Consider the following 72,089-nt stretch of genomic DNA (forward strand, 5'->3'; position numbering starts at 1 on the left):
ATTCACGATTTTTGTGAAAACTAGTCTCAATGATTTTTTTTTAAAATGTAATGTTAAATGTTTTGCATGATTTTAATTTCTATAGACAATGAATCACAAACACCTAATTTTTTTCTTTGATAGTGAAGTGACATTTCCCCTCAACCCTAATAGGGCCAACCCCATGAAGGAGCATTACTTTTCGAACCTGTTAAGGAAATAGGATCCGGGTAGAGTCTATGTTTGAATTCAATTTTCAGATAACAAAGAGATGGAATACTTTCCAAGCAATCTATTATCCTTGATGATTACATATGGGAGGAAATCATAACAAATCATAACACTTGATTGTCCTCAGTGATTACAAAAAGAACACTTGCCTATACCTTTACCAAATGATATGTGCATTTGGAAAAGGGTTGCCTAAGTTTTGGTATAAAATCTTTCAAGTGTATAATAGGATGTAATAGCAAACACATATTTCTTGTTGAAATCTGGTGTAAGTGCTCTAGGGTGTGCTTGCACAAGTACTTAAGAAAGCCTTCTAAATTTACCCAATGATCCTTAATCTCCTCTAGGATCTAGTTAGGATTAGATTATTAACTAAGTCCCACTCTTACTCTTCTACAAGAGTCTTACTCCTAGTGCTTTACCTTGAGGGACAAACACCTTTATATTTCTTCAACTCTTCCTTCTACACTTAGAAGATTCCAAGTGCTAACCTCAATCAACTCATGAACTTCATTACAGGGGTTCTTATCTCTCCATAAACATTGACGTTTCTTACATTTGGATCCATTTTGAGGGATCTCCAAGCCCTTTCCAACTAGGTTCAAGCTCTTGCCTTGTAAAGGCCGAAAATGACCTACTAGCAATTAGGCCTAATTAGAGACCTTTTTGCTCTTTTTGCCAAAACTTTCCAAATAAGTCGAAAAACTACCACCACATCTACATATTGTTTTGGATTTTATGAGAGATTTTTCTAAGTTTAGACTCTCAAGGCATCCATACATAAGTATCCTAATATGTAGGACTAATAGGGCTAATAGGCCTAGTTTATAGGGCTTTGCTAGTTTCTTGCTCACAACTCAGCATAAAGGATTGGTGAACTGCTAAAACTTCACACACATCTTCATTAGATCATACCACACTTGCACATGTGGTTTTTCTATACAATACTATATGCGCATAAAATCGTCCCAAAAGACTATTAATTTATTTAATATTGCCCTTGACATTATAATTATTTATTTATTTATTAATTATATTTTTATATTCTTCTACCTATTTAATTAAAATTTATTTAATCAAATAAGTTCATTTTCCTAAGATATTTAAATTTAATTTAAATACCTCCAGCCTTAATGTGTTAAATTTATTTAATACATGATCCTCCATAAACCTCCCTTTTAAATAAATTCTATTTATTTAAATCCCTCCATCTCATTAATTCCTTTGAACCTATGATTAAATTAAATCTTATTTAATTTAATCGTAAACCTAGCCTAAAACCTAGTCTACACCTATCACTTTCATCCTCCTAAGCCTACCCATCATTTAATCCTTCTTAATTACCTTAATCATCTTCCTAAATCCCTTCTTAAGCCTAAGTGTGTGCTCACACACGTGTGAGACCACTCCCACTTCTCACACCTCTTGTAACCTTTGTCCCCCACTCCTCTCTTCAAGTTTGCTCACACATGTGTGAGCAAATTTTGAATGGTGACCACTTGCATGGCTTGCCTACATGTCTCATTGTGGCACTATGTGGATGCCACATAGATGCCACCTCACCAGGGCCTCTCTCAAGCCTATAAATAGAGCCCTTGTCTCAAGCATTTTCATCTCCTCCACATGCATTTTATCAAGTTAGTTTGAGTTTTGAGCTTTCATAGTGATTTCATGGTAGTTTGAATTTAGAGCTTTCATTGTGATTTTCATGTTGCATACTAACCCTTGGTAGCTGATTTTAGATTGCATTTCCATTGTTAGATTTAGCTTATTCATGCATTTAGATCTTCATTTCACTTGCATACTAGCTTAGTTTTCACATTAGCCTAGGTTCATTTATGCATTCCATCTCCACATCCATGAATGCTTTCAAACACGGCTTCCTCCATAGCCATTGTTTGAGGTGTTCTTCATCTCATATAGTATAGTTCATAGTTTCATCAATCACACCTGCACCTTCACATCAAGATATTCAAACATAGTTGTGTTTGGGAGAGCACACCAAACATCCCTCCAATCTTAACACACCAACAAGGACTTGAGTTGTTGGTTTCTTTGAGTTGCAAAACTCAAGCAAATATTAGTTAGTTTTCTTTCATTGTTGAATATTTAATGCATGCACATCAACTAATGTTTGTTTATTTTCTCTTGCTTCTAAGAGGTCAATTTCTTTAGCATACATTTTGACACATTCGGTGGGACCCATGTCCCTATTTTCATCTTGAAAATTTGTAATTTATTGCCAAAAAACATCGCATTGTCATCTGCACCGAACGCAGTGTCATTTACGTTCTGTCGTCTACACAGACCAATGCTTGCACATACTAGCATCTTCGTGACTTTTTGTTCTTATCCACACACATTACATTTGAGAACCTAGTTTTAGCATCTGTGTAGGTTATACTGTTGTCTACGTCGTGGTCGAGTTTTAAATTTAAAAAGTCATTTTGTTGTCTATGTATAACATTCTATCGTCTACGTTGTTCAAATTGTCGTCTTCATTGTGTGCCAGCTATACTTTGTCGTCTATGTGTTTCAATGTTTTTGCACCTAGAATTTTTTTTTACACCTAATAAACAGTATCATCTGACTACTAAACTATACATTGTTATCTTCTGTCGTCTGCGCTGTTCAACATCTACAAATTTCAGCATCTGCGCATATTATCGTCTGCACTTTTTGACACAGTTGTGAAACTTTGAAACAATATTATTTGCTAACTGGTGGTTTGCAGGGATTGCTAACAAATTTTCATGTGGGAAACAGACCTTTGAAAGACTTAAAACAAACCAATAGTGAGTTTTATCACTAAAAGAATTTGTAGTGATTTTTATCACTTTAGGATTAAAGGTTAATTAACTTGCCTGTTATAATCATTTTTCCTTTGAATGGATGCTGCAAACTAATTAGTAATCTCCGAACACACTCTTTAGTGTCTAAAGGAAAACTTTACATCTAATCTCGAATGCCTTAAATGAATTTATTCATATTTCATTGGAATGGATGTTTAGGTAGAAAACTCAATCTTGAATAACCTTAAGAGGATGAACAATATTTTTATTGGAATGTATGTTTAAGGTAGAAAACATTTGGAATTAGTTCTTAAAATGAACTCATACACTCTTGAATGCCTTAAGGGAATGGACATGCATGTTTAGGATAGCAAACATTTGGGCTTGGTGCTTAAAATGAATTCATACACTTCTTGAATGCCTTAAAGAAATTGACATGAATGTCTAGGCTAGCAAACATTTGAAATTGGTGCTTAATATGAATTCATATACTCTTGAATGCCTTAAAGGAAATTGACATGAATGTCTAGGCTAGCAAACATTTGAAATTGGTGCTTAATATGAATTCATATACTCTTGAATGCCTTAAAGGAAATTGATTCCATTTTCAGCAATTTGCTTATGCACACACTTGATTTACTTTCTTGTTGACAAATCCGCGCTTTCATTTATGTTGATGACGATTTCAATTTGGAAAGAACATTGTATGCTTTAAACACGTGCGTCTTCAAAGTAGATTACAAAACCTAAAGCTTCATTGGGAAAGAACAAGTGTCTTTTAAACCCCGAGGCCACTTACGTATTCTCTCCCCTTGTGCCTTCGAGTGATCTTGGGTGCACAAGAAATAAGTGGTCTTGTTTTTCTTTTTATGAGGCCTTCTTGGGGATTTCATCACCCCTTGGGATGACCTCAACTCTAGTATTCTGGTAGAGTATAAGAATCGGGAGGTGAATTGAAAGACACCTCTCTTGGAAGTAAAATCTTGTCACTCTTGGCTAAGCCCCAAAGAACTTTATACCTTTGGGAAGTGAAGGAGGAGATTTGGGTTACCATCTCCCCTCGGCTGTGTGGCATTATTTTCTTTCATCTACAGATTTGGTCCTCACATACCTTGTGTATATTGAGGACACCCTTTAGATAAGCCTTGTATATCCTAGTTGCAACCTTATTAGGATTGTTGGCGTGTTTTGCGTGCTTGTTTATTTAAACATTCAAAACCAACACCAAACATCAAACAAGTGCAAAACAAGTGAAATTGTGAGCTAAAATTTAGTGAATGAAACAATGGTAAGTGGGTCCTCTTGACTCACGATTATTTTTAGAAGTATTATATTGGTCTAGTATTTGAAATTGGTTAAGTCTGGTCATAGTTTGTGTTTGAAATTGAGTCTTGTTTTGTTCCTACCATGATTGACAAAGTCAAACATAAGAAGGTGAAATTGTCGAAACCATTTTTCTACAAGGAAAGGAAGAACCTAGCACATGTTGACAAACAATTTTGATACGCTATCAAAGACATTCAAAAAGAAGAAGCTAAAGAAGACCGCTATGATAGAATTGAGTACAATGCAAAAATTTGAAAATGGTCTACCTTCCCAGGAGTAAACCCTAGGTTTTTGTTCCTAGTAAGTGAGGATTGAGTTAACTGCATAAGTGACCACCACACCTTCATTTTTCCACATCAACCCTATTCTTCCAAACTTCTACTCTTCCATTTGCAAACTTCCTCTAGAGAGCTTGATCATTTGAACCTAAAAACTTTGGCATAAGAACACCTTACGAGATTATAACATTAGACCTTTTATCCACAAGCAAACACCTATCACTCATTTGGGATCACAAGTCCATCTCCAAATAGTGGATAGTCAATTTGGTGTCCTATCTTGCCTAAAGATCACTTGACCATCTTTGGTAGGAGAAAGATACTATTAGCCCACAATCACACTTTTTTTGCTAAACCAACGTATTTTGTTTACATCTAGGTTATTGGCCCCTTTTATTGCATAAGGATTATCAATTCTCTCTCACATTCCTCTCTTGCTTCCATAGTCTTCCACCCATTGGTTTGGTCACTATTGTATGGTACATACACGATCTAACAGATTTACAATTAATCCCATGTCTCGCTTATTAGAATCATTGACGAAAAAGGAGATGAAGAATCCCTTTCCTCCACACACAACATCATTGGGGGGAGGATTTACCTCTAGTTCAAACTTTGGCATGCCTAATTTAACATCCACACAAGAATTAGAAGATCCTTTTCACAACACTACTTTGGGAAATGATGACGAAGAAGTATACCAGGAGGAAAACCTTATTGATCACAACCATATCCCTAATGATGTTCAAACATTCCTTGTGGATCCATACAATGTCGAAATGATGGAAAAATCTATTAGGGCAAACAAAACTGAGATCTTCTTAAACTTGGTTAAAGATGGTGTTAATGTCCCTACAAGCTTTGATGAGACCACCTTGTTTAGATAGATTACGAAGGGTGGTGCTCCCGTATTGCCAATTACAATCCAAGCATCTAGCCAAGGACCAACAGTCACAATTAGTGCTACATCTACATCAAGTGGCACCACACAATTGACTTTCCAATTAAGTGCAAAACATATCCAACAAATCATTAGTGCCATACCCAACACTACTACGCATGCTAGTATTTCGCAGTCCACCTTAACAGGTCCAACTATAGAATGCTTAAACATTGGGCAAATGTCTACTCAACAGATGGTAATTCCAACACAATCAATGTATTCTGCTTACTCACAAATTCCAACAAGTATGGTGAAAACATCTATGCCAATTCCAATGACTGCATATAAATACATTGGCCAAAGTGGAGCACTCCCACCACCTTATAATATGTTTGGAACTCCCTATGGCTTGGGAGGTGAGATTATAAATTCTTAACAAGCACAAGTGCAACCAAACCAAGATTTAGCCTAGCAATTACAGGAACTTCAAAACTTGGTACATTCGATGACCAACAAAGGGGAAAATGATTTCTCTTTTGAGGAAGTTTGTCCCTTTCCATTTGATAAATCCATTAGCATGATAACATTCCCACTAAACATTGAGATTGCTAATTTTGACAAATACATGGGAGAAACATGTCTTATCACACATCTCAAGGAATTCTCAATTTTGTGTCAAGAAGTAACCTATAATGAAGATTATATTAAGAGGCTCTTCACACGAAGTCTTGGAGGCCCCACACTAGAGTGGCTAATGAACTTACCCAAGGGTTCTATTACCTCTTTCAATGATTTAACAAGGAAGTTTGTAGCACAATACTCTTACAACATTGAACACGATTCCTCATTAAGTGATTTGTGTAACACAAAGCAACAAAATGGTGAAACATTTGCCAATTTTCTACAACGATGGAGGCATCTTGCTAACCCCATGCCCTACAAAATTGAGGATTCCCACCTTATAGATATATTTATCAAAAACTTGATACCAGAGATGTCTTTTCACATGAAGATGGCTAACCCTAAAGACTTTTCTACATTAGTCAAGAGAGGCAAAAGAATTGAAAATGGGCTCTTAGACAAAGGTGTCATCAAACATTATAGCTCATCATCCTCAAAAAATGACACAAACAAAAATAGCAAACCAAAATTTTGGTCCAAGAACAAAGGTGTCACACACGATGGCATCACTGATGTTAAAAATGTGCAAAACCTTCAAGGAAGAAATAACAACAACTATTGTAACCAAAACAACAATAATTTAAACTGTGACAATCAGAATCAAAACAATCAGCAATCTTGCAATCAAACTCAATTTTTCCCTTGTAACAACAACAATACCAAAAATAATTGCAACCATGACTATGATCACAATAGGGTGTTCACTAACTTTCATGAGCCCTTGGAAGCCATGTTCCAAAAACTGGTGGATCACAATTTGATGGTGTTTCCCAACACACGACCCTTTGATGAGAATCAACCCAAATCAAAATGGTATAGGGAAAATGAATATTGCAAATACCATTGCACCAAGGGACACAACACAAAAAAGTGTATAAAACTCAAAGTCTTCATTGAAAATCTAGTCGATGATGGAGAAATTGAGGTAGAAGGAGGACCATCCTCTGAAAATGCTAAGCTTAAAGATATTCCAAAAGCCATTTCCTGATCACAACAATGGAAACAACAATACAACTAATTCAAATCAAGATTCCACATCAAATCCATTACCTTATGACTATTCTACTAACCACATATCAGGGTTTGACTCCTTGTGTGGTAAAATAGAAACCAATGATATATTTGGATATGACTCCATGTGTGGTCGCATTGAAGAGGTAGACACTCATGTGAATATCCTTGTCCTACAAGCAGTTGATTGTGATGCAACCACTTGATGGGGAAGACTTTCTTTGTGAGCTGCCACTCCTAATCACACTAATCCATCAATTCCACATGAACCTATTGGGCCATCCACTTCACAAAGGCCCACTTCTTGCTATGATGTGTTGTCCTAGTTTGGTAAGGCTCCTGCACAAATATCCATTCTTGAGCTCGTCACCACATCACCCATCCATAAAGAAATTTTGGAGAAGGTTCTTTTAGAGTCTCATGCTCTTGAAAACATTAATGCCTCCCAATTCACCGCCATGATTGGAAACCTTGCCACACAAAAACACCTTGTCTTCACAGATAAATATTTCCAAGGTCTTGGTCCCCACCATAATTTTTCGCTCCACATTGAAGTCCTTATACAATGACATAAGATTAAAAGAGTCCTTATAGATAATGGATCCGGTTTGAACCTATGTACATTGAAGATGATTCATTTCTTAGGACTTCTAGAAGACCTCCTAGATGTGAATAAAATGATAACAATCAAAGAATATGATGAAAGAGAAAGAGAATCAAAAGGTGTTATCATGTTACCAATAAAGGTTGGACCAGCTTTCATAAATATTGAGTGCCATGTCCTAGACTTGAATTTTCCATATAACATTTTACTTGGTCAAACTTGGATACATACACTAAAGGTGGTACCATCTACCTATCATCAATGCTTGAAATTTCCTCACCAAGGAAGAGAGGTCATGATTCCAGGTGATCCCATATCTTTTGCCTTTTGTAAAAGATTGGAAGGTGCACCAAATTTTTTTTGTCCAATTAGTGAGTTTGGTAAAGTTATACCCAAGCCTCTCACAATAACAGAATCACCTTCCACAATAGTGCCAGAATTAGCCAATAATGATTCCAATTCTTGTAAAGTAAAAGAAAAGGTGGAAGATACTAAGGTCAGTACTACAGGGAAGATGGTTACTTTTATCAATTTAGGAATGGGAGTATATAAGTTTTAAAATGCCTTGTGTGTTGGACAACTACCACTCTCCCCCCATTCCTTTGGAAAACCTTCACAATTACCACCTCCTACCAACAAAGAGACTATACATATTAACAAGACCACATGTGAACATTGGGGTTCACTTAGTGATAAGCATATGGAATCTAATCTATGGATTGGCTATATTATGATGGAAAAGATGAACCTATGGAGTTCCCCAAGGATAAGTATGTTAAGGCCCCTCCCATTATCAAAAACATGAGATGTCATGGTATCGGCCTTGGACCTAAAGAAGATGGAATTAGACAACCCTTGAAGCTAATAGCTATCATAAAGGATGTGGTTTGGGCTCCATTAAACCCAAGGTATCCTTTGCTGACAACTATTGTATGGTTGAATCTGATTCTGAGATTGAAGAGGAGGAATTCTTTGAAATACCCTTCTAATACATTGAGGATGACCTAGATAAACATATCCATTCCATTACATAGCCAACCTTTCATCCACTAACCTACCTCTCACCAACCCTAACATGATAGACTAGGACCTTTAGGACACACTACCTACTCTCGATATCTGTAAGTCTGATGAAGCAGTGATGGCACTCTTTGGCATTAAGAATATCCAAGATTATGAACATGAGATCCAATACAATAAGGAAGCTTACTTTGGTAGCCAATTCAACTCTCTTAGTCACAAAAGTGAAAAAAAAATTAAAATGGAAAAATAAAAGGAACATCCTCTAGTGAAAACTGTTCTAGGGCACTCTTGGATGAAGAAAAAGATAAAATAAAGGACAAATCTTCTGGTGAAAACCTCTTAGAGGCGCCAGAAGAGGGAGATATTGACTTGCCATTCAGATCTTTACCACTAGAAAAGTCATCTATTTTGAATAAGGACACAATTCTAGTCAACTTGAGTAGAGAGGATAATCCACAAATCACTTACATTGAAGCTACTCTAAGTCTTATAAAACAAAAGACAATGACTAGATTCTTGAAAAAGGGTAAAATCAATTTTGAATGGATGTATAGAGATATGCTTGGTTTAGACACAAATTTGGTTGTGCATCACTTGACAATAGATCCCAAGATTAAACCAGTAAAACAAAAGTTGCGCAAAATGCATCCTAAGGTAGCACTTTTACTCAAGGCAGAGTTGCAGAAAATGTTAGAGGCAAAGTTTATCCACCCTATTGATTATCTTGAGTGGATCTCCAACATTGTTTCTATAGGGAAAGCATTTGGGGGCATCCATGTTTGTTCAGATTTTTGAGATTTAAATCTTGCATGTCCTAAGGATGATTTTCCACTTCCTAACATAGACATCATATTGGATTTGACTATTGGACATGAGATGTTGTCTTTGATGGATGGTTTCTCCGGTTATAACCAAATCAAAATCGTAGAAGAAGATCAACATAAAACAACATTTACCACCCCATGGGGAACCTTTTGTTATCAAGTCATGCCTTTTGGCTTGAAGAATGTCGACGCCACCTATCAACATGCAATGACTACCATATTCCATGATCTTCTACATGTCATAATGGAGGACTATGTTGATGACATCCTAGTAAAATCAAAGACATGTGAGTCCCACATTGATATCCTTACCACCATTTTTGAAAGGTTAGAGAAATATAAAGTGCACCTTAATCCAAAGAAATGTGTTTTTGGGGTCAAATCAGGCAAGTTGTTAGGCTACATTGTGTTAAGAAGAGGTATTGAGGTAGACCCCGCTAAAGTAAAAGCAATCACGGAAATTTCTCCACCTACCACATTGAAACAACTCCATAGTTTTCAAGGAAAATTATAGTCCATCAAATGATTTGTGGCCCAGTTAGCAGATCAGGTCCATCCTCTTCAACATTTTCTTCACAAGGACACTAAGTTTTAGTGGGATTGTCTATGTTAGAAAGCATTTGAACAAATTAAGGCATACTTGGCTAATCCTCCAGTTCTAGTCCCTCCAATTGCAGGACGACCATTGATCCTATACATTTTAGACACTTCAGTTGCCTTAGGTGCTCTTTTGGCACAACTAGATGACAATGGTAATGATCAAGCTATATACTATCTTGGTTGAATACTATTTGGTTATGAGTTGAACTACATTGCTATTGAGCGTGCTTGTTTGGCAATAGTCTTTTGCACGCAGAAGAATCATACTACACATCTCATTGCCAAGATAGATCCACTCAAATATTTTCTATCAAAAGCCTCCCTCATTGGTCGAGCTACAAAATGGGTCTTGATTTTGAGTGAGTTCGACATTGTTTATAAGGAACACAAGGCCATTAAGGGACAAGTAATTGCAGATCAGCTTGCTAAAGCTCCTCTTCCAGGAGACCATCCCATAGTAGCAAACTTTTTAGATGACACAATTATGACTATTACCCCTGGTACACCATGGAAACTATTTTTTGATGGTTCCTTCACACAAAAGGTATTGGGGGTAGGAATTTTTCTTGTTACACCACAAGGGGACCTCATTCCTAAGTCTTATAAAATTTCACTCCCTTGCACAAACAATATAATTGAGTATGAAGGATTAGTCACATGGCTGCGTCAAGCTATCAAATGGAATATTAAAAGCCTTCTTGTCTTTGGAGACTCACAATTGGTCATTAAACAAGTTACAAATGAATACCACACAAAGGATGAGAAATTGTTGCCATACCATAAGATAGTTGAGGATCTTAAACAACACCTCACAGAGCTAGTTTTTCAGTAGATTCCAAGGGCTAATAACAAAGCAATAGATGCTATGGCTACTATTGCCTCCATGATTGCCATGCCTGAATATAGTCCTAAGTGTGAGTTTCTTGTTGAGAATCTTTTTACTCTTGCTTATGAGCAAACTGATTCAGAGTTGATGTGTGAGATTGTTGGTCCCGAGTGTCCATGATATGTTGACATTTTTACCTATTTATGTCACAAAACCATTCCCATAGCCCTCACCCTAAATCAAAGCAAAACCTTCATCCGTCGCATAGCCTGATATACCATCCTAGTGACACACTTTTTTGAAAACATTTTGATGGAACCCTCCTCTGATGTCTCAATTCAAATGAAGCCAGAATGACATTAGAAGAGGTCCACCAAGGGATTTGTGGTGCCCACTCTAGTGGCCTTACATTAGCAAAAAAGATTCTTAGAATGGGTTACTATTGGCCTACTATGGAAGCAGATGTATATCATTTTGTGAAGAGATGTGTTCCTTGTCAGCAGCATGGAAATTTGATACATGCCCCCACCCAAGACCTTGAACCCACCATCACTCCATGGCCCTTTTCTCGTTGGGGATTCAATCTTTTTGGTCAAGTATACCCAAATTCTGCAAATGGCCACAAGTACATTATTGCCACCACTGAATACTTCACAAAGTGGGTGAAGGCTATCTCATTAACCTACACCACCAAAAAATAGATTTTGAAGTTCATCTTGAACTACATTATTTATTGTTTTAGTTTACCTCAAGATATCATGACTGATAATGGAACACCTTTCAAAAGTTAGGTAGTTGCCACATTGTGCAGGAAATTTGGAATCACCCAACATTTTTCTAGCAAATACTACCCCCAAGGCAATGGCCAAGCCGAAGCTACTAATAAAACCATTTTGAAAATCCTAAAGAAAATCGTTGATGCAGCTAGCTGTAATTGGCACCTCCAAATTGCTCCCACCCTTTGGGCCTACCATACCTCCATCTATGCCCCCATAGGAGCCACTCCATTTTCCCTTGTTTATGGTTTTGAGGCTGTCTTACCCATCGAAATTGAGCTCCCTTCCCTCAGAATCTTTCTCAAGAATTTGATGTCCAAAGAAGAATATAGAGTTGCTTGCTTGCAAGAGATGCAACTCCTTGATGAGAGAAATCTTAATGCCCTGAACCACCTCTATGTGTATCAAAATCACCTTCAGCTTCAATATCACAAAAAATTCAAGCCATGGGAATTTGAGGTGGGTGACTTAGTTTTGTAGCATAACATGAGGAATTTCTAGAATCATGACAAGAAAGGAAAATTTGAAGCTAATTGGCTTGGTCTATTTATCATTACAACCAAATATGGTTTTGGGGCATATCAAATTGCCACTTTAGAGGGAGATCTATTCCCTAAGCCTGGAAATATTCAACATCTCAAGAGGTTCTATGCTTGAGTTTTGCAGTTCTTGTATAGTGTTCTTATAGTCCCGCAAAAATCCAAAAAAATAAGAAAAATTAGAAAAATACAAAAAAAAATTCATAAAATGTTCCTGAAGAAAAAGCCTAAAAAGAAGAAAAAGTTCCTGAAAAAAGATTTTTTGATCCAGTATCTATAAGGCTCATATCACTTTACTCAATTCCACCATTCCATTTCCTTTGTGTGAGGTTGTATCTAGCTTATGCTTGTCATGCATCCAATAAAAGACCTCTTGTCCACGAGGCTCCACTTCACTTCCATCTTTTGAAAGACCTCTAGTCTACGAGGCATTTTTTCTTTGAGTGTTTGTTCCAATCCCATTACACTAAGCTTTTTCCTCAATAGTGACTACAATAGGACTTAAACAAAATCACCTTTGAGACTTAATGACTTGAGAAACTTATTATTTTCATAGCCCTTGCCAAAACAAACAAACGTTTGCAATAATTGACATCAAACAAAACAAACTTTCATAGGATGAATCCTTTCTATAGGTCACATTACAACATTCACTTCTAGACCTAAGGTTCTTGGCAGAAACTATGGACTGAATGACTACTTGGTCATGAGGTCTCTTTTTGGTTGATTTCATTTTGTGTGTTAGTGGAAGCCATTTATGGTGCACCTTGATCTTCCATATCTTGGTCATACTTGAATGGCTCTCATTGACTACACGTGTCATTTGTGGTATGATCTATTTTTGGAGGCTTTACTACATATGTGTCAGTTTCAGGTTATGTTAATGCATTACACACTAGGGGCCATGGGTTAGTACACATTTCACTAAAGATCCCTAAAAAGACTTTGGGTGTACCTAGACCTCTCCAGTGCGTATATGACATTTGTTCCATCTTGACTATGTAAACTACACCTATTGTTCTAAAGTCTCTAGTCTACGCAAAAGAGTTGTGTCATTTATGCTTTTATAGCATATAATGCATCAACTCATTTGCAAAATCAAAGTAAGGTGTGCTCTTCCATGTAAACACAACTGAATCTCTTGATATCATGTAGTTAGGATTCATGTAGTATAGGGTGTCATTGAGCCATGCTTGAGACAAGGGTCCTATTTATTTCCCCCCTCCTATGCTACGCTACTTGGTTTCTACAAGTACATAGTTTTGACAGATAATATTTTTTTAGGTTCATTCCTTTTCATTTTAGGTTGCATTCATTAGTGTCTTATCAGAATACATTTCATTGTCATTTCATTAGGCATTTTGTTCATTTAGTTAGATTGCATCATTAGTTCATTATATTAATTCATTTACATGCATCCATTCTAAACATCACATCTAGTGGCACATACATCATAAAACCATCTCATAATGCATCCATACATGTAAAATAAAATAATGCATACATCTAATAATCGCCAGCAAACCTGCATCATCCAATTATTAGGTATCATATATATTCAACATCATAGGCACATCGCATCACATCCTGCATCACAAGAATTAGTATCCATATCATAGATATCATATGCATCACATATTCCACACACACATAGGGCCATCGAATCATGTCGTGTATATATCAAAATAATGTCTTTAGAGTCCGTATACAAAATCATGTAGTACAAATGCATCCTCAAAAACTTGTTGCATCTGCACATATTTGTCAAAATTGATTGCTATACAAAATCAAGCCCCTAGCTGTGAGTGTCCAGACCCCCGTGTCACCCCCTCACGGAGGTCTATTTTGTCCTATGGATTGATTTGATCTGGCCCTACCCCTTGTCGTCAATGAGCTCGAGCCTCTCTGGAAATCCTGCTGCCACTAATCGATAGGCACGACCTCATGATATAGTGACCTGTAATAGGCCGCCTCTCATATGGCTCGTGCCTTTGCTCAATTGGCTGAAATGGCCTCCTGCATAACTGTGACGGCCGCCCTAGGCTGTAGCATCTATCTAGCTATGTCTCTCTGCCTACGGTACTCATCCAACTGCACCTAATGTGTAGCCTGCTCAACTCATAATGTGGCCACCCCTCCTCAAAATCTCTCCAACTCTGCGAGCTCCTCAACATCTGCGTGGACCTCTATATCAACGAACTCCCCAGCATCCACCTGTGCGTATAAGGCTACTAAAGCCTCCTGCACATTATCCACTCTTGCCCTCTACACCTGTAGCTCTGTCTGGATAGCTGCCAATGCTTGTTGTGCGCTCTCAGCTCGTGCCTACTCTATTTGTGCTACACCCTGCAATTGGGCTACCTCTGCACAGAGACTATCTTGCTGAGCCCTGACTATGTTTGGTTCCTCTACCTACCCCTACCCCTATCCCTGTCCTTGTCCATGTCCTTGTACCTGCACCTGTGGCCCCTGTGTTGGTTCCTGTACTGGTACCGACCCTGGACCTCTCCTTACATGGGCTCTTTGTCTGTACGATCCCTACTATGCACCCTGTGCCAGTGGTGGCATCATTGTTGCCTGCCCTCCGTCACCTACTCCATCCTCATCCCTGTGTGCCTACTCTGCTGGAGGAGGTTCCCAAAGCACTGTCAATCTAACCCATTGATGTACTACCCACCACTATGCGTAAGCTGGTGTCACCCTTGCATCTCCTCGATTTTGCCCATGTACCCAGGGCACTGGTGGAAATGACACCCATAAAATCCCCATAGACTGCCATACTCTTGCGACACGATAGGATACAAAAATTTGTCTGGCACAACATCTTGAACTCTTCCAAACTGCTGTTGCACCCTAGAGGGCATATATTGCATGATGACATGCATTGAGCATCCAATCAGCCAACAATCAGTCTATGTGGGTAGGTACATTTGGTCCTCAGAGTCATCCTCTCTGCTAGCTGCCAAAATTGCACCCCATTGCTCTACCCCTTCATATAGAATCTAATCGAACATGATGATCTCATCCAAACATCGTTGCCAAAATCCCATAGACTCTGTGGAGGTGTATTGAATGGGTGGCCGATATCTAAAGGCGAATGGCTTACCAGGATGTCTAGTCTCCTATCTAGTGATTGGCTGTGGGGCTTCGATGTGCTCCTAGGACCATACCATCAATAGTGTCAGCCTAGGTCCTATGGTCCTTAGTGTGCAAATCATGATAGAGCTCCGATAGGATAGTCTGGCCCCGATAGTATACCTCATCGTCATCTTGTAATAGGGTGCTCAACACCTGTGCCTAGCCAATAGAAAAGCGATGCCCAACATGGTCTGGTAGCATTTGCCAAATTGGAGATGCCAGATACACTGTTAGTCTAGTTAGTCTCTGCTCCAAGGCTCCTCTCCATGTCAACCACAATCATTGGATCGATAGTCTCTATCATCACCTGCCAAAGCACTCTCATAGAAATGGATTTGACCCCTCTAGCACATACTCCGAATATGCCCCCTAGATTGGCACTCGCAGAATACACTACACATCCAAAAATGTGATTGTCGCCTCTCTCGTAGGTAGATGGAAGCTCCTAGTAGGTGTGTGTCATCGCTCGATAAGCACTGATAGTTATGATGAGTGTGCCCTCAAGTCTGGCCACTCATGAACATGCTCCAACCCGCACAAATGGATGTGCCCCTAGTCTACCTCTATCAGTCGCTCCTCTAGCACCATGGTCAAAGGATAGTGCTCCCATGACCTAAACACCACCGTCTCCTCTTGTAGCATAGACATGCAAAAGGTCAATCCCTTTAGCCCATGCCACACCTGGAATGGGGCATCCTACCTTGTCCTTCATCGATTTGTCCCAATCGATGTAGGCATCGATATGCGTAGACGGTGATCAATGCAGACATTAATCCACGGAGATGCTGATAGGCGCAGAAGTCAATCAGCGTAAATGTCAATTTTTCGTCGATGACTACATTTTTGTTGTCTGTAGAGATGAAAAATAGTGGATCGTCGTCTTTGCTACCCTTTAGTCCCTTTTGTCATCCATGCAGACGACAAGTTGAACCCTGTCATCTCTGCGGACCCCCATTCCCCAGTTTATCGTCTATGCAGATGACATGATAGGTCCTATTGTCTCTACGGACGATGTGGTCTCCAATCTATCATCTACACAAATGAAAAGGTGGAGACTATCATGTCTTTCACGACCACATTTTTGCCCCATTTAGGGCACAAAAAATGCACATACCCTAGCCTAATCAACTGAAATGACAAAGAGGATCAGATGACTTATTGGTGGGCCCATGTCGGCTTATCATTGGTACTCCTAGATGCACTTACCAAGCTGCAAATGATCAATCAGGTCCATCTTTGCTCTCTAGGTGTGCAAATGTTCTTTGAGCCCCTTTGAGGTTTATATAGGCCCTCTAAAGCCCCCTGTTGAACTTGTGTCTTCCCTAAGCTATGTTTGTTACGTGTTTGCTCGCAAGTCATGCAAAGTCTTCACTTTTTCCCTTTTCTTCTATTCCCTTTCTTCTAAAGACCTTTTCACGAAAATTCCTCAAAATTTATTTTTTGCACAATTTTTGCGAGGGGGCACCCTCCTCCTCTGTCATCGCTCCTAGGACTCTTACTTCTCTGGGGCAACCTATATTTTCTTTTCTTTGATATGATGTTGTCCCAACATCACATTAAAGAGGGGAAAAATGTAGACACTTAAAATCATCCCAAAAGACTATATTAATTTATTTAATATTTCCCTTGACATTATAATTAATTAATTATATTTGTCATATTCTTCTACCTATTTAATTAAAATTTATTTAACTAAATAGGTTCATTTTTCTAAGATATTTAAATTTAATTTAAATACCTCCAGCCTTAATGTATTAAATTTATTTAATACATGATCCTCCATAAACCCCCCTTTTAAATAAATTCTATTTATTTGAATCCCTCCATATCATTAATTCCTCTAAACCTATGATTAAATTAAATCTTATTTAATTTAATCTTAAACCTAGCCTAAAACCTAGTCTACACCTATCACTTTCATCCTCCTAAGCCTACCCATCATTTAATCTCTCTTAATTACCTTAATCATCTTGCTAAATCCCTTCTTAAGCCTAAGTGTGTGCTCACACATGTATGAGACCACTCCCACTTCTCACACCTCTTGCAAGCTTTGTCCCCCACTCCTCTCTCCAAGTTTTCTCACACATGTGTGAGCAAACTTTGAATGTTGACCACTTGCATGGCTTGCCTACATGTCTCCTTGTGGCACTATGTGGATGCCACATAGATGTCACCTCACCAGGGCCTCTCTCAAGCCTATAAATAGATCCCTTGTCTCAAGAATTTTCATCTCCTCCACATGCATTGTTATCATGTTAGTTTGAGTTTAGAGCTTTCATAGTGATTTTCATGTTGCATACTAACCCTTGGTAGCTGATTTTAGATTGCATTTTCATTGTTATATTTAGCTTATTCATGCATTTAGATCTTCATTTCACTTGAATACTAGCTTAGTTTTCACATTAGCTTAGGTTCCTTTATTGCATTTCATCTCCACATCCTTGAATGCTTTCAAACATGGCTTCCTCCATAGCCATTGTTTGAGGTGTTCTTCATCTCATATAGTATAGTTCATAGTTTCATCAATCACACTTGCACCTTCACATCAAGAGATTCAAACATAGTTATGTTTGGGAGAGCACCCCAAATATCCCTCCAATCTTGACACACCAACAAGACCTCTCATGGGTGCCTTTGTTGAGTTGTTTGAGGTTGCTTGAGGACTTGAGTTGTTGGTTGCTTTGAGTTGCAAAAATCAAGCAAATATTAGTTAGTTTTCTTTCATTGTTGAATATTTAATGCATGCACATCAACTAATGTTTTTTTTTTTCTCTTGCTTCCAACAGGTCAATTTCTTTAGCATACAAATACCTTCAAACCCTACAAATTTGCTCATTTCTTTATCTTCAAACCTCTAACCTGGCACTATCGTCTAGGGCTTGATCTTAAAAATCATTCTCCTGCATCCCATGACTCCTACTCCTAGATATTTAAAACTAAGTGAATCCCCTAAAATTTCTATCCAACTTAAGGGTTTTCACATGGTTACATTTCATGAGGTAGCCATGACAACACAAACTAGTCTGGACTGGACCAGTGAACAACCTAGTTACAAAACAATTTACTAAGGCCACTAAACTATCTTTAAGCTCAAAGAAAAAAAAATGAGAAAAACTTGAAACTAATCCTACTACATGATTCCAATGCAAAATTTTCTCTTTCAATCCATATAACAACACAAGTGCTCAAAATGTTTGGTTTGCACACTAGATCACAATCACAGTCACTATTACTTGCATAAAACTTGTTACAATCTAACTCTCCTCCTCGAGATTGAGTCTCCAATATGTAGTAGATGCCTTTTCCCAAGATTATAGGCCATCTTAGTGGATTTCCACTCCTCATGTTTAGGGGATCCAAGGTAACCGAGTTGCGTGCAACATTTGCAATAAATTGCAAATGTTGTCATGACAACTTTTTGACGACATTTGTCATCTTTGCACTTATGCCATGATCCTTGTTTCTAGGACCTCTAAACCATCTATATCGATGTATAAACATCATAAATAACATTAAAGAATCTTTTCAACCTCTTCTATGTGTTTAGGACACATTTACAACTCAAATCTCTTCTTCTAGCTTCTAAGCCTAAACTTGCTAAATCAACTAACAAAGACTAATCTGTGACCTTGGCTCTAACACCAATTCACCTAGTCCACATAGAAAGATCTCTTAAGGTCTAAAATAAAAACACACTAACTAATATGACTTAGATTATGTATATTATAAAATGTATATACCTAGCATAAACCCAATACAACTCGTGCATTAGACATTCACAAACTTCAAAGCCACATTTGTGATAATTACATTTACAATTGTGATGTCCAACTTTCAAAATTCAAAATAATATAAGAAAGAGTTTTATTTTTTGGTCAAAGGATGATCTAATCAAATTGATAGATATGCACCCACAACAATCTAAGCAGAGCCCTCCACTATCACCTTAAGTAGACTAGCTCAACTCGAGGATTCAACAAGTAACTTGGAATCAACTCAAGGAGTCAGTCCTACTCAAAGATTAAATGGATTTCCCTAAATTTTTAAATCATTCCCAATACCATACTCATGAGTTCGCTATTGCTTTGATTTGTTCCAATCCCCCCAAGTATCAATACCCTCTTAGGAACTTAGTGCACCACACCAAAACCCAAACCAGACTTCTTACCTTGATCCCAATGCTATGGATCATCTTAAATTGATATATTTACCATGATACAACTCCCTATTCACTCCAATAAACACATCTTCAACCCTTTCTCTTCTATAGCATTTCTAGGCCTGCTTAGTAGCCCTTCCAACACTGAAATCAATAGTTTTCTCCCAAAACTCCCAAACAACCCAGAAATGTTTTTACAAATTCAAATACCCTTTTTGAAGTTATTAAATTCCTAACAATCTCAAGCTCTCACCATTTAACTGGTGAATACTTCTTCCACCCACTACCTCTTCAATTAGGCCCAGTTAACTTTGCTCAAAGAAGGAACTCCTATATCCCTTGACTTCTAGGACTCCACAACCCAAAATAGTCATATAAAATGATTCAAGATCACTAATTTTAAACTTAGAATGATCTCACCTACTCATCTACTTTCCCATTCACCAAATCCTCACTTCTTGGGCTAGAAATCAAGGGTTTTAGAGAAACTGATCTTCCCAACAACTCACAAACACACTAAGGGTTCTAACACCTTACAATGCATCTTAATAGACCATTCCAATCATCATTTACCTTCTCCATTCATCTAATCACTCCCAACCATGAATGGTGCTCTTCAAATGCACTCTTCACTAGTTTTACCAAGCTTTTCCTTGTTCTTCATCAACTAGCATCCTTCCCTGCAGTGACCATCAAATATAATATATACAATACATCGTTGGCATCTCCCACCAAATGATAGTTAGCATAGTGGTGGGAGTTCCTTACATTTTATGGAGGTTTCAAAACTTAATTTGCTGATTGTACCCTTAACTAGTCACTATCTACACCACACTAGTCACTCCTTGAAGTTCTTAGTGACAAAAAAATAAAAAAGATGACAACCAAATAAAAAAAAATACAAATAGTGTAATGTCCCCACTTTTCACTTAGGTTTGAAAGTTATAACCTACAACCATTTGTAAGTACAATATTAAAAATTATATATAAAACATATTAGCAATATTAAATTTAAATAAATACTAATCTAAATACTACCCAAGCTACCCTTCCTAATCCTTTGGGAGAGATCCTTTCTCCAATCACCTAACCCTCTGGTGAGAACTACGTCTCGATTAGGAATTATCATAGAAAGAGTTTCATCCTTAGGCCTCTCTAGGATCTATGATAACACTACTTGATAGAGATCCCACCTCTACCAAGTCTCTGACATATGCATATGTTTTACCACTACAATATATATTACCTCTAATGGATCCTCTAATATCCCTCTCTGGATTACTATTTTTAAAATCTGACATTCGACTTAGAATGCCCTCTAGACCTTGAGTTCTTCTTTAGAGAAACTTGATATTCTAAATGAATGCCCTCTACCAAGGATTTTCTTGGTCTCTATGAGAGTCATAAAGTTTTCATTTTATGTATTTGATTATTATAGAATTCTCTTTTTTTAATATTGAGTTCACCTACCTTATAGTCACAATTTTATGCTCTTTAAGCTATTTAGTTCTCTGTCCACTATTTCTTCTCAATGTTTTTTTTTCTTTGGGTTTTACTCTAAGGTGATCTTTGATACATCTATTATATCCCTTATTGATTTCCTCTATCTATTTATTGAATGATCTCTAGTATGTTCGCACCTCTGAAGTTGGTATGAAGTGGACGTCTGATTACTTATTGTTTCTTGCATTCAACTCTTTCTGACTTCAACAATTCACATTGATATCCCTTATTATTCCTTACCCCCAGTTGTCATTACATTCATGATGCCAATGATCTTGCAAGCAACATGACTGGTGATTTTTTCTATTTATTCACTTGTTTGTGACTGCTCATTATTGTACATTGTACTCCTACTATGACTGCTTGGCTACATTTATGATTGTCCACATGTATATTCATTCATTCAATTCTGTATGTGCTTGTGTATATGCTTGCAATACTCAATGACAGTATGGATTCCCTATGTAGGACTTAGTCTTACTTGTGATTGCTAGATATGAATATGATTCAATTATTTATCAAATTGTCTCCTTCTCTATGTATTGCTTTGATGGGTTCCCTCTACTTTCAAATGTAGTATTTGTCTTTGCATTGCGAATGAAACACTAACTTGGAGTGTTGATTGGTCTGTGTATTTATGCTTTTGATATCCACCTTGACCTTTATGAGTTCTTCATTCTTGAATACCTTTATCCACACACTCAGTATATACGCTTTGATCACACTGAGTTGGATGTCTAACGTTGTCGGCTAGTGTTTTTCTTATTCATAATCCAATACTCTGCCCTTGGTAATATATCAAGTGCTCCCATGACTAGTATAACTTGGTAATTATTCTTTTTTCTACATATGACATCCTCTCTTAATTCCCTTATGATGATAATAATTTTTGGTGGTTCAATATCTTAGACATTGTGCATTAACAATATTTATTCTTTATTTCGATGCCTTCCATTCTCAATATTCCATATATTATAGAATCCATCGGAAGTAATAATATTGGTTTTATTCTATTCTTCATGGATGTCTTATGGCAATGTGTATTATTTGATATGTCCCCTCCCCCCTCTCATATGTTTCAATTTATAGATTGCAAATTGATCATTGGGTCCCAAGAGACATGTCCTATTGAATAGTTGTATCTCCTTGCAGAAGTGATCCATCTCTAATTAGTATTAACTTATTAATATTCTAATATTTTTATAATTAATTTATTATTTCTTGAATTATAGTTTACTTATTATTATATTGATTACATTCTTAATCACTAAATCATCTCTTACTATCTTTTTTTATATATTCATGAATATTGATGAGGACCTTTTTTTATATTTGATGCTAGTAATTAATATCTTTATGATATTCATCTTATATTCAATATTGTTTTTTATTATCTATTTGTAATATTTGATAAATATCATTTACTAAAAAGGATTCATTATATGCAAATATAGGGTTATGAAAATCTGCCCTTCCTAAATTTGCTTGTCCTAAGCAATTATTCTCTTCATTTTGATACATTGGTCAACAAAATTTTGAGGCATGTTTCTCTTCATGTTTAGGGAAGGAATTAATATTCAAAACTATAATTTACCCACCCTTAAAAATAGATATATATTTCTTTTTAATTATATATGTTCACTTTCAAAAAAAAAAGAATTAATTGAGATTTTATTATTATTATTATTATTACCATTACTATTATTACCATTATTATTATTATTTTACCCTACAGGATGGCAAGATCATGCTCTGATACCACTGTAACTTAGCCTCTTCTGGATTAAGGTTGAATGTTGAAACCTTCTCGTTCATAGATAATTACTTCCTGGCTTACTGTTATCTTTATTGTTTGTCTCTGTTGCTGCCTCTACTTGAACACCTTTCACGGATGGGCGCTGATGCTAAATATCATTTCTTTGCAGACCCCTATTTGAATTCTTGGAATGTTTCCTATTTCCTTTCACCTACTCAGCATCTTGTATGATCATGTCTTTAAATGCTCTAAGATCTCTTTTAAATCTTTTGAATGATGTTAGACTTGTTGCTTCATCATTCCCCATTACACCTCTATATAGACTGCCACTTATCCATTGTATTCTATTATATCCCTTTGTTTCCTCATGTTGTATATTCCTCCACCATCTCCTCCCTTTTCTCCCTCCTTTTATATTTCAATATTCAATAGTCATGTCTTTTCAGAGTGACTTTATTTATTTATTATTGCTAATAATATTTTTTTATTATCAAATGTCATACTAATAATAATTATATTATTTATTTATTCATATTTTATTTTTATTATCTTTATTATAATCATTATAGTCATAGTTATGATTATAACTATATATATATATATATTATTATTTTAATTATTTAATCTTACATTATTACTATTATTATAAATCTAACAGGGAAATGGGGACATTACAAATAGACATTTTCACATCTCTTAAACAAGAATCAAGTTCTATATGCTATTACCAAGTCATTGTTGCCAGGACTATTCCATGGAATAGTGGACTATAAGTATGCAAGGAATTTTATTTCTATTGATTATTTGTATTAAAAACTTGACTAAGTACACAAAAAAACCTCCCTTTCCTTCCACTCACATGGATCTCTCCAAAATAGACCTTGACTCTCCCAAAAGACTAACTAAAACTACTAACTACCTTTCAATCGTTTGATAATAGTCACCAAACTGATTGTACTAACCAAATAAAGTTAGAATGTGCTGTCAAGTTGACAACTAAAGTTGTTAAATCGAAAACTCAACATCCAAGACCTATACCAAAGACTTCTAAAAAGGTTCTAATGACAACCTTTAAAACCAAACTTAACTTATAATTCATACTAACCCCTATTAACACTAATTAAGCCCTTGCTTGGCTTATATTGCCAATATTGGAAATTAAAAATATTATGCACTTCAATTGCTTTTGACATCATTTAAAATCATTATTATTCATTTCCATCAACCCTTAACCTAGGATCAATGCATAACTCTACCTAGTGACCCCTGGGTACCTTATAGACTTAATAATGCCATTAAGGCTTACAATCAAAGTTTGATTAAAATAAGATCAACTTATGATCAAAAAATTATTATATGACCATGAAATTCTCTTTACATGTTTTAATGACCTTTGAAGGCCATTTGGCTTCCACTCCTCCCAAGGATCTATCTGTGGTCCTGGTTCTCTCCATGACCTAACCTTGGTGCTTCTGCACCATACTCCCCAACTATGAAATTGTTCCAAGTCCTCTTGGAATGCTCTAAAAAACAAAATTTTCCCACTGAATCTTCATGTCTTTTCATGTCCCTTACACATTTTTACTTTGTTGATGCATACTCCATGCTTTCTTATCTTCTAGAATGCCTTGTGATTGAACCTTCTAGTTTGCTATGCTTATCCATACTTGCATCTTGCTGTCCATATTGATTTTTTAGTGTGTGTGTGTTTATTTTAGACCTTAGAAGGTCTTTCCATGTGGATATTATAAAATGTATATACCTAGCACAAACCCAATATAGTTCGTGCATTAGACATTCACAAATTTCAAAGCCACATTTGTGATAATTACATTCACACTTGTGATGTCCAAATTTCAAAATTAAACATAATATAAGAAAGAGTTTTATTTTTTGTTCAAAGGACAATCTAATTAAATTGATAGATATGCACCCACAACATCTCTGTTGAAGATTGAGGTACTTGAAAAGTACATTTTGTTGGTTTGTCAATTTGTTCTATGAAAATTGCACTTACAATCTTTTCAAACTAGTTTTATTTGTTTGATGACACATCTTATAGGAATAATTACTAATATATGTAACCTTATGTTTGCAGGAAGTTAGACAAGATGTGGGTGTACTAACTCTACACTTATTTGTTGATCACTTCTTCATCAGCCTATAGTCATTGTATTCTAAGTTCTTTATTCTTTTCCTTGTTTTGAAAATGAAATATTCTATTTAAGATTCCTTACAAGTTTAAGATAGAGAAACATACTTTGAAAGAAATATTGTAGCTATAGCGATAAGGATAAATAAAAATAGGGTTAGGGATGAGCAGATTTCTATTCTCCGAAAGACATAATGTGTTGGATTCCTCCATGCTTTTTTCTTCTTTGACATATTTTTGAGCATTTGGAGGTTCATTTGCTGAGCAACATCCCTTTTCTCCATTCTACTTTATTCTTTCTAGTCTGGTGATGCCAATGAACATAATTGTTATAAAAAAGATAACATGAATAATGCAGGAACAAAATTTTCAAATTTCACTACAATGCTCCACCTCTTCTTTCATTTTCACTCTTCTGACATCCATTATACCAAACCTTCTATGGAGAAGACATTCCACAAAATTTCTTCATCAAATTCATAACTTTATGTCATGGCTGGCTAGAAATGAAAATATCAAGATGAGTATTTATTAAGTATTGATTGTATTCATGTAAGCCACTCTCTTACCAACACATAATTCCCCAAACCAAAATCCATTTTCTCTATCCTATCGGGCCAATATATAGAAGTGGACTTGATTGTTGTGTCATAGGAGAAGAAAAAGATTGAATGTTCTGAATGCCTTTGATACAAAACAAAAAATACTGGCACTTCCAAAAATTGAGTAGACATGTACACAAGGAAAGACAAACAATGAATTAATCATACTGAGCTACTGAAATAAAGAGTCACAACTATGATATGTGCATACTCTACACTAGATACAAACTTCTCCTATTAAATGACCCCAACTAATGGCAAACAAGGAGTAATGGAAAGGCTCAATGAAAGTTGTTGATATTGTAATATGGGTGAATTTGAGCAAGGTGAATACAAATTTGAATAGTTTTTTAGATCTCCAAAAATCACAAGTGGAACTTGATGGAAAACCATGTGCTTCTATTGGGCAAAGTGGTCTCATGGCTCTATATGATAGCATGTTTAGTCAGGTTTACAATAGCCTTAGTCTTATTTATGATTGCCATATTTCTAAGGCTCAATATAGTTTCTTAGAAGATAGGTAGGAAAGAGAATTTATTTCAATATATTGTACAAATTAAAGTATGACTTGCTATCATGCAATTGGATTTTGCATCATCCGAATTTCTTGTAACTGGTAATGAATTCAAGGATTTAGAGTTCAGAAAACAATTGAGTGAAACTACAGGTTATTTGCTATAGCTATGTGTAGTTCCAATTTTCAATGAAAATCATGTAGTGAGAACAAGAAAAGCACCATACAAGGTATTAATTTCTACAACGAATTTAAACCACATGCTTTTTTTATAAGTATGCCAAATTTTTATTTGATTCATGTTAAAAGATTGTTTATATTTATGTATTCTAGATGTGAAGATGTTAAATTGGTCTCTTTCACAATTTGGGATGATACTCGGTGCTAGCAATGTTGAATCAAATAAAACTCGATGTTGATGCTTCTAAAAATTGGGAATTTAGCTACACTACTATCCATCTTTTGCATGTTTTTGAATGAAATAATCTCTTGCTGATGCATTTGATTTGGTTTTGAAAAACTAGTTATATAGCTAACTTACATTATTTAGTATTGAATCAAATGAAATTGGTGTTGATGTGATGATACATTTGGTCTACATCATCTTGGCCTACTCTTTTTAAAGAACTAATTAATCTTGGAGTATTTGAACATGGCTTTTTATTCTGGGCAAAAGTCTGCAATAGGTAATTTATCAAAAGATGGAATTTCTTTTTTAATACCATCCCATCATTCTAAAATGGGTCAATCCAGCTTTTTAATACCCTACAAATGAGGTGCATTTAGATGGAAAATAAATTATTAGTGGTCACCACCATGAGGTATAGAAATATAATTGTATAACATGTCATAACTTGTATAATTTTAATGAGAAAGTTGTAATCTTTGAACCTTTCAGGCACTCAATTTCCATCCAATATTAATAGCGGACTATTGTTGATTTAATTTATGTATTAGACCTTCATTTACATGTCTTTGAACCTGATTAAGGTAAGGGAACAACTTTGATTTTTTGGCGTTGTAGCTAAGATCAATTAAGGATTATATGGATATCCTATTGCATGATCATATGATGGGCATGAACAAGCCTAGGCCTAGTTATTATTTATGATCTTAGTATAGTCCATTAGTCTACTTTGCATAGTATACATTACCATATTCATAATTATATAAAATATTTTTAAGTATCATAACTCCATATTTAGCTAAAGCTCGTGATGAATATTCCATACATAAAAACCTCCTTTCACAAAAACTCTCACCAAGAAAGTCACATGCTCTACTCCTACTATTGTTGCATATTGCCCATCATCTAAAGCACAAACATCTCAAGGCTACTTGAAAGAAGCTTGGAGCATGTTGACCTTTTGATTCAATAGTTGAGTGTAATACTATTTTCTAGGCATTAATAATGATAGTCATGACTCACAAGTTGGGATAAGTATTAAGGTTGTTATCTAAAACCGATAAAAGACAAGTGAATCGCTATTAGTAGAAGACTTTCCAACCTCCTTTGGTCAGTTTCAATAGCCATCACTGCTGTAGTAGACTTTCCATGCATTTAGATTCTATATGAAAACCTTCACCTTGAACTTCATCTTTCCCACAAAAATAAAACTCTCATGCAACAGTATTTGGTGTTGTTGTGTTTTACATAAAGAGCTCATGTATTGATTTGGTTGGAAAAGAAACTTTACAATACTAATTGTATTAAATCTGGTGTTGGGCATTTCTTGGTATAATGATATTTATGCATCAAACCTAAAAATGAGAGTTTATACATAGGAACAACATCATGATAGACCTTGTAATAATATAAATTATATAATTCCAAATATATCAAAAATTGTATTAGCTAATTAAATGTTTAGTCCCTTCTTAACTTGCCCATTACAGGGTTATCATACGAGGTGGCCAAGGGAAGCTTCTGGTGCAAGCAATGGGGGTAGAGGCCCCTTGATACAGAGAATACCCTTGCACATTCTAGGGCCAATCTCAAAAGGTGCCTCTTCTTGTGCCCAACTATGGTCATTTCTATGTCTATTCTTCTCCCAATCTTGTTGGTAATCTAGTGTTTCTTATCTATAAGAATGAAGTCTTGTGTTGTGGATTTGATCTTGGTGACTACTTTGAGAGGGAGGAGTTTGGTCTTCAGAATCCCTTGGATTTCACAAATAGTTTTCATGATGGTAGTCTAATGTGCCTCAGGAGGGATAGGTCTTTGAGGTCAATGATGCGGTATTGGAGGAAGAGCATGGGAAAAGATGAATTTGAACTTGTTGATGGTAAGGTGTGCAAGAATATGGAGGCATGGGGGAGGAACCTTGATTCTCTTGCAAAATGCTTAGATTTTGTGAATAAAAAGAACTTCATGGAGTGGCCAAGGAGGAGTTTTTAGTCTCTAATAGGATTAGTTCCCCCAAATTTATCCAAGAAGGGATCATCTCAAACAAGATCCTTGCTAATTTGGAAGCCTCCCTTGCCCCATAGTGTTCTTCGAAGGCTCCAAGGTGGATCGAATTTTAGAGTGACTTAACTGAAACTAGGTCACCAAATTATTCCTTCTCTTGCACCACATATCCTTCTCCTGAAAGCCTCTTTTGGTCCCCCATAGTGGACATTGGTGTAGCTGAGGATAAATGTGGCGATGATGGGTGTATAAACATTGTTGAGATATGTATGCCTAGATGGATAATAGAGTACTTGGAGGAGCTTGCATATATTCTAATAAATGGGGGATGGAAGGAGAGGGACAACAATTATATGCTACTTCAAGTTTATACCCCACCAAGTTTGACAGACTCTGTAGAAGATGTTTACTTGGATAGAAAGACTATTGTAGAGGGCTTGTTTCTTAAAGCAAATTTGATATCAAATTCATTGAGAAAAGTAGGATAGAGTTCAAAGGATGTGGCAGATATTTTCAACATTGAGTACAATCCCATTAAAAATCTCACCAAGAAAATATCTCCAGAGTTGATTGAAACAATAGGGAAGCTTGCTGAATTTGTGGCCAAAGAATGAATGACTTTGTCATGGTCAACTTTTTTTCATGAACCATTCATTGTCTCTGCTTTCTTATACACATTTCCAAGCTTCTTTTTTTTGGTGTATTGAAAAATTATATAAAATACCATGATTTAATCTACATTTCAGGCTAATTCTTCATTGTGTTAATGTGTTGGGTACTACAAAACTCTATAAAATGCCATGATATTTGATTTGTGATCCCCCTTATTGTGTAATATTATACTAAACAAGTATTGGACATTGCAATGCATATTTTTCTTTTCTATAATATTCTATTTGTTCCTTGTTTGTTTATGTTCTTGAGGGCTCCATGTAAACCATAAATAAAAAAATAGAATGAAATTTCTTTTATGTCACTTTTGGTTGTCTAATTGCCCATATATTCTTTAATTTGATGACTTCTTCTTCTTCTTCTTCTTCTTAATTTTTGTTGTTGATCTCACCACAATATCATGATAATGACAACAAATCACATGATGTTCTAGATTGAACTCGCTAGGTTTTCACTGTTATCAAACAAAGGTAGGATGTTTCTAGAAAAATTGTGTCAATTTTTAATAATTAGCTTTATGAATAGGTAATTTTTCTGAGTCCCCTTGCTACTTAAGATGTGCTAAGAAGCTCCATTGATATATAAATCAAGATAAAAATTCAAAAACCAACCTTTTTTGCATAACTTTAATGAGGAACAATCAATTTGTTTCTATCATGGGACTTCTACACTTAGTGGAATCTAAACATAGAGCATGTGGCATTTTGCAAAGAACGGGAAGATACATATACCAACTTCTCTTGTAGGCAAACAATGAAGCACTTCCAAAAGGATTAACAATCCCCAAATTGTTTCCCAATCTCATTACTAATATGAAGATGAATCCATATGATGCCAAGACATTCGCTTTGAAGATGAAAGCAATGGTATGTTTTAAATTATTCTATGTTATTTTTGGAGGTTTTCACATGCACTTTATTTGCCAGGTTTTTGTTCTCTGATACCTCAATTTGTTTCTATCCTAGGACCTTTGTTGTATTTTTTTAAAACACATAACCAATCATCACTCATTTTGAACCATCAATTGGAGGGTCCTTTGGATCCCAGCCCCTTTAGAATATTAGGGGCCCGACTGGGCCCTATGATTCCTTGGGGTTCTAGCCATAACTTTGTAGGGGTGACCCCTTCCTATTGCCCCCCTTCAATTCATGTGGGTGGATGGTCATTATGGTGCAGTGGTGTATGCATGCAGAGGACATATCTATGATAGGGTGGGGGACTCTACCATTCTATAGGTAGGTGGTGTGTCTACCTATAAAATGGTAGGGAAGAGGCCTCTACTATTCTAAATAAAGGTGGACCAATTTATTTCCATCCATCTACATGCATTGTTTGTTGTATTTAAAAAAAAATTTGATTGATCAAAATTTCAACCAATATTAGCTGGCATTTCGACCAAGATTGGTCAAAATTTTGACCAATTCTTTGGTCGTGAGTATGGCATCCTTGTCATTGTGGTGTCGATTTCAACCCATTTTGGCTAGCATTTTGACCAAGGTTGTTAGAAATTTTGACCAATTATTTGGTCGTGAGTAGGGCATCCTTTTCATTGTGGTGTCCATTTCAACTAAAGAGTGGTCAAAATTTTGACCAATCTTGGCTGGCATTTTGACCAAGATTGGTTGAAATTTTGACCAATTCTTTGGTCGTGAGTATGACATCACTGTTGTTTTGGTGTCTATTTCAACCAAAGACTGGTCAAATTTTTTATCAATCTTGGTAGGCATTTTGAAATGTCCCTTTTCTATTTTTTTATGATATTTCAAGCCTCAAATCAGATCTTTAAAATCAAACAACTAATATCCCAAAGATCCACCAAATTTCTTAAGAAACCCCAAATCGGGTATGTCGAAAATAGTGCCAAAAAGCTTCACAGCTTCACCTGTTATTAATAAATCTGAAAGTAGAAATTTTTACAGAAATTTGAGCAGCATAACAGCCTATAAAATTTCATTTCCAGATCTATATAGCCTTTACAAAACAGCTCACAAATGTAGGACAAAAACTATGCTCATCGGGCTCCCGAAATCAACACAAAAATGCCCGGAAACACCACAAAAACACTAATAAACTATCTCAGAAGTTTAATCACGTCCCAATACATATATTCAGCTCTATTTTAACAGCTTAAAGTCTTAAATACAGCAGCAACCAAAACTGATATGAAATGCTAACTGAAAACACCAAACTCATGCAAAAAACCACACCCAAAAACCCACAAATCTACACTGTTCAGCACAAAGGCAAACTCTGTATGAGCATGCACATGGAATGGCTTCAAACTCCTGTCCTTAGCCTTCCTAGAAACCTACAAACTCCCATTCTTGGGTCTCCTTGGAAACCTGCAAACTCCCGTTCTTGGGTCTCCTTCTCCACAGGTTTGGCAGCCTCTGAAGAATAACAAAGAATGAGCAAAAATCAAGTTCTGGAATGATCCCAAAATGCCTCCAAACCCCTTAAAAGAGGGCATAATTGTAACTCACATCCAAGAGAGGTTAATGAAACTTATTTTAATAATAATTTTCATTTATTAGTCCAACGGTTTCCAAAGATTAACCCCCTTTTTCCACAACTTCACTTTCTTGGGCCTGCCTGCCTTAGCAAAGATTTTTTTTTTAATTATTTGAAAAGGGGACATGACACATTTCAACCAAGATTGGTCAAAATTTTGACCAATGGCCACCACTAATGGTCATACCAAATGCAGTCCATTTCGACCAAGCATTTGGTCAAAATTTTGACCAATTAAAGGTTTCATCAAAATTTTGATGAGAAAATTTGTGATGCACCTCTTGGTTGCAACCTCGACCAACATGGGTCAAAATTTTGACCAAGTTTCATTAAAAAGTGGATCAAAATTTAGAAGTGACAATTTTCTAAATGAGGTTGATGTTGACTACTCATCCAAGTGGGTTGGGCATAGTTTACACCATCTCCATACACAATTCAATTTTCTATAGCAATAGTTGGTGATGCTCTTATATACATAGATCATGATGAGGATGTGGCTACATCCATTGGAGTTTCAAGAGTAGATGATGCAATTGGAATGAGTGCATCTCTTGAGAGCAATGAAGAACTACAAGTTGCATCATGTTCTCTTGTCAAAAAGTTTTTGGCAATGAGCTAGATAACAATGATTACATTCAAAGCTATGACACTTAGATGGGAGCTTTTTATCAAGAATACATAAGGAGGAGTGTTCATCATGGCTTCTTAGATCCACACATAAGGGATTTGATGATGTGAAAATGTGGATTGGTTCCAAGGTTATACCATCCTTTTGGGGATGAGCATTTGACATCTATAATATATGAGATCAATGGTTGCGAGTTGGATTACTTGTAGAGTTAGCACATCCATAGAAGCCTTGTAGAAGATAGAGATGGTGCTAGTGACACTACCCCTTTTAGATGTTATGATCTCCATAGTATAGATGGATGTGCATCGAGTTTTCTTTGGGTCCCTAGTGCTAACATGGTTAACATTGAAGTTTGGTCGAGTCTCATTGATCAACTTTATTAATTGGGGCTTGGTGAATTTGAGTTCAGAGTTGAGAAACAAATGTCAAATGATGTTCTTCTATCAGTATTGTGTTCAATGTTTGGGATTCTTCTAGTGCATTGAGATTTTAGATAGGGCTTGTAGAGGATTTTTGGGATGTGTACATGATGTTGAGTACATATGATTTTAATTTTGACACTTACATTTATGATCATTTTTAGGTACACAACATAGTTGCATATATATCAGATAGTGTGTATACAAGCTCACTTTGCATAATTTGGGGAAGTAAGCTTTGTCAACTTATCGAGATGCTTCCCTTTGAGATGTTCACTCATGCAACATTTATAGTTAGATTCACTTCAATTTGGTAGGTTCAGTTAGTTGTATTGGTAATGATGTTGCAATAGCTAGTTAGTGATCATAGGGACATCACTCAATCTTATATGTAGGATTCAGGTGAATTGTGATATTTTTCTTTTCTCCAGGGTTGCTTAGGAATAAGAAACCTTAAGGAGGGCTAACTTTAATGCCCCCAATTTAGTAGGTCCCAATATCTAAGTTCATCATCACAAACCTCGTGAGCTAGAACTTGGACTTGAGGGTCTCTATTTGTATGACTTACTATTTAGTGACATCTTAAGTTCATGCTATTTGAGTATTTCATTCTAATATGATAATAAGGTGCATGATGGAGGTTATTAATTAAGTTTGAATTAATTAAATAACTGTATGAGTTTATTGTTTTAATTGTATAGTTTCTTAGCCTTAATTTTTGTAAGTAGAAAAATGCTTGTAAAAAATGGCTTAGGGTTAGGGATTTCATAATGTATCATGAGATTATAGCTTCTTATGGAGGTTTCAAGCTATAAGGGATTGTAGGTTGTAATCACTAGATAATAATAATATTGGACTTGATGGTGGTAGATGTAGCGCAGGGATTGGGTGTACCACATTAAATCTTTATGTCTCGTGTTCTCTTCTATGCGATTTATTATTTTATGACATTGGTTATATTTGCATGTAATTGTTATTTATGTCTATGGTTAATCCTAACATATAGAAGTGATCTTAGTGTTAGAATAGTGCAAGGGACAACAATCTTGTGATGTCTAGAAGATAAGGGCATGGAGTCACTTCATGATAACACTCATAATTTGAATGTTGGGGAGTTATCAGATGTAGATTTATGCCATAGTGATGTTGATCTACATGTTGACATAGAGTCATGTATGTAGGAACAAGAGATAATATAGGAATCTCTACTAGAAGACATGGATACAAGTGTTATGGACACATATGATGATTTGTATGAGGATGTTTCTGTTAGAAAGTGAAGTCCATCAAGATAAATGAGAAGGGGGTAGGTGGGGGTGAATCAATTATCATATCAATAAAGCTTTTATAAACCTTATTAAACCTTAATCATGTGAACAATATAATCAACAACCATAAGAAGATACACATACACAATAACACCAAATATGTTTACTAGGGAAACCCTTGATTAGAGGGAAAACCTTGACGGGGATGGAACCCACAAAATGATGTACTAATATAAAAGTTCCTTGTAAGAGGATGGACTCTATTAGAAGCCAATGAAATACATTTAGTACATATCATTCTCTGTTAGGAGAATTTGAATCCCAATTAGGAGGTTCCAACCCTGTTAGGAGTTGTAGAAGGTAGATGGACCCACTGTCCAAACATTTTCATGGGCAAGACCACTAAACTTAGTATCCAAATGATCTATGTATCATTCCTTCTAGAATAATAGAAAGAAAATAACTTGAACTCCTTCTATTTCCTCTTGACTGGACTAAATCTCAATACCAAATCTTTGAACTCACATCACATTGATCCCTTTAATTGCTTGCACACATTTACCAACTTCGCATATCACTTGCACAACTTACACACGCTTGCATACTTACTCACGACAAGGAAAATAAATTTCCTTTATACCACATGATCCTCAAAGTACTTTATTGATTTGGCCTTGAGGCTTTTCCAATTAATTATAATAGGACCTTTTTAAGACATTGCCGCATATTACATCTTTTCACAATTACAAAACACTATTGGCTCATAGTAAATACAACTTCTCACACATGTAACCTCTAACCTCATGCACTCATTGACATCATCATCAATTTTTCTACTATCACTTTCTAATTTCATTGATCACAATTATGTCCCTATTAAAAGATACAATCCACACATCAGAAACACTTCTCATGTTCTCTATTTGCACATTGTCCTCTGAAATGCTTGAATAACTCTAGCACGTCTTCACCTCTTTACACACACACTTTCTCACTTTATCAGGACATAATGTAGAACATATCCTCAACTGCATTTAACCTCATCATCAATACATAGTCTATACAACTTTGTTCTCTATCTACAAGTTTGTTAGTCTTTATAGAAATAATACTAGGTTGACATCAATGACAAACACAATTATGAATGTAACATGTCAATCATGCTAACAATATCCCTCTTTGGAATTGATGGTAACATAGATAAAAAAACATCTAAGTTATAAGAATACCAAATCCAACTTTTTCGCTGTTGTTGTTCTCTTCTTTTCAAATCCTCTTCATCAATCAAATTTGAAACTAACAGGAATAACTCTCCATATGTGCTTTCTCATTCTTACATGGATGACATCAATTATTCACACTTCTTCCCCATTGATATAACTCAATGTTTCTCCCCGTTGAAATCATTCTATCCATCTCTTCCCCATAATAAAGATATTTTTCATGTACAACTCTCTCCCATTGACATCAACGATAGAGGCTTCATTATGTCGATCTGCAACTCAATGTCTTAAAATAACTCAAGTGTCCAAAGAGTCCTTGATGACTCTTCTCATTACAAATACTCCCGCATATAGGAAACATTAGCATTCAATCTAGATAAACAATAGTGCTCTATACCATTGGACCGATGCACTCTCTACATCATCTACTTAGAAGTAGGTAGGCGCATAACCCCAACCATACCTTGCAGATACTCAAATGTATCCTTAGGAAAATGATTTGTAAAAATGTTTGCAATCTACTCTTTCATATTAACATACTCTAATTTGGTTTCTTTCTCTATAACTTTTTCTCTCAGAACATGATACTTAATAGATATATGCTTAGTCTTAAAACATAACACATGATTCTTAGACATACTTACTGTACTCATGTTATCACAATGTATAATAATAGATTCTAAGAACTCTATCCCAATGTCCTTCAACATCTATTTCATCCATATGATCAAAATTCCAATTGTTTTTTGCTGCTACATATTCTACTTTTGTTGTACTTTGTAAGATACAATATTCTTTCATACTTAGCCAATAAACCAATCTTCCTCCAAGGAAAAATTCTCCACTACTAGTTCTCTTTATGCCATCCATATTTCCTTCACAATCCGCATTAGTGTATGCACACAAGGTAAAGTCACTTGATATGTCATACCACAAGCCAAATTTAGGGGTTCCCTTCAAGTATTTGAATATTCTCTTTACTGTTGCATAATGTGATTCTCTATGATCTTCTTGAAATAGTTCTACTATACCAATTTCATTTTCTATATCTGGTCTCATGTGAGTCAGATATTAAAAACCTCCAATCATGGATATGTACTTCTTCTACTCAACTATAGGCATTTCAACTTTCTTAGATAACTTATGATCATTTATCATATGTGTACCAATAGGCTTACAACTTTCCAAGCCAAATCTTTTCAACAAATCTTTAAAATACTTAGTTTATTATAGGAAAATACCATCACTGTTCTACACAATGTATAAAACTAAGAAATATTTCATCTGACCAATCATACTCATATCAAATTCATCCTTCATTTCATCAACAAATTGGTCACTTTCTTTGACATTACCTCTAAAGATTATTTTGTCCACAAATATCACAATAACCAACAAACTATTATCAATTTCTTTCAAATAAAAGTTACTATATGTAGTACCTTTAGGAAATCCCAACTTTGCCAAATACTTGTCCAACCTTACATACTAGGTTCTAGGTGCTTATTTTAGTCCATACAACACTTTCTTCAATATGCATACCATGTCTCCTTCCGTTGACAAAGGAAATCCTTCAGGCTGCTCAATGTAGACTTTTTCTTCAAGTTCTCCATTCTGGAAAAGATGACTTCACATCCATTTGATAAAATTTGAACTTCTTACTTTTCGCATAAGCCAAGAACATTCTTATTACTTCAATTTTGGCTATAGAGGCAAATATTTATTCATAGTCTATACTTCTTGTTGTGAATGTCTTTTACATACCAATATTACTTTATTTCTCACAACCTCACCTTGTTCATTCATCTTGTTTTTGAAAACTCATTTAGTTCCTATACCATTCTTATCTTTAGGTCTAGGAACTAATTCTCATGTCTCATTCTTCACAATCTGATCTAGTTCTTTCTTCATTTCTTGAATCCATTGATCATCCTTGCATGCCTCATTTGTGCTTTTTGTTTCAACTTGAGAAATTGAACAAAATTCTTCATCTACTCTATTTCTTGTCATAACTCCTTTTTCTTTGCTTCCAATAATCTGAAGATCAACCCCACAACTTCCAAGAATCACCTACATGCAAACACCTATCACAGAAAGAGAGAAGCAAAAACTATAGAGGTTGGAAGTCCCAAATCCATATATGAGACATTCTCAATGAACAAAAAAGAAATTTCTATTATCAAAAGTGAATAAATAAACTTACAATGAGATCAATCCTTATAAAAGGAGGTCAAAACCCTAACAGGATAAAACCTAGGTTAAATGATAATAATTAATAAAAGAATTAATTATTATATACCTAAAGTTTGGCTTAAGTAAACTAGAGATAATAAGTGACTTAATAATTAAATCAAAATGATTTAATTAATAAGGCAATATCTTATTACTCTAACACCCCCCCCCCCCTTAAGATAAACTTAGGGAGTAGCTAAAAACTTAGAAACTACTGCTGAAACAAAATTGGGTCCTGACAACAAGGCCTAATAAGGTACCCAAGCACAACCAAATCTTTGTAAAGAGGATAAATAGAGAAAATCACATGGAAAAAACACTACTCCAAAAAGAGATGGAAAGAATGTTTTAGAAGATAGGAACAAAAGATGATCATGAAGAACACCATTGAAACATGAAGCTACAAAAATTGCCAAACTATTGATTTGAAGAACCTCCACTGTATAGAACATAACCAAGTAGAGAAGACTAAGCCTAAAGAGTTGATCAATCGAAGATGGAAGTACCTTCATGGCCTCCAAAAATAGGAATGAAAGAATGTCTATATGGTAAAAAATCCACCTCAACAAAATGTATAGGTATCCAGCCACTGCAATTGCCAAGTACATAAGATCAAATATTGAATACATAGCTCACTCCATCAAACCAAGAAAGTAATAGAACCAACATAACCCCCTATAATTCTGAGATGTAAGACATGAATATTGAAACTGAATGCAATAACTCCTACAAAAAGAAGAGCTAGGAACATCGAGAGTGCAAAAGAAATACAAAAACCTATAATGACATGTGTCATCGACACATCATGAGGCTAATATCATAGAAAGAACACTCACTTGACAAAGGAATATGGTGAATATGGCCAAAACAAAACCCCCCAAGGAACTTAATAATGTAGTGCGAGTATAACAAAATACAAAGATGTCCAAGATCTCAAAATGGAATAGAGTGACACTTTATCTCAGTGCTTTTGCAAAAATACTACAAAAGGATGTCAACAAAGATCAAAAGAGACATAAGGCTAATACAATATATAGTTTAACTCATGAAAAATAACCTAAAACAACAAAATTGATTCCCAAACCTGAAACAACCAAGATATTCATCAGAATGGAGAAAACCAAAAAAAACTGAATGGGATGTGTCTGGAGTAGAATTTGGAAAATAAAATGTCTCAAAATATATCTCTTAAAGTTAAAAAATGACTTCTAAATTTGATATTCCAAACAGGTCACCAAACAACATAAAAAATCTAAATAAATTTTACCATCACGATGGGCTCATAATCATCTTTCTGACGTTTCTTTCGAATCAAAAAACAGAGTCTGGATGAGCAAGTTATGGCCAAAAAACAACATGTAGGTTAAAAAAGTGTTGGAAAAGTAAAAAAATTACTACCTTAGGATTTGTGCCAAAACACATCGAAAGCATGCCCACTAGTATCAAAAATTGCAACAAGAAGTGTGTTAGTTTCATACCAAATTGTCTCAATTTGTGAGCCCAAAAATCTCGATTTGCATGTCAAAAATCTTGATTTTTGAACTAAAAAGCACAAAAGCACCACCTTGAAATTCATGCCAAAAATCTTGATTTGCATCCCAAATTTAGGAAATCGATGCCTCAGGAAATGGGTAAAATCTCAATTTTAAACTAGAAATTTCATTTTGCTTCAAAATTTAAAAAATCACTTCCTCAAGAAATGTGCCAAAAATCTCAATTTTAGACCAAAAATCTTGATTTAAGTGCAAAAATAGAAAATTTCCACCTCAGGAAATGTGCCTAATCTAGGAGCAACATTTTTTAGCCTCAAATTTCAACTATCTCCAAATTGGACAACTTTTATATGACAATAGGGGTTTTTGGGCACTTTGAGCTCAACAGTGATGTTTGTTTGGGCTCAAAGTACACCAAAAAATGGTGACCTCCCAAATTCAATACAAAAAAAATTTAAAAAATGAAACACTCTAAAAGAAAAAATACACATCTAAAAGCCAAACCAAATTTCTCATAAACAAAACAAGGGCATGAAGATCTAGAGCTCTGATACCATGATGAATTTGATGAAAGATCAACCCCACATCTCCCAAGAATCACCTGCATGCAAACACCTGTAACAGAAAGAGAGAAGCAAAAGCTATGGAGGTTAAAATTCCCAGATCCATAGATGAGACATTCTTGATGTGCAAAAAAGAAATTGCTATTATCAAAAGTGAATGGATAAAATTACAAAGAGATCAATCCTTATAAAAGGAGATCAAAACCCTAACAGGATAAAACCTAGGTTGCATGATAATAATTAATAAAAAAATTAATTATTATATGCCTAAAGTTTTGCTTAAGTAAACTAGAGATAATAAGTGATATAAAAATTAAATCAAAATGATTTAATTAATAAGGCAATATCTTATTGCTCTAAAATGATTAAAATGGTGATTCATTGTTAAATTCATGTTAGGTGTAGACATTACTGACTCAACTCTTACTTCTTCTCTAGGTTCAAATCTTGGTTCTTCTCTTTGTTCAATAACTTGAACACCATTCTACAAATCATTGTTAGTCTCAGAGAAAGCCTTAATATTTTATATGATAGGCTTAGGATTAGTTTCTTCTTTATTAGAATTATAATTCAACACTCTCTTTGACTCCAAACTTTTCATCCATTTTTACATTTGTGCACTCAACAATAGTCTTAGTCCTTTGATTAAAACATCTATAAGCTTTGTTTTTAATGAATAACCAAGAGCCATAACTTCATCACTTCTTTCACCAAACTTACTAATATCTTCATCTCTCTTTATGTAACATTTACTTCAAAAAAATTTGAAACACTCCATTGAGGTTGCATACCCAAATCATAATTCATAGGGAGTCTTGTTTGTACCTTTTCTAATATGCACTATATTCATTGTGTGTACTATTTTATTGACCGCTTCTCTCCAAAATGTCTTTAATACATCATTCTCAATCATCATGTCTCTCTCTACTTCTATTACATACCTATTTCTTCTTTCAACAAATCCATTCTACTCAGGAGTCTTAGGTTCTGATAGTTGTCTCTTAATGTCATTCACTTCACAAAAGGTGTTAATCTCATCTATGGAAAATTCTCCACCTCTATCTAATCTTAAACATTTATTCTTCACTCCATATTAATTCTCAACTCTATTCTTAAACAACTTAAACTTCTCAAATCCCTCAGATTGATCTTTAAGAAACACTACCCACATCATCCTAGTAAAGTCATCGACAAAAATCATGAAATACCTTTCACCATAGAATCCTTGTGTCCTAGTTAGACTATTCAAGGATATATGAACAATCTCCAATTTTGTTGTTGTAGAGAACTTCTTGCTAGGAAAGGAGGTTTTCTTCTTCTTAGCCATAACACATTATTTGCACATTAGTAGGCTTCACAATTTTAGGTAAATCTCTAACAACAAATGTACTACTAGCCTTCACAATATTATCAAAGTTTATGTGACAAACCTTCTATACCAAAACCAAATGTTATCCACTTTTGCAACCAAACATGTTGTCTTTGTAGGGTTCATTTGAAAAACATTACCTCTAGATCTTATACAAGTACCAATCAACTTGTCATCCTTATCCTTGATAATGCATACATCTTCTCTATGAATTATAACTAACATCCCTTATCAACCAATTGTCCAACACTCAATAGGTTATACTTTAATCCATCAACAAAATAGACATCATCTATGTTAGTCTTTCCATCAAGAGTAATAGATCATTTTATGCTAGGAAAGGAGGTTTTCTTCTGCTTAACCATAACACATTCTTTGCACATTAGTAGGCTTCACAATTTTAGGTAAATATTTGACAAAAAATGTACTAGTAGCATTCACAATATTATCAAAGTTTATGTGAAAAAAATTCTATACCACAACCAACTGTTATCCACTTTTGCAACCAAACATGTCATTCTCTACAGGGTTCGTTTGAAAAACATTACCTCTAGATCTTCTACAAGAGCCAATCAACTTACCATCCTTATCCTTGATAATGCATACATATTCTCTATGAATTGTGACTGATATCCCTTATCAACCAATTTTCCAACACTCAATAGATTATGCTTTAATCCATCAACAAAATAGACATCATTTGTGTTAGTTTTTCCATCAAGAGTAATAGATCATATTCCCTTGATATGGCAAGTTGCATTATTACCCACTCTGACAATCCCTCTATCATGACTACTGAACTTAAAAAATTTATTCATGTCACCAATCATATGATGTGAGTAAACACTATCTATGATTCAATCAACTTTCTTTTCAACCTATGAAACTAGGGCTTTCTCTTATCTACCTTTTTTTATATCTACAAATCCTAACCCAACACCACTTTCACTCTGAACTCTTTCATTAAAATCATCATCTTCATTTGCATACAAACAATTTCTAGGCCTTCTAGAGTCAAAATTATTATTATACTTTTTCTCTCTTTTAGGACACTTAGATTCTCTTACCGTCTAGTTCTCTCCTTACAAGTAGGAAAATTCCTTCTTCAATATTCTTCATATCTTGATCTGTTGCTACTAGCATAGTCTCCATTGGTGCTTGTACTTCATGACAGGAAAGGGTGAACACTTAATACACTAAAAGTAGTTTCCACTTTAGGCAAAGCTCTAGATTGCTTCAAGCTAACAATTGTTGCTTCCAATCTTCCAAGAAGAGTCTCTCTGATAAAATTCCCAGTGCAAGGTATCACTTTCTCAATCATTTGTGTTGTTTGTTTGAATGGCAGTGTCAAGGTTTTCAAGATCTTCCATATAATATCATCTTCATCTTTAGATCCATTGCAAGACTTAATTCCTGCAACAATTTTTGATATTCTACTAATATAGCTTCTTACATATTTATCTTCCATCATATTAGCATCTTGAAACAACCATATCCAATTTTGTAATCTTATTCTCTTAGCATGCATATCACCTTTAAAAGTAGATTCTAAAGCTATCCAAATTTTATGAGATGTTTCTAAGGATTTTACTTGACTGTATTTATTCTCATAAAAAGCTAAAAATAATGTTTCTCTGGCAACAATATTCTACATAAATAGATCTCTTTCAACTTTGTTGCATTCTTCAAGTTTTCTTTCTTCCACAATCCTCTTTTCATTCTTTGTCATCAGCCAATATCCTAGACCCATACATAGAAAATGAGTCTTCATCTTCTCTTCCTAGTTGTCATAGTTAACTCCATTGAACTTAGGACTTTCTTTTCTAAAATGACCCACCATTGATCTCCTTAAGTTGTTCATATTTTCCTTTGTGGACCTAATGCTCTGATACCAATTGTTAGAAAGTAAATTCCACCAAGATAATGAAGAGTGGGGGGGGGTTGAATCGGTTATGAAATCAATATAACTTTTATCAACCTTATTAAACCTTAAGCATGTGAAAAATATGATCAACAAACATAACAAGATACACAATAACATAAGATATGTCAACTAGGGAAATCCTTGATCAGAGGGAAAACCCTAGTGGGGATGGAACCCAAAAAATGATGTACTAATATAAAAATTTCTTGTAAGAGGATGGACTCTTTTAGGAGCCAATGAAATACATTCAGTACATATCAGTCCCTTTTGGGAGACTTTGAATCCCTGTTAGGAGACTCCAACCCTGTTAGGAGTTGTGTCAACCTTGTTAGGAGTTGTAGAAGGCAGATGGACCCACTATCCAACTAATCTCTGTATTATTCCTTGCAGAAGAATAGAAATGAAATAAGTTGAACTCCTTCTTCATCCTCTTGACCATACCAAACCTGTTCAGATCTCAATAAAAAATCTTCAAAATTGCATCACACTGATCCCCTTGATCGCTTACATGCATATACCAACTTCGTATATCACTTGCACAACTCACAGTTGCACAACTTAAACATACTTGCATACTTACTGACCACAAGAAAAGAAATCTTCCTTTATACCATATCCTCAATGTAATTTACTAAGTTGTCCTTGAGGCTTTCCCAATTAATTATAATATGACCTTATTAATATATTACAAAATATTACATCTTTTCACAATAAAAAAACACTGTTAGCTCACAGTAAATACAAATTCTCACACATGTGACCTTTGACATCATCATCAGGCTATCTACTATCCCTGTCTAACTTTTCTGATCATGATTCTATCCTTGTTAAGAGATACAATCCAAACATCAGAAACCACTTCTCAGGTACTTTGTTTGCACATTATCCTTTGAAATGCTTGAATAACTCTCGCATGTCTTCTACTCTCTACACACACACTTTTCCACTTCATCAGAACATAGTATAGAACATATCCTCAACTGCGCTTAACCTCATCATCAATACACAATCTATATGACCTCTTTCTCTATTGGTTACTTTGCAAGTCTTTATAGAAATAATACTATGTTGACATCAATGACAAACACAATTATGAAAGCAACATGTCAATCATGGTAATGAATGCTCCAATGCCTAGGATACTCCCCCAAAGGAATACCATCAACATTCATTCTAATTGTTTCATGCTACAATGAGTCTATATTATCATGTAAGATATTGAGTGATGACTCAAAGTTTTTATGGGATGATGTAGGTCCCAGGATTATGTTTTACAAATACTTACAGCTGAGGAGGAAGAAAATACATGAAAGGACTTGGACATAGTAGCACATCTACTTCAAATGAGTTGTTTGCAGAGGTACTCAGTAGCATTGCCTCATTGATGGACATATGCAAGATTGTTAGCACTCATGATGTTATTAATCATGTGGAGAGGAGTGAGGATATAGTTTCCTATCACATTGCAACTAGTGAGTCAGAGAGATTACTTAGGAGAAAATGTATGTAGAGACATCATGTGACTATAATAGAAGGTGAACGATTGTGATATATTTTTAGCTCTTGAGCATTATTATGCTATCTAATAAATGATATTTGTATTTGGTTGGAGTTCTCCTATGCTAGGTGAGCACAATAGTATATTCTTTTCCCTAGAAGATATTCATCCACTTCAAGAGGCTGTCAGAATCTTGAGCATAACTATTTAAAATTGGTAGTTGATAGGGATTTCCTTCTTGAGTGGGGTAGTACTTGTTTTGAGGTATTGTTAGGGAAAGAGGAGGAGGTAGTTGAGCTCACCCATAAGCTTAAGGTGACTTTTAGAGTGTTGGAGAGCACCCAATTAACTCTCCAAGAATCATAGCTGAAGTTGAGAAAGATGACCATCAAATTGGAGTGTGTATAGTCTACGCTAACCCTAAATCCAATTCAATTTCATATAGTGGTGATTGGTGGTAAGTTGACTTCCACATATAGGGATGATGGATTTAATTAGGATGTAGTTAGATGTATCCTTGATATGAGTATATTAGTTGCAGCTACGATGAATACATTGGTGGACAAATGTACATATAATCCTATTATATTAACTCCCTCATTAGTTAACATATTGATAAATTATGCATAACATGTTATTGAGAATCTAGATGTGACAATGCTAGATTCTTCAGAGAGTTGTGTGTTAATTCATGACACTACTTCCTCTTCTTCACAAGACTTAGGTAGCATATCATCTGATTTGGAGACAAGCTCTTGTGGGGATTTCTTTCCTTCTACCATAAGAAAATATTTTACTTCATCTCATACAGTTGATAGTGATAGAAAATCGTTAGTGTCAGTTTTAGAGGGATTAGTTGTGGTTTGTAGGGGAGTAGGTTGATGCTTCTTCATATCATTTCTATAGCACATAGTCATTTAGGGAGAATCTTCTTGAGAGTCCAGAATTGTAGGAAGCATGATTCATAGCTTTTTAGGGTACTCTTATTCAGGGTTCTCACACTATTTTACATTTGATGTGAAATATTGTAGAGAAGTTGACTACAATGCTTCTCCACAAAGATTTTATGACTAGGGTTACTTGGGATCCTTTACAACTAATTTTTTAGAGATAGAGATTAGATCCATCTAGGTTCTTGGTTTGATGATGATTAGCCTCTAATGGAGATCAATTCATTTTATCATAACTACACAGTGAGTAGTGCTCATGATTTTTCTTTTGATACATAGGTAGAGGAATTGGTTTTGCATAGGTGTGGGTTGGCTCCAGGTTCATACCATCTTTTATGGGATAGGTTTTCACTATTTGTAGTTGGTGGGATTAGTTGTTGCAAGTTAGTAGGAGGCTACTTGTAGATTCAACATGTACATGACGATTTTGTAGAGGGTGGATAGTTGGGTTATGGTACATAAGATTTAGGGAGTACTGGTTCCTATTGCACAAATATAATTCATACTCATGGAATATTGGTAGGGTGTACAAGGAGTTTTGATAAATCATATGATATCATATATCTACTTTTCCTTGTTTTGGATGTATGTGATTTTTGTCTCTATTGGAATCCAAGTGGAGATAGGATTGGCACTATAGACTGGATGAGTCATCATTGTTGGTATGGTGAAATTGTGTTCAGGATAGCTTTGAGGATAGTTTTATCACCACATGAGTTTGCAAATGATGCCAGAGACATCATGCATATTTATACTTGGCATCTAGGTGGATCGTTATTTTTCTTTGATTCTTTTAATTGCTTGAGGATGAACAATCTTGGGGAGGGAGGACTATATTATACCCTTTTCAACATGATCATGATAGTGGATGGATTTAGCCTATTACTATGTCCTTACAAGCTAATTCTAGTGATTAAAGAATCGTGTTGAGGGTTCTAATGTTGTTTGACATGAATTACTATTTATAGTAAATCGATGGATGGTTATGATGAACTTATATGAGTTAAAGGAGTTGAATGATGCTCTTCGTTTTTATTTTTTAGCTTTTGGTTTGGTATCCAAGAATCTTGGAGGGGCATTTAATTTTACCAAGTCGCCCTATTAGATTCATTCAATGTCTTTCTTCATCAAGATCACTCATGTGCTATTAGAATTTGATGTTTATGCTTCTTCAATTATTTTCACAAGGAAAATAAACTATAATTATTATTTACTTAAGTATTTTGAGGTTGTATTGTTGTTGGAATTGTATATTGGTCACCATAGTGTCATATCTTCTTGGAACTAGGTCAAAAATATTTAAATCTTAGGTACAAGAAGCAATGATCTTGTGCATTAGAATATCATGATATTAATGAGAAGGTCATTTTTTGAGTCATGGGGAGTTAATAAACTATACCATTCCAATATGTGTCTAAGTATAAAGTAAAGGGAATTTCAGTGAAAAGGGTCTTCATGAAGCTAATTGTAGGAGTGATAAGGAAGATTTATTTTATTATTGTAAAATAAATGTCTTGTTGCAAATGAAATGATGACCTTGGGTATCTCTTGTTTTTATTTTGTGGAGAAGTTGATCATAAGGGTTTTGAGAAATTTGATGGTAAAAGAATTGCAAATTCTTTTCAAACTTTGCACTTTGAATTGGTTTCATATGCCAAGGAATTGTGCGTGAATTTTCTATTAGAATTTAAAGGTATCTATTAAGGATAAATTTTGGACATTATTTATGATTAGATGTTGAGAATTGAAGAGAAATTGTTACAATTAGTTGAGGCAATGTTGGGGTTTTTAAATGCAGGTCAAATCCTTTAAGAATATGAGGACATGAATTGGGGAAGGTTGTGAAACCTATCAGAAAACATTATTCATTTGTGGATCAATATTATGTTTCTGTGGTTTAGATTCCATTATGCTAGGACAAGTCACTTTTCGGTCTATCATAAATGGCTAGGGATTCACAAAGATAATTTGTGTCACTAATTAGGTTCTTGCATTTTGAAAATAAATCACACAAGATTAGTTTTCCATTGTAAATTTATATAGAAAATTATAAGGGTGTAAGCATTGTAATTTCTTTTAAATTATTTTAGATTTCTATGCATAACTTGCAATTCAAGCTTTCAAAAATAATTTTTTTAGCATAGATTGAGGGTGAGCCAATAGGGTTTTGTAACGCCCTGCCAAGGAACCCAAAAGGAATTAGCCTAAAGTTTCACTAAGTTTTCCAAACATTTTTTTTAAGACATTAACTTAACAACAACAGATATAGTATAGTTGAAGCAATAACATACATGTTGTAGTATTTGTCTTTTCGAAGTATGATAACAACTAAGGTTTTCAAACCTCAAAGATTCGATAACAACCAAGGTTTCAATTTTCATTTCCAAGTATAACGATTGATAATGTTTTTTATTTCAATCAAGGTTTCAGTAATCATTTTCTAGTTGCCAAACTTACTAAGCTTTTCAAGTTTACTAGAATAACTTAACAACAACAGATATAATATAGCGGAAGTAATAACATACACATAAACACATACCATAAAATAAATTACATTTCTTAAGGGTCCCATGACGTCGAATCACATTTAAATTTAATTAATACTAAAACCAATATATAACAATTCCATGTCAAAGAACAACTACAAGTACAAATCCATTTAAATAATATACAATTATCTCAAATGCCACTTGGTAATAATTAGAATGTACAATCATCCACTGTACAAGCCATAGGGTATGAAAGGCTGAAAGAATATACATCATAAAATAGATTACATCATCTCATAAGATCTATGAAATCAAATACAATACAAAATAGATTAGAACCATCCATCATAATACACAGAACATAATGAAAGGTAATATAGAACAAAGAACAACAACAACATCAAACTATTGGATCTCAATGGTAAAAGTAAAAAGCACTACCACCCAACCTCATGGTAACCTAAATGGTCCACTCCCACCACGTTAAGGAGATAGTCTCAAATCCCAAATAGGATAACAATCCCAAAAGTCAAATCCAACATCTAGGTCAAGGAAAGCATGAAAGCAATCTATCTCAAAGGTACCAACACACAAATGACATCTAAACTCAGAGGTAATGATGACATGTAGGAAATCTACTATGTAAGTGGGCAAGTTTCATCACATGAGTCAACTCTAAGGTTACCCTGGCAGCCTTGATAGACCTCAACTCCCCAATGGCTCTATTTGGCAATAATATCCTTTTGTTCTAACAAGGAATACTAACAAAGCAAGGTCGCAACCAAGCATCCTGTCTATTCCCATCCTAGCTTGTACTAGCACTCGAGGCATGTGCGAGGAAAATAATGACTCTTATTAATTCATTTTACTCTCATTTTATGAAATGTTATCACTTATTAAAATAACCTACAATAGGTTACCCAGGCAACCTCTTTAAGCCTCAGGCCTCCATTGCAAGCCACTTCCCAACATGACATACAAATAACCTACCCTAAGCTTAGTAAAAGAAAAGGGTCTCATACGACCATAAACCACACATCAGTTCTTAAACAAGCAAGGAAAAAGTATCGAAATATCACTAATCAAAAATTATAGATTTCACCAATACAATCATCTTAATAGGACTGATCTGAAATCAAGTACACATATACAAAATAATGACACCACCCAAAAAAAAAAACTCCCAACCTCTGGTAGACATCCCAAAACTAGTCAACACTCTAAGTCAACCCCAAACCCAACACACAAGAAAACATACAATTAGCAGTGTAGTTTCGTAGTTTTGTTTGGTTTTGAAAACATACAATTGATTTAATAGTAGGGTTCAATTTTATGTGTATGTTATAAGTTTCTAGTTTAATACAATTTGCAAATTTCCCCTTACAACTCAAACCATTTTCACTTTTAAATTTGAACGCACAATTACCACTAACTTCTATAAAAAAATAATGTCTCTATTAAATATTATAAAATAATTTAAATAATAATCATTAAATTATTAAATAATAATCAACAAGTTATTAGGCAAAAGCCTACAACGCATTGGTAACTTGTGAGCCTCTCATGTGGGAGGTCTTGGGTTCAAATCTACCTTCGCTTAACATGTAATAATAATTAATTTCAACAAATAATAATAATTAATTTAGGCTTCGACCGTTTACCAATAAAAAATTAATAATAATTGACAAGTTATTAATAATGCAAATTATTAATACCCATAATCATTACTTTAAAAAAAAGTAATAAAAGTTTATTCAAATTTATTAAATAACATCTAATATTAAATTAATTAAATTAATTAATAACAATTTGAAACTTTAATTAAAATACTTATTAATTTTAAAAAAATTACTAATTCAAAAATACTAAAAATAATAATAATAAACATGCAATTTTAAAGGCCTGATGGCCTACCTTTGAAAGGTCGTTGCAGCAGGTCTTGCGTTAGCAGTTGCTGTTGTTGTCATAGCAGGACTGCTTCGTCAGTCCTCATACACCGTCGTGAGGGTAAGGAGAGGAGGAGTGGAGGTGGGGTGTGGTGGCCCGCCTCCCACTCATGCATTAAATTATTTTTAAATTTTTTCTTTTTGTTTAAATAAACAACAGACAATATTCCCCCCATTATATGTAGTTTCACGTTTTTTGATAAACTATTATTTGTGATAAAAATTATCATAGTAAATATTTTACTGTGGTAATTTTATTAACATATTTTTTTTCTATAAAATTACAAATTAGGTCTAATATGGAAAACTCAAATAACCAATCAAATTTTCCATTTTAAAAGTCGATTTCTTTTCCAAACCCTACCCAATTACATGACCATTCTATTAAATTTAACAAAATGAGGGTTTCTAAATTCTCAGTTGTAATATACAGATAATCTTGGAACGAAGAACAATTAAAATTTACAACAAGGATTTCAATTTAATTAATTCATTCACAAACGTATTCCAGAACAAAGAACAATAAATTTCAACATAAGGGTTTTAACCAAATTTAAAATTTTGAAAACATATTTATCTAGACACGAAGAAGATAGGAATTTGAAAAACAAAAAACTAATGTGCAAATAACCCACAAGATTCTACCTAAATCTGATGCTAGTACGAGAAATGCACAGAGCATGCAAGTAATCCCCTTTCTTTTGAAAACTTCCTCAAAAATTGCTCCTCCAAATCTTTATAATCAAGAAATGAACTTGAAATCTCTAAAAAAGAGTTTTCTCCCAATTTAGGGCTTCGATTATGTAATCATGCGAAAACCCTTTCTTTTATTATTTTATTATATTTTAATTTTCATGTGCAACCTTTTTGTAATTTAATTAAAATATATTTTTTAAATTAATTAATTTTATTCTCTTTAATTAACTCTCGAGATGTTTTAATAAGATGTTTATTAACTTAACTAATAATAATATTTAGAGTTTATTTTAAAAATGGAACTCCTAAATATTTTATTATTAAATTAAATAAATATGATTACGCCAAAATTAGAATTTTAACTACATCTTTAAATTTAATTTTTTTTATTTAATTGATTTCTCAATTTATTAAATGTAATTAAATATTAATTTCTATTAAATTAAATTATTAAATACTATTTTAATTTGGTTTAATTACAATAGAAAATCATCACAGACCCACAAGACTGAATATGCAAACACATAATAAAGTACATAAAACTAGATCAAACTCAAGGGTCATAGTCACAAATTTACATCACTTGACAAATTCGAAAAGTAAACAACTCAAATACTTACTCCACTTTCTAGGACAAATGGTTTAAGGTTAGGATTTGGACTCAAGAATTTATCTCCCCTCTTTTACAATTGACATACTGCGACAGGGTCCGCTCATCCTAGCAATTCAAGGAAGTCGATACTCGATATCTACAATCTGTGTGAAATCCATGCATGTACATACACATATAATCTAAACTAAACAGGCAATAGTGGGAAGTGGTACATCATGTAGATCCCAACTAACAGGTGATTATGACTCCCTCCCTCAAACATATCAGAAACATCATACATAAAGTGAAACATATAGGTACACCATACACATGCAAGTATGGGATAAGTATCCATAGAAAACCCATATAAATAATCCATCTAACTATCATCATGAGATAACTGAAAACATTGTATACTGGCATCATCATCGAAAGAATAATCATGCATGCATGAAATAACTAGTATCGAGCTAACTCATCATATAATCAACTGAGTATGAAACAATATCCAACAATCTAGAAATCAAATACCACTAATCATCAAACATAATCATAAAGCTGGCCTAAAAGAGTTCGATAATAATAACTGAAAAGCAAACTAGGGGTAGGCACTATAGGTTCATTACAAACTAAGAAATATTGATGTAAATTTCTTCATGCATATTCATCGTTCATAAATATTCACAATAATTCCTTTTTTAATGATGGTTTTTTCACTGCAATATTTTGCATTTTTGTATGAGTTAGAATTTTACTTTTCCAATGAACTAATATATTTTCCTCTATATTTTTTTGCAAGTTTTAGTTTTTTTTCCAGCTAGATCTATGTGTAGCTATAGTTGCACAATTAACATGATATCAAAGCAAATAAATAAGGAGCATAAGGATTTATTTGCACGTACTAAATATTAGAGATAATTTAGAATGGAATTTCCATCGTATTGGGGGTTTATGTTTTTATACCATTTGAGAGAGTATATTGAGGATTGAATCATATATAAGGTCTATAGATTTAAATATTACGGGAGATATGAACAAGGGCATGGATTCTGTGTCTTAATTTATGACATTATAATCTTCAACTCTTGCCCATGTTCATATCTCCCATAATATTTAAATCTATGCCACCTACAAAGACAATTTTTTGTAACTTCATTTATTAAGGATCATATTTATGTTAAGCACGATAGTACATCTCTTTGTCTCCTTGATTAGGATTCCTATTTTCTAGGTATTGATTCATTATTTTTGGAGTCACTTTTCAGATTTGGGGGACACAACATTTGAGGAGATTTCTCATCTCTTTGATGCTAGTTTTATCATAGTTGGAAGTTCTTATATATTATCTTTGGAGATTGACATTAACGGTATCCTCCTTCACGTGATTTGTCACATTTCATGGTTCAATTTAACCATCAATGTCTAATGATCTCTTCAAGCATGGGAATTCCTATTTAGTTTTCAAAAGGAGCCCTCTTATTTAATGATAGATGTGGCACCACTATTGTCACTTCATCTTTGTCTTTGGACCTTGTTCAAAATTAGTTTCCAATAGTTCCTTGTTGTCACCCTCTATAGTAATTGGGCATACATCTAATTGGTTTATGCCATATTTATCATCCAAGGACTTGGCAACAAATGAACAATGTTTAGAGATATAATCATATATTTAGTTTCTACTTCTTATCAGTCAAAGGGGACTAATATTGTCTGTATGCATTAAACCATGTTTTGTCTTTGTAAGGTGGACAATGGGTTTCACACAAATGCAACAAAAAACTAGGAAGCTTAGGGCTATCTGTCAATTGCATTGGAAGGAAGAAGATCCATTAGGCCTCAATAGGGATGAAGCACTTGGAAGATCCAATGATTCTTTGCTATTTATTAAAAGAGGGTCAATGTTGAGAGTAATTGAATAGAAGAATATAAGATTGGGGTCAGATGAAAGAAATTGAGAATTTCTTACGTGCATAAGGAAAGTATGAACACACATACAAATTTTGGAGAGGATATGGAACTAGAAAACTATAAATAACTTAAGGTCCAAATTTAAAGTTGATGAAGAGGGACTAGGGTTCCCAATGCACCTTGTTCCTATAACCAAGTGCATTGTGCACAATTAATGTGATTTTTGTGACTACTCCAACATGCAAAATAAATTACTAAGTATCCTATTCTCTTTTGAACAAGGAAATATCATATGTTAAACAATATGGAAATTGTATGCTCAATTAAGGGAACCCCAATATTTTCATTGTGAACTAGCATCTTTGTGTTTGATATAACTTAGTGAATGTGATGCATTTTTTTGGTAACCACACAAGGAATTATAGTATTCATTCAATGCAAAATTAACTTTTTAAATACAAATTATTTGGCAATTTGAACTCTTCAACTATTCCTAACAATGAATTAAAAAAAGAGCAAAAGGAAATGTGTTTAGAAATCTAGCATAATTCTATCTCTAACTCTACCAATACCAAAGAGCATTGATGATGAGGTGAAACTTAGCCAATTCTTGGTTTTCCATCTTAAATAACTACACAAGAGAAGGTGCAATCATCTAAGGATGCATGGGTGATTTTCAATTTGAAAAGACACATCAAAAGAGTAAGACATGCAAACAAATGAGCATGAAACTATTGAAGTTAAGAACTTTTAACGAGTTCATCCCAATATTGCACTATTACTTGCAATTAGCAAGTACCAAAAAGGTATGAACATATGTTTCATCATGAACCAACAACGATGATAGCTTTTAGCTTATACTCCACTATTCAACGTAAACAAAAACTAGTCAACATAAAAAAAAAAATTAGTATAAAAAAATCCCATCTAAGTGAGAAATACGAAACTATGAAACACTCCCAAAATAACACGAGTATTCACCATGAGATCAAATATGAAGCTGCAATTACTAAGGCAATATTTTGGCAACAATTTCTCAAAATCTATTTTCTCTTTACAAAGGAAATGAGCAAGCCTCATATGGAGGCCTCAAGTACAAGGGATGGATCATATTGATCCAAGATTAATGACTTAAATTATTCAAAATAACCCTAGTTAGGGCTTTCCTTAACAACCACTTACAAGCATCAAATGTTGGCCAATGAGAAAATTACATTGTCTTGAATAAATATCCCCTTAATGATAGACCAATGAGAAAAATAATTGTGGTAATAAATTAAATTCATTCCAAATGTCCATTTGGAATATCATGATTAGTTAACTTGAAATTTTCAAAATTAGAATACTCTGATTGGTTGGACATGAGTGGACACCACCTCAACATGTTCATCTTATAAAACTAATTTATATTCTTATTAATCCTCTTCATTTTTAAAATCTTCTTAGTAAAATCTTATTGAAAATGTTCTTGTCTTAATATATTTTCCTTGATCCTTCTTCATGATGACTTGAACTTGTCGACCTTCACCTTTCCTTATGTTTGGGATTGATCATGATGTTGCCACCAATATTGTTAATTCACCATAAATTTGTCTTTGAATGTGATTTGTATCTCAACTTTCCTTATTCCATGAGATGTGTATATTTACAAGTTTCTCTTTGCTTGAGGTTTCTAAAAAATTTAGATACACAACATTGACCTTGACATCAATGATGGATTCTTCCTTCGTGTTTCCCATGGATACTACAAGTGTTTCTCCATTCATCATGAATTGGCTTTACCTTGAACATTATCCTTACATATCAAGTGTTCAACCAATGTCATTTTTCTTGTCATCTTCACCTCTAATGCTATCATATTTCCATAATCCATTTTATTTTTCTTGATTAACTTCTTGATTCAATTGTGTAGTAATTTTTTATCTTCAACATTTTGAATCACACTCCTTGATTCATCATCAAGATGAAAATGTTCAAAGGAGAAATATAGGAGTGGGATTTGAAACATTCATGGTAAAAAATTATACAATTGAGTCCAAAATTTTATCAATCAAATATGCACCTTCTCTACCATGTTCCCTTGCTAAAAAAAGGGGGGGGAAATATCTTAATGAAATGATGAATGTGAACAAATTAAGATAAAATATCCTTTATCAAGAATCTGATTTTGATTTTTGACTTCCCTTTGATAGTTCCTTAATGTATACTTTCAAAAAATACATATATTACACTATCTTAGACATCATCCCTATGCATTTTTGAGTTACTACCTCATTTCTTGCAGATGTTAAAATCTTTGAGTTTATACATAAATTTTCCTAAATCTATTGTGTACTTCAACAAGAATCAATTTGGTTTTTGATTGAAATGGACACACATGGTACACTTTTATAAGCTTCCTCTGCAAAACAAACATCCATAGAAGATTACTAGGCTAACTCGATTGTAAATCCTATTGGTTTTCAATTTTTTCTCCATGGACTATAAGTCAACTCCATGCACATCACATACTTCTTCTTTAATGGGGCAAAAATATATTCAAAGAGAGTTTTAAATATATTTTAAGGGAGGGTCATGAAATCGCAAGTCCATGCTTGTTCCCAAACTAAATCAAACTCCTCTCCTACCTTTCAATTTCCACTTAAGAAAATTAGTTTTCCTTCCATTGTTTGGAATTTCACCTCACTAATAATCAAACTTCACATTGCAATTATAAATTTTATCTCAATGGTTGGACATATATATTTAGGATTTTATCCCAAGATGGTGGATGTTTTACCTTAGTTGAGCTCTTTCTCCAAAGGGAGGTTAGATTTATGATCTCTATTGGGATTTATAATCAATGTCAATCAACTTTTTTATGGAGTATTAGTAACCTTCCTTAAAGCATGGTTCATAATCTTGAGGTTTGAATGAACATATGCAGAATGGTCAAATATAACTTACTCCTTAAAATTTGGTTGGAAACTTATTGACAAAACAAACTCCCATCCTTCCATTATGTATTTTCATCACTAGATTGGTCAAAAATATTTCATGACTTTTAAATTTTACTTTTGAAAACTATATTTTTCTCTCATCTTTTGGATTCTCGACTCATTGCAAATTTGATTTCATCTTTCCTTTTGGGTAACTTTCCTTGAAAAGATGGGCAAAATTCTACAAAAGCCTAATATTTTTTCGAAAGGGAGGTCCTATTTCTATATCTCTTAGGATTTCTTATGTAAATCATTTAACCAAAATTTCTAAGTGTATTTTGAAATGATATCATATCTTTATTGTGTTATTTTTTCCTTTGAAATGTGAATCAAATTATCAATCATTGGCTTGATTCTCAAAAAAAAAATTTGCTGAAAATTTAGATGCTTGTTTGCATAAGTGCATGGAGATTAGATTGAGTTGCTTGAATGTTTTACAATTTCATTGGTAACAACTAGGCACATCTTTCCCTCAAGCCTTTATTAATTGCAAGTTGAACTTCATCTTTATTAGGCTTTTTCCCTAAGGGAGGTAAATTTTATGACCTTTCTTATGATTTTTAAAAGAAACTGTAAATTTTTTTGCTACGTGTTGAAAAAAAACCATATTTTCATCTTATTTATTGGTTTCCATCAACATTCAAATCAAATTCTATCACTTGTTTGCATAGGTTGAATTGGGATTTTACACTTGTTTGGAGTCTCTATCTACACTCAATCTATTTTTTATGTTATCCAATTTTTTCCCCATGGAAGAGATCATATTTTAACGAAGCGTTAAGAGTTCAATCATATTCAAATCAATATTTAGAAGTTTTCTTGGATATTGCTCTCATCTAAGATGAAAGTTTGGTAGTCTTTAGGAACCTTTATTATGATCACACCAAATATTATACTAAGTGTGTGGATGATGACTTGACAATTTAAACTTCTAACTCACTCCAAGGCCTTGACTTGCAACTAGGGATCAAATTTCTTACCTTGTGAAAATTTGAGACCTCAAAATTATTGATAGACTAAGACTAAACTAGACAAACCAGTACCACTAAGAAATCAAAGGGGTCCTCGCTTTCACTGGGGCATGTATATTTTCAACACAATATGAACTATGTTTCTAACACTTCTAATTTTTCCAAGTTGCAAACCATAGCACTTGATTATCTATAACTTTTCTTGCATGTTTGTTACTTGTATTTTCTCAAAAAAATAAAAAATATTATGCAGAAAGGGGTTTTCCTAAGTTAAAACCCAATTTAGGGATTAACCTTAAAATTAAAATTAAATATATATCAGATATGAAAACGTAGATGTCTTATACCTTGATGGTGCTCAAATGTAATTAGACGTGTTGGTGGAAAAACATGACTCCAAAAACATCAAATTGAAGGTTGTTGAAACTTGCACGATAAATAATAATAAATCTTGGATACTAAAAAATTGTTCATTGAACACTTAGATGCAAAATTGTAGTTGAGCTTAATTTGATGCTAGTGTTATTGATAATGGATAACAATGGATGTCAAAATGCAGGAGGGTATTTGTCTTTTACACCTCATAATATTTCAATGTGTAAACCTTGATGAAAGCTAATGCATGATTAAAATCCACACTAAAATAATGTAACCATTAAACAACTTAATTTTGGACCTAATCATTGGGAAAAAGGCACCATGATTGGCTTGTTCCCAGGAACCAGGTATGCATAGAGTTCCATTATCCATTTGTGATTGAATAAATAGTTATCCTATCATCATAGAAGAAACCCATATATGTGAAAAATCATTCTTGGACATGGAATATAGTTTAGTATCTACTCAAGGTCATAAGTTTGAAATGGGAGAGCATGATATATGTATCATAACACTACTTAGACTTCTATCTAATATTTATGAGAAAAATCACAAATAAACAACTATTTACTCTCCAATAAGAAGGTAATCAACTTAATAAATTAACATATATTACCATGAAATGAAGTAAGCAAATTATGTTTGTAATTGCCTAAAATTGATCTAGTAAACTAAGAGCCCATGATCTCAAATAACTAATTCAAATGATACGCTATGCCTAATTATGTAAATAAATAAACCAATTGAATTATATAATTAATTGGTCATAAATCAAATAATAAATCATCAAATCTTAGGCATCAAGGATATTTGCAAATATTCACCAAGGTATGGGTGGGGATAGGTAAAATAAAAGCCTATTAAAAAGATAAAAGATGTTGATAGTCCACATATGTCCTATTGGAGTACCAGGGTCATGTGTAACTACCAAGTGAAGGCTCAAGCGTTAGCACCAGGGCTCCATGCATGCTAGGAAGGATCCCAACAAGAAGGGACTTTGTGATGATTCCCACCTAGTTTGTACTCTAGAATCCTTATTTGTGTGTTATGGAAGTTTTGATTATTGCATTTATGTGTTATAATTCTTTTGGATTTTGATAGTGTTTTTTTGGAAAGGGATAAACCATAGCTCTAGAAAGCCTTAGATCTTGTGCAGAATTTGGTTGTATCTCCTAGCATGGGGTATTGGACATTTGTGGATCCACGTAGTTGGGTGAAAAATGTTATCAAGGTATTTTTTGTGGTTTTGATTTCATTTTTTCCCTATTGAATATATCTTCTTTCATCTCATGCATTTGCAAAGTTGCACAAGAAATATACCATGGTCATGTAATTTGTAGAAAGGAAATGCTATGTAAATGTATTAATGGTGAAAAAATAGTGTAAAAGGATAGGGTAGTCTTAGGAATATAAAGAGGGGCTTGATGAATATGTTTTATATAAAAGATGTAATAAAACTCATAATTTTTAGAACATGTAATGAAAAGTAAAGATATTAGTTTATCTATTTTTAAACTAGAAAATATGTTAATGATGGAAAAGTATATGAGAAGATTAGTTGAATTTAATCATGAAATCTCTTACCATGTCTTATAAATAAGTGATGGATATAATGGTTAATGTAGCCATATTACTTTAGTTGCATTTGAAAAAGAATAGTAAAAGTTATGAATGTATTTAAATAAGGATTTAGTTTGCAAAAAATTAAAGTTATTGAAGTCATATGCTTTTTAAATTATAGTTTAAAAGTACTCAGAGTAAATCTAGTAAATGATCAAATGTTATAGAACTTGAAGGGGCTTCAACTTACACTGATTCAACATTTAAAAAATAATAATAATTTTAATTGCAACTTTAGACCTTGTCATTTTGGGTTCCATGGTGGGGTGTGACAAATTCAACCATATTATACATAAAACATGATTCCTTGATTTATAAATTGACCCAACCTATAATATTTTGAATATAAAATAAATTTCATGATACTCTTTCATTTTAGTCATGTTGAGAGATGTATTATAGTCACAAATGTATGCAAAATGGTTTGCCAATTAAAAATAGAAGCATTTATTTTGATATATTTGTGATAGTTAACATGAAAAAAAAAAGTACTTTTAAATTTTATGTTCTTTATAAAAGAAAAAAAAGAGTACAGGTGATGACACGAGGTATAGAATCACAAAAAACTAGAAATTGATTAACAATACATTAACCACAACTAGTAAACTTGAGAAGTAGTAAATATACAACATCCATAATCTAGTTGTATCAAAACAATTTTCCCAAAAACACTAAATGAACAACTAGAGTCAAATAGTCATAGCCTTGTCTAGAACTAATATAACAAGTCTTAAACATAAAATTTAAACCATGCCACATATGACATAACCAACATCAATTTAACATAGTGACCAAGTTACTAGATAAACCATACCATAACCCCTCAAGCTAGCAAAACCAACAAAAAAAGATCTAGCCATAAACAACATCGATTTTCCCTCGCTATGCTCTTGTGCAAGAGAATGTTGGCTCTTTCCCTATTGAGGAATTTAAATAGGTCTCTATTATCAGCTTCATCTATCATCTTCTCACTGAGCTCCTTCACATACAACAAAGGTGGAGGCAGATGCATGCATCACTTTTAATGAAAATTTGCTAACATCATTCAACTTATGTTTGGGCCTACAATATCATCCTTTAGTTGTTTAACATCACACCCAAGACCAACAATATGGAGCTTGAACTTACCCACAATACCACTAGTTTTATGATTACCAGCAGGGGTTGCCTTGGTCTACATTTCCTTAATTGGGGTATCCTTGGTTTCTACTTACATAATTTTGATCTTAACCAAATAAATTTTGAGGGAGGAGGGGTCGGAGGGGGGATTGATAGAGGGGATGGAGGACATGTCTCTTTTAGGGCTCTCAAAGACCCTATAGGAAAAGCTCGTCTCAAAGTATTTTTCATTATCTTCAAACTCCCCAAACTTGATAATTAGCTCTTATATGACACATTTACCCGTTTCCTTAGTGTTAGTGTAAATAATTAATTATTATTACACTTTACTTAAGTTTACTTAGGTTAATGCATTATCGTATTAGTTGTCATATAGACACCTAGGAGTATGCATAGTCATATGAGTTGTCTTGTTGACAACACAAGAGTTTGCATATTCATCTGAGTTGTCATGTTGACAACACAATTGTTTGCACTCCAATTGAGCACATGGTGTCTACAACATCTCTTTATGAGTTAAACGTCAGTATTCTTATCCTCTCATCATTACACAAATCTCTATGCTTAATGGAGGATAATCTACTCTTGGTGGGCATGTGCTTAGTTGTGAGGCTTATCACTTTGATGACTCCTAGTCATTCTAGATGTCTTTATATATAGGCACTTCTAGTGTGTATTCATATGATGTTCATTCTCATTATTGTTATTATGATCATCCATTTTTGGTCCATATTGTGCTAGTGCTTGAGCTTCTTGATCTTGGTGTCATTTTTCCCTAAGGAAAATTCTTACATGGTATAAGAGCGATAGGAGCTCTTCACATAATCATTGGGGACCATTTTTCCTTCACCTCTCGAAGGACCATAATTCAGATCTAGAGTATCTGTAGCTACTGGGAGTGTCTAGAGACAATGTCGACCTCACCATTGCTTCCAGAGGATTGATTCGACAAATTTTGACTATAAATTTGCCTACCCTAGGCCATAGTCAAATCTAAGGCAAAAAAATTTTGCAAACTAGAACCCAAAGGCCTAATTTGTGAAATTAGTATGATCTCTTTAGATCTATGTAATTAATTTTTCAAATCTGAATATTTTTGCATCTCTTTATTTTTTCTTTTTGGATTTGCATTTTATTTCTGAAATTCTACAAAAAATTGGCCTTTTAGGCCAATAGGAGAGCATTTTTTTAGCAGGCAATCCAGGTGGTCGAACCCCGACAACCTGCAACCAACATATTCCACTATGGCTGACATATTTCAAACCACCGATAGCTTCCAAACTGAGACTGTGACTGGATTCTAAATCCTAACAGTGACTGGCAATAACACCAACGACTTCTAAGCTAACTTCTTCATTGCAGGCTCCAATCTTTATTTCCTTATGCCCCTACAGACACAATGCATGTAGGATTAAAAATCCCACACCACCAAGTGACTTCTCCTCCCATTGGCCACTCCACCAAATCTCTATCAGCGCCCAACCTTGGCGACCTCCACATCGCCAACAAGTCCCTCTTGGTGACGGCGTTCACAGCTCGACCTCCATGTTTTCTACCACTCGGCTTCCTCTACTTCAACTCCGGCTGCCTCATCAACATCCATTGCAGTAGCACTACGTCAGAGCCCTTAGATGTACATTGTTGATCTCATCTGCCACATAAGAAATTTGTATAGTACGAACTGTATAGTTAGCCAATCGGGCCCATTTTTTGCTAATGACATCCATACACAGGCTTGAATTTGATAGTTGTTTAACTATCATAAGCAAGCCAAATTGCACTATCAAGATAGCCATTTGGATGTCAAATTTAACATAGTAGTTTCCTGACATCATTAAGGCAGACCCCTCACCATACGTAGTTTTGATTTGATAGTCCAACTTTGGGAGGCCATATCTCAATCATCCGGACTCCAAATCAGGTGCAATTTGTTTGGATTTGGGCTAGAATTTCTTGAACTTTTGAGTGGTGCTATTATTTTTTGGTTTTGGTGCATGGATTTGTCAGAAAAATTAGTTTTTGATGACTATACCTATCCAATTCTACATTTTGCAACTTCAAATGCTCTATACGGGCTCATCTGGACACATAATTAGGTTTTATTTTTTTTTGAAAGTTCATAATTTTTCATCTACTTTCTATATCTACAATCAGATTATAGGTTTGTGTGAATAGAAATACCACTTTCAGAAATAGGTCCTTTTTTGCATTATATTGCTTTGATCAAACTTCAAAATTGTTGTATATCTAAGCAACATTGCTAAGTACCAGATTTGAACTCCAAGAAGAGGTTGTAAAAAACAAAATTAAAACTCCACTTATGTCCTAAATTGGCAAGTGGCTATTGCAATCGCACTAAATATAAAGTGCCTAAAGCATTCATTTGTGGGGGTGGGGGTGTTTCTTGGTGTTGTGTTCCTTTTTTCTTGTTGTTATCTTTCTTTCCTTGCATTATGGGAAACATTAAGGTTCCAAAATTAACACCACGTAATTATGCCACATGATCAATTAAAAAATGTTGTGAATAATTAATGAAGAAGTTTCTCGATATGTAGATGGATCTCTTCCCAAACCTACAGGTGATCAAGTAACTCAAAGTGAAATCTATGCTAGGGAATTGGCAGATAGAAAAGCCCTAGGAATCATTAGGTTAGGGATTGATGATAGGATCCTTTATCATATCGTAAAATATGATACATCCAAGGAAACTTGGGATGCCCTTAAAAAGCTATATGGGAAAGTGATTGAGGAGGATGTCTACAAGATTCAAGATGAACTTATCTCCCTAGATCCTAAGAACTTTGATTCTATCCAAGATTTTATCATTAAGGTGAATGAGTTGAGAACAAAACTTAATGATTGTGGTAGTCCCATTAAGGATGAAAGGTTGATTTATCTAATTTAGAATAAGCTGCCATCAGACTACTCCACATTTGTCTCTTCTTTCAACACCTCAAAGGCTACCTTAGGGGCTTCTTTTCAGAAACTCACTTTTGATGACAATGCCCAGTTGTTAGAGGATAAACAAGCTAAGTTGATAACAATGGGGATTCTCAAGTCTTCAAACTCTAGGGCATTGATGGCTAACAATGAGAGCTCCAAAAATCCAACTAGCAAAAGTTCAAACAAAGGCAAGGGAAAAAAGAAGAAGTGGAAAAATAACAAACAAGAGGACACAGAAAAGTCACCACCTACTATTGGATTATCTTATTGGAAAGAATGCTTCTAAGAGGGGGGGGGGGGGGGGGGGGTGGGTGTGAATCAGAAGAACTAGCCTTTTTAACTATTCCAAATCCTTAATAACATAATTTTGAAATGAGCATGCACGCATATAAACTTTAAGCAATCATAAGAAACAAATATGCATCACCACATAAAACTTAAGATTTGGTAACCTAGAAACCCTCCAGAATTAAGAAGGTAAAACTGGGGTGGGGATGATTAATCACTACAGTAATAATGTTTAACCACTTCTAATGGTCTGCCCTGTTAAAGGCCTACCCTGTCAAAGGCTTTACACTGTATCAATAGTGACTTGGTTAAAGGATTTACAAACACTTTACATGAAGTGTCACCTTGTCAAAGGATTTAGTCACCTAGTTAAAGGATCTATAAAAATAGATCTAAGCTAACCTATCATCATAGGATTTTCTCTCTAATACAATGGCTAAAGAGTATTAGGTATGATAAACCTGATGGCTTACAATCCTTCTATTGTTGAATACAGGCACTTGATCTACTCTTCTGTGATCTTGATCCTTTTTTATCTGATTCTCTTCTCTCTGATATTAGACTTCCTTATACACTTTTTCATGCTCTCTCTCTTATCTCAATCTGATTTCATCTTCCTTATAAAGATACTCGAAGACTTAGGGTTAGGTATGGATCTACGATCCATATTTAATCTCTGATTTTTGTTTATTCCTTGCACATCTCTTATTGGTTGCATGCCTTCTCCATTTTTCTTATTGGCTGCATGTAGATTGCATAGGAAATATAAATGATTTGATCTTATCACTTAGATCCTTCAAGATTTGTCTTATGTTGGCTATGAAAACGGTTTACATCTGAGTCTGTGAAGTTTCCAACTCATATGTTGAATCTGAGTTACTCGACACTTACTGTTTCTTGATGCTCGACATCTACTGTAACTTGGCTTCTGTATATGCTCCTGTCTTACTCGATATCCTTTAAGACTCGGCACCTGAATGATGCTCGGTACTTGGAGCATGCTCGGCACCTGTACTCACTCGGCACCTGAAGGCTACTCGGCACTTGAAGATTACTCGGCACCTGATGTCTTTTCTGACTTGACTCATGTTGTGGCTCGGCATACATGATGTACTCGGCTCCAATGTAGAATGTAATTAAGTGTGTTGGCACTCAATTGTCAAAAACCATTATGAGGTTAACACCTACATCAAATCAACAATAAGGAAAGTCTTCTCCTAATACCAACAAAAAGGGGGACAATAATTAGGAAAAGAAGAAGTGTGCCTATTGTAAAATAACTGGTCATGATGGACATTAGTGTTATCACAAGCAAATTGATGAATTTAAAAACATCATGAAGAAGCACAATGTTCCATTTCCTAATGCTTATAAGGAAAAGGGGTCTTCATCTTTAGATTCTAAGAGTAAAGGGCAAGCATTACTCACAAACACTGTCAGTTAGGGAGAATGAATTATTCACTCAGGTGCCACACATCACATGGGGGCTTCAAAGAGAGATTTTTCTTTAATGACACCTTTAGAGGTACCTCACATATTTGTAGGAGATGATACTAAAGTAGAAGTTGAAGGAAAAGGTGAAGTGAAAGTGGAGTATTCAAGGATGTTCTCTATGTTCTTAATCTTAACTCCAACCTTCTTTTAGTCTGCCAAATCACTCACTATGGAGGTGGAAACAAGATTGAATTTCTTCTAGATTTAGTTGTTTTGAAAAGCATCAAAGATGATTCTATGGTTGCAATAGGTGAAGGTAAACATGATTCAAGGCTTCACACTTTCTCTTCCTTTGTGCCTAAATCTAATGCACAAGTTATTTTAATGTATTCAAATACAAAAAGCAAACCGTGGCATGAGAGGTTTGGACATCTCAACTAAAGGTGTTTTCAACAGCTTAGCAACAAGAACATGGTTCATGGTGTAAGGAAACTCAGGTGCAGAAACAGCTTCCTACACTAATCTCATAAGGAAAGTATGATGCGAATCCTATTAAAATCTTCTTCACTTACAGATTCAATATCATGTGAACAACAATATTGTAGCCAACCATGCATCAAAAAAATAGACAGAGAAAGGAACACATAACACAAGGATTTGCCGATGGGGAAAAACCTTTCGATAAAACAACCCCACCCCTTCAGAACCTGCATAATGTATTATCTTCAACACAAGGTTACAATACACTTGCAATGCAAGTTCAACATCGACAACAGAAGACTCCAGTAGCTACTTGCAGTACCAACAATATACTTTTTTAGCATCACATCTCTTCGCAACCCTAAAAAACACTTATAACATGCACTTCACTTTAGGGCTACTCCCAAAGGTAAACCATATTAGGGTTTTAACATTCTCCAAGAAAATAGGAACCCCAAAAAAAAATTTGCCACATGTCTTCACATGTCATTGAATCTTCCTAACATAGCTCTTACGTGTCATAGGAATCCGTCATAACCGTTTTAGTCATGATCTCCTTATACACAATTCAAGATGTCGACACATCAACATTATTTGCAAGAAATACATTTTACAAAACAAATAATAAGAATAGGAATTATACAAGGTTGAGACACCTTATTCCTAACACATGGTCTACCTCAAGTCCAGTTCTCAGATGGAGTTTGTTTAGGTTGTACACTTAGGAAGCATCCAGAAAAAAGCTATTTGACAAGGGGAAGTCTTGGAGAGCACAAAGAGTTCATGAACTAGTTCATAGTGATGTGGCGGGCCCATTTCTAGTGCCATAATTCGAAAAGTCTCGCTATGCACTCACCTTCATTGATGACTACTCTCACTATACTTGGGTATTCTTCATGGCTCATAAGAGTGAAGTGTTTGAATGATTTCTCACCTTCAAGGTGCAAGTAGAAAAGCAGTCAGAGAAAGCCATCAAGGTTCTTCAAACAGATAATGGAAGGGAGTATGTGAACTCAAGACTTATAGACTTTTGTACTCATGAGGGAATTGACCTTCAGCATTCAGTACCATACACTCCACAATAGAATAGTTTTGTAGAAAGGAAAAATAGAACCCTCAAGGAGATGACCACTTGCATGCTACTACATAAGTCTCTTGATCAAGTTTTTTGGGTTGAAGCAATGAATTGTGCAAATTAAATCCAGAATAGGAGTCCTCATAAAGCTTTAGATGGTGTAACTCATTTTGAAGCATGGAATGGAAGGAAACCTATTGTAAAGCACTTTAGAGTCTTTGGTTGTCCAACATGGGCAAGAATACCTCCATAGAAACATAAGGCATTGGAACCTCAAAGTAAACCCTATATCTTTGTTAATTATGCGGACTCTCATAAAGCCTACAATTTGATGGATCTAGAGAGACATGAAATTTTCTATGAGAGGAGTGTACACTCTAAAGAAAGTTGTCCAAGCTTTACTTCTTCAACTGCTCCTTCTTCCTCCTTTATTGAAGAGAGTGACAGCGATGACACTGATTTGGAAGATGTTCATCCATGACCCAAATAGAGGTATTAGACAAATGAGGTTGAGGAAATTCCTTCTACTTCTACATCTTCTTCCACTAGACCTAAATGGTCTCAGCAGACATTAGATGCAGTAGGACCATTGGCAAGGAATCCTTCAAATACTAGGAGGACAAGATCACGATACAACTCACTCCCTCATGCTTATATTGTAGTTGCTTCTGATCCTCAATCATTCAAAGAAGCTTCAGGAATTCTAGAATGGGATAAAGCAATGGAGGAAGAATACAATTCTCTTATGAGAAACAACACATGGGACTTAGTCTCTCTTCCTAAGGGAAGAAAATTGGTTCGGTGTAAGTGGATCTATCGGACCAAGTTTGCAACAGATGGAAGTGTGGATAAGTGTAAGGCAAGACTTGTTGCAAATGGTTTCTCTCATGTGCCTAGTATTGACTACACTGAGACCTTTGCCCCACTTACAAAAATGAACTCCAATCGTTTGACACTAGCTATAGTTGTAGCTCAAAGATGGGTTGTTCATCAAATGGATGTGAAGAGTGCATTCTTAAATGATCTTTATGAAGAGATTTATATGGAGTAACCACAAGGGTTCATTCAGGATTCTACTTTGGTTTGCAAGTTGAAAAAGTCTATCTATGGACTAAAACAAGCTCCAAGAGCTTGGTATGCCAAGATGGATTATTTCCTTCTCTCAACAGGGTTCACCAGATGTCATTCATATTAGAATGTCTACATTCTTCAGTGGGATGATTCTCACTTGCTACTTGTGCTTTATGTTGATAACTTAATCATTACAAGCAGTACAACATCCACCATTGATAGTGTCAAGTCTACTTTGCAAGATAAATTTTCCATGACCGACTTGGGTCTACTTCATTACTTCATTGGTATTGAGATACAACAGTCTTCATTAGGAATCACATTATCACAACCCAAGTATGCTCTTGATCTACTTGCTCAATTTTGCATGAGTGACTGCAAGGTTGCATCTACTCCATTTCTTTCAGGTGTCAAGTTAGAAGCAAAATGTTCCACTCCACTTGTTGATGCTACTTTGTATGGTCAATTGGTTAGAAATCTCATCTTCTTGACACATACATGCCCTGACATATCCTTTGCAGTTGGCATGGTTTCTCACTTCGTGCAAGAGCCACATGAACTTCACTAGAAGGCAACCAAACACATCTTACACTATATCCAGGGTACACATACATATGGGATATTCTATGTAGCTGGTACTAAACTACAATTAGTGGGTTATACAGACTCAGACTATGCAGGGGATCTTGATTCTCACAAATGCACTTCAGGATACATGTTTCATCTTGGTTCTGGCCCCATTTTTTGGCAGAGTAAAAAGTAGAACACTATTTCTCTTTCATCTATTGAGGTTGAGTATCAAGGAGTTGTCACTGTGGCTATAGAAGCTATTTGGTTATAGCATATTCTGAAGGAGTTTGGTTTTGACATACCTAGACCCACAATCATACATTGTGATAATCAGAGTGCCCTTGAAATCTCAAAATGTCTAGTGCAACATCAACACACAAAACACATTGAGGTTCATATGCACTACATCAGAGAGCTGATTCATGAGCAGGTCATTGCATTGCAGTATTGTCCTAGAGAATAGCACATTGCAAATATCTTCACCAAGCCCTTCACTGAGGTCAAATATCTTCATTTTCAAGATCTCTTGAGGGTGCAGGACTTTTCACCAAGGGGGTCACATGACTCTTGTCTTCTTTATTGTACTTATCTCTCTTTTTGGGGGAGGCTTTTTCCCATGAGGTTTTCCCTTTTTCTCCATTTTCAAAGAGATTGCATTACATTGCATCGCATTGTATGTAGAGCATTGCTTTTGTACATGGGTAACTAACATGGCCTAGTAGTCGTGACCCATCATGCATTTTCATCATAGCTTTTGTGAGCTTAAGTGCATTCCCCTAAGTTGCACTTAAGCAGGGATGTTAGTGTAAATAATTAATTATCATTACACTTTACTTAAGTTTACTTGGGTTAATGCATTATCATATTAGTTGTCATATAGACACCTAGGAGTATGCGTAGTCATATGAGTTGTCTTGTTGACAACACAGTTGTTTGCACTCCAATTGAGCACATGGTGTCTACAACATCTTTTTATGAGATACACCTCAATATTCTTATCCTCTCATCATTGCACAAACTCCTGTGCTAAATGGAGGATAATCCACTCTTGATGGACATGTGCTTAGTTGTGAGGCTTATCACTTTGCTGACTCCTAGTCATTCTAGATGCATTTATATACTGGCACTTCTCATGTGTATTCATATGATATTCATTCTCATTATTGTTACTATGATCATCCATTTTTGGTCCATATTGTGCTAGTGCTTGAGCTTCTTGATCTTGTTGTCATTTTGCCCTACGGAAAATTCTTACACTTAGCAATATGATGAAAGTGATGAGGGGTTTGAACAATTTCCAGCTTTGAGTTGACATTGTAGACCTTTTTGGCCTTTTTTAGGGTTTAGAGCTCAAGGTTGGGGTTCTCATCATTTTTCTTTTTAGATTTCTCTAGGGATTCCACAAAATGGGATAACTCATTGGACTTGACATTTTTTAAAGGGTTTTTGACATAACACTTACAACCATACCCAAAGGGATGAAGGAAACATTGGTTATAGGTAGAAGCGAAAGGCGAATGCGTTTTAACTAGAGAATACACAATTATTATAAAAAATAAAAAAATTGGGCAAGAACCTACAACACAATGATTATTTATGAGCCTCTCATTTGGGAGATTTTGGGTTCGAATCTACTTGAGCTTAACACAATAACAATTAATCTCAATTAAAAATAATAGTAAAATAATAAATAACCTAAGCATCGACCCATTATGTATTTTAAAAAAAAAAGACAAACATAAAAATTTCTTTTTAAAATTAGAACGAAATGAGAAAAAATAAAATATAATGATATAACGTTATTATAATAATAATATATTTTAGATAGATTTTTATGTTTATAATTTTTTAATAGAAATATAAAATATAAGCATATAATTTAATATTAATTATAATACTAACATAATAATAAATTTTAAATTGAAATATAATAATAATGATTTGATATGATATGATATCTTTGTCTATATTTCTTTAAAAATAATTGTGCAAGTTTAATATTAATATTAAAGAACATTTAAGTCAAACAAAACAAGGGTTTACAAACATTCTTAACATATAGTCGAGCCATTAAGCTATGCATATTCTAGAATTTATAAGATGCAAGATTTTTCTCACATACATCATGACAAATATAATAATTCAATTAACAATCTAATATGTACATAAATCACCAAGCATGACATGATTGGATGCATTAATTTAATCTAAAACCACGTTCAATATATAATATGATTCAACCATAATAAATATAAAATATGACTCGACCATATTAAAAACAACAGCTCTTTGTGAGCTGTAGTCCCTACCTTTTGGTATGAGATTGTAGTGTTTCTTATTGGAGTTTTCACAGAGTTCCAAGTTCAAATCTATTTAGGAGAATCATGAAATCTATTATTGTCATTGAAATTTTCATTGTTATGATAATGTCTCTTTTAATACAGCTATTACTAAGAAGTGAACTATTTTAAGTAAATATCTTTTCTTTTTTTGGAGTCTCAATTAACCTAGTCTACGTGCCATGGTCAAAAGATCTAAATCAATAATTTATTTATTTTACAAAAGTTTATTTCAATAATTATGAAATATTTAGTTTCTTCCATTAAGGATTATAATTTTTTAATTATATATTTTCTAAATGGTTTTTAGATCAATTTATGAATGTTGTAAGAAAATCATGTACAACTTATCCCTCCAAATTGATTTAACTCAAAATAATATTATATTAATTCTAGCAAAAATTATAAATTTTACAATAAAATATTAGTATTATTTTTGTAGAAAATATTTACAAAATTCTTCTACTTTGGCAGACAAAATACCGATCTCAAAATATAAGATATATTTATATCTAAATAGAAATTTGATAAGGACATAAAGATCATAGAATAAAGCAAAATAGATACAAATGTATTGGACTTGATATATTACTAAATTCTTAAACATATATTATTTATCATATGCTTTTCCAATTTGTGTACTATATTACTTAAAGACCTAAATATTTCCAATGCCTCAATAAAGAAAACCACCTACCAACATAGTTTTTGATGTAGCAAATTCAATATTGTTGGTTGTGAATTTAATGCTACAGCGAGAAAATTTGATAAAAGTTTCACTAAAATTTAGCAAAGGTTATTGGAGGGAGCTAAGCAACTTGTAACATCAGTGTGTTCTAGCTTCTTAAATTTTTCCACCGGTGCACCTATTGATGAATGAAATTAATATATACTGCAAATTTTTTTTTCTGATTGTCAACAAAATGATGATAATATGGTGGTTAAATTGGGTGATTGTGTCATTTCTAAACTAAACCACCCAATGGAGATAGCACAGCTGACAATGGGATAGTAGCGCTGGGCTAGATAGGGTAGGCTATAAGAATTCATATTAATTTGTTGTCAGAAACCACGTGCATGGTATTTAATGTTTTCTAATTTTCCTGTTTACAAAAATAGGCATATACCCCAACAAATTCGATTAAGACCAATCAGAAAATAGGAAATAGTCTTTCATATTTGATTTTTTAAATATTAACTTTCAAAACCTTACATTGAACCACTCAAAAATTAATAGCACGAGGGGCAAACAAAAACATAAGTTCCTGCCTTTTGTAAAAGGCAGGGACTAATAATAAAAAATATGTCGATGTTTTGCTTGGGGATTTTGCCTTTTTGCTTTAGTTGCAAGCTGAAACATTGAGATCATGGCACTGGTTCTAGTCACATTTGAGGCCATTGCAAGTTGAGGGCATGGTGAGGTTAAAGATGAGGTTGTACTGCTATTACAGTCGCTTTGGATCCAAACAAAGCTTATCTTTCACCAGACAGCTGATGTCATGCAGAAATTACATGAATCTCAAAGCCTACAGAAGAAGTGACCTTTAGGTGTAATAAATAGAGATAATAAATGATGATGTCTATTCATATTTTTTTGCCTTAATTTTAATCTAGGAAAATAGCTTAGGAAAATTGGAAGGGACAAATTTTTAAAAAAAGCAATTATTGAATATAAATTAATCAAAAAATCAGATCTTGTCAAACTTTAGAAATTGAAATATTCTTTGATTGCATAAATTAATTGAAGGGTTGCAGTGAAAACATTAGTTTCTAGCAAGGACTAATAATTCTTTCATATATAAATTGTGTTAATAAATGTTACAATACATTCA

This window comes from Cupressus sempervirens, chromosome 8 (assembly GCF_028749045.1).
Source record: "Cupressus sempervirens isolate cs-2001-9-10 chromosome 8, ASM2874904v1, whole genome shotgun sequence".
In the NCBI taxonomy this organism is placed as follows: domain Eukaryota; kingdom Viridiplantae; phylum Streptophyta; class Pinopsida; order Cupressales; family Cupressaceae; genus Cupressus; species Cupressus sempervirens.